The sequence below is a fragment of the Arvicola amphibius genome, chromosome 4, assembly GCF_903992535.2.
Source record: "Arvicola amphibius chromosome 4, mArvAmp1.2, whole genome shotgun sequence".
NCBI lineage: Eukaryota > Metazoa > Chordata > Mammalia > Rodentia > Cricetidae > Arvicola > Arvicola amphibius.
The window spans coordinates 147,421,182-147,492,101 of record NC_052050.1 but is presented as its reverse complement, the minus strand read 5'-3'; the positions used below and the strand labels follow the sequence as shown (position 1 = coordinate 147,492,101).

At 48.6% G+C, this 70,920-nt stretch overlaps 1 protein-coding gene across 1 annotated transcript; it reads left to right on the top strand.

The window, feature by feature from the left end:
• The first annotated feature begins 17,932 nt into the window (after positions 1 to 17,932).
• Sfrp1 (secreted frizzled related protein 1) lies at positions 17,933 to 54,538 on the top strand. The gene is made up of 3 exons (XM_038328462.1): positions 17,933 to 18,476; positions 23,302 to 23,379; positions 54,216 to 54,538. The coding sequence occupies exons 1-3, from the start codon at positions 17,933 to 17,935 to the stop codon at positions 54,536 to 54,538; spliced, it is 945 nt and encodes a 314-aa protein (XP_038184390.1).
• The last annotated feature ends 16,382 nt before the right edge of the window (positions 54,539 to 70,920 follow it).

The window sequence follows — 70,920 nt, the reverse complement described above, 5'->3', positions numbered from 1 at the left end:
AAACCATCCAGACCTAACCATCCTATGGCACTGCCTGTTTTCTGACACATTTGTGAGTGTCTGGGGTCTCTCGATCTGCCCTGCCAGAAACTGACCGTGAAAAGGGACAGCAAGCTTGACGGCTCTGCTCTCTGTGTACTGAGAGAAGCGGGGTAGTAGACACTTGCCCTGTGTCCTCACAGCCGAAGAGCTGGGCACCTTGTCCTCCAGCATGACCACCAGTGCATGTTGCTAAGTGGTTGGCTAAGTGGTTCTCTGGATGAAGCTGGAGGCAGCGTAGTGGAGAGCAAGCCTGGGCCAGAACAGAGGGAGATGGCAGATCTGGGACTAGGGTCTGGGCTTGTTCCTCATCTGCTACACCAGTCCGTAATGCAATCTCTTGGTCGTTCGCATTCTTTCCTAGTGTGATGCCCAGATCTAGAGGTGAGAAGGTAGATCTTCCTCAGGGCAGGAAACTCTGGCTCAAGGGAGGCCACTTTGGCAGCAGAGGCCCACGGTAGCCGGATACCATGAGGCTGTATATGGAGCCCTCAGAGCAGCATGGCTAATGAGCGACTCAAGAGGGAACAAAGAGAAACTTTCCCAATTATTAATAAGGCCATAGCCCCATCCATCTTAATGAGACAGGGTGAAAAAAAACCCAGTGACCAGGCTGCCAGTACACAATAGAATACAATGAGACCTTGCTTTCCTTTTAAAAGCAGGGAATGAAAGACAGACAGAAAGGGAAAAGCCGTGCAGATTGGGAAACAGTTCCAAGAATCCACCTCTGCTGCCCCCTATAAAGAGTCACCCCACTGTGCAGCCACAGCTGTATGCAAAGGGCAGAGGGCACAGTGGTCCTCTGCTGGCGAGGACATGGAGGAGGGTCAGATGTATAACGGCCCCCACAAGTCGCGGTTACTTCGGCATCCAGGCAGAGCCGGCTTCCTGGGGCTTGACACAGCTCAGCAAGCAGGAAGGCTCTTGTCAGGGACACGGTACCTGATGCACTAAATGAGTTTCAAAAAGATTTGCCCAGTTTTGGATTTTTGAGCTCCTTTTCCCTGCGACCATTAATGCCATCCCGTCTATCATTGATTCTCTGATAAGGCCGAGCATAGTGGCCCACGATTATAATCCCAGCAATCTGGAGGTTTGAGTGTTCTAGGCCTGCCTTGGCTGTATGGTAAGACAAGAAGGGGAGGAAGGCATGAAGGGAGAGGGGAGGGAGAGAGGAGGGAAAAAAGAAGGACAATTTTTCCGAGCCTCGGTTCTCAGGTCCTCTACTAGTTAGATATAGGGCTTTGGACAAATTGCCTGATGTTTCTCCTAACTCACTGACCCTGTTGCTTGCTGAGGTCACATGGGGCATAAACAGTGGAGGTTTCTGACACAAGGCAGGTTCCAGAATTTGAAGTTCCCTTGGGCTTGAGAGCAGGAGACTTTGGAGAATGGATCTGTCTGGTGAACCCTGATTTCCAGACCCTACACATCATGACTGTGTGAACATCTGGAACTAGCAGAACCTGATCCAGATGAGATACTCAGCGTCCTTGGAAAGATGGGGGACTTCTCAGAGAATACACTCTAACACGAAACCAGTCAGGGTTTCTTTCAGACTTCAAGGACCAGCTGGTTGCTGTTCTGCTTTGGGGATTTTCTCTCCTTATAGGAAAGCTGGGAGTAGAGGAAGGAGGTGCCATTTGGTCTGAGGTCTCTCTCTGGTGTTTTGAGATAGGGTTTCTCTCTTACTGTCCTGGAACTCTCTGTACACCAGGCTGGCCTCGAACTCACAGAGATCCTCCTGCCTCTGCCTCCTGAGTGCTGGGATTAAAGACGTGTACCACCACCACTGGGTGTCTGAGATCGCTTAACAAATGTCAGGACAGTTACACAGGCATTGAGTCAGAGTCACAGCACACAGGTAGGCAGTATGGAAAGAAGGAAGCTGGTCTCAGACATACAGGTTTCCTGAGGATATTCCTGATGGACGATATTAACAGCATTTGCTGGGGGTGGGGTATGAAGCAGGAGGAATGGTTTGTGTGGTTAGCTAATACAGAAGGTCTCAGATGCGCCTGGGACCCTGGGATGGGGCAACTGTGTTTGTATAGAGAACAAGGCCTGGTGCTCACATGTGGATGCTCTCCAGAGATACCAAACTAGATAGACCCTCATGTGCTGCTTCTGCTCAGACTTTGGTAGGATTGTGGGAAATCCTCATAAGCCTTTCGAGACCCCGCCTCCTATGTAGACATGCTTCAGATATCCGAGTCACTGAACTTCCTGTCTCCTTCTCAACCTAAGTGACACCTAGATCCCATAGACTTTCTCCAGGGGAAATGCCTTTTGACTCTGAAGAAAACTCAGACACTCTCTGAAACAGCCAGGGAAGACTTTCCCCATCCTTCCGTCCTGGGACAGGATCCAGTCCACATGGGAAAGGTGTTTGCTATGGCAAGTTCTTACAAGATGAACACCTACAGCCTGGGAAAACACATCTGCCAACACGTTTCTGGTATATGACCCTCAGGGTCTCCCTCTTGGCATGGTGTTGCTATGACAGGATACCCTGGCAGCCCATGAGTCATGCAGAGGAGGGACAGAAGGGATGGAGGGAGTTCAGAGGCTTGGTTACCTCAGCAGCTTACTCTGTGACCTCAAGTGTGCTTTATGAATCTATGGGCCAGTTTTAGCACTCCTATGCTCCTCTGTCCAGAGCCAGGTGGAAGACATCCGGAACTGCTAGCTGCTGCTGCTGTTTCTTCTTCTTCTTCTTCTTCTTCTTCTTCTTCTTCTTCTTCTTCTTCTTCTTCTTCTTCTTCTTCTTCTTCTTCTTCTTCTTCTTCTTCTTCTTCTTCTCCTTCTCCTTCTCCTCCTCCTCTTCTTCTTCTTCCTCCTCCTCCTCACCCTCTCTCCCTTTCTCCTCCCTCCTCCTCCTCCTCTTCCTCCTCCTCCTTTTGGAGAGGTCCTTAATGGTTCAATGACTAAGTGCCCAAGAGGAGTGTAGGAGATCCAAGAGAGCAGACTGGGGTTAGTGAGAGGCACGGGAGAAGAGCACATGCTCGAGCAGAAAGCGAGCCAGAGTGCAACTTGTACCAACCTTGCACATAGTAGGAACTCATTAGCTATTTGTTGATTGATTGTTGGCCTAAGAGTTCTCTTCCTTATTCGCTTCTGTGTGGTCTGGAAGGAAGATGGAGAATACGATTCCACATGCATCATGGAGCGGACAATGGGGGCACTTATCCAGAAAATGTGAACCCTAGATCTTTTGCAATAACCACCCAATGTTTAAAATGAAGTAGGATTTTTAAGAAGCTGTGTAATTGGAGCTAAGAGCCTCACATTATTCTCTATACCCTGGATTGATGCTGTTCTATCAATCTACCCTCTTTCTCAAGAATTAATATTTATTCTCTTATATTATTTGCAAAAGTAGCCTATTGTCATTGCAGAAAAACTACCAGAGGCAGTGAACACTTTAGGGGACCCTCCCCCAGCATCTTAGGTGACAGTTTTTTTTCCTTTTTATGTCTTCTTTTATTCCTTTATTTCATCTTTATTTCTGAAAAGATTCATATCACATTATATGCATATTTGTAGCCTGCTTTCTCCAAATAACATGCATGAAGCCATTCACTCTCTCCTTTTCTCAGCCCACAATGTGAGTTGTTGAGTTTTCTACATATTAGAGCATGTTCTGTGGGATACAGAAATGGCGAACAGTAACATCCAGCCTCCAGACGCATTTGTTGTGTGTTGCTGGCATTGGAAGGTGGCCTGTGAGAGAGAGCAAGCCTGTGGTGCCTAAGGAAATCAGAAAATGTGGGCAAGAAAGCCAGAAAATATTGCTATGTAATGTCTAGGAAAGAATGTGGGGTTGGAAGTGATGGGATGCTTGCTTAGTGTGTGTGAATGTAGAAGACCCTGGATCCCCAGCTCTGGGAGGAAGAAGAGAAGAGAAGAGAAGAGGAGGAGGAGGGAGAGGAGGAAGGAGGAGGGGGAGCAGGAAAGACTATAAAGAAGGAGGGAGGGAGAGAGGAGAGAGAGGAGAGAGAGAGAAGACAGGTGCTAAAAGCATAACTTCGTTTATAAGGTGACAATGGTATCCACTGCAGAAGAGATAGTCTGAGGGACAGTGAGCTGTGCATGGGAAGCAGACAACACATCTGCTCCTCTCAGCCACGCCTACCTGGTCACCCTCCTGCCTTCAGTTTTGACCTATAGCAGCTAATTTTCAAAGTTCCACCAGGATAGCTCTGCTTCTAGCATCCACTTTCCTGTTCCCAGTGATCTTTGCCAATGACTATAACAATCACCAGCTATCGCTTGGGGCTTTCGGTTTTCAAACCATTTTCAGGTAGGATGGTGAAGGGAACCCAGAGGAAAGACTCTTTGAGGGAAGACATTGCCTAAGGGCATGTGGTTCCCTACAGCGGGAAGCTAAACTCTACCTGCCTACAGCGGGAAGCTAAACTCTACCTGCCTACAGCGGGAAGCTAAACTCTACCTGCTGAGGGCTCTTCCATGAGGCAGGTACCTTTCGGGCTGACACGTGACAGCATGCTTTTTCCCAGTAGCCACATTAGATTTCTTTTTCCAGTAAGGCTGGGGAAATAAAGTCCCCTGGAGCCCACCACAGGTGCCAGTTAGTTTGTGTTAAACAAGTTCTATTTTGCCCATTTTCTGAGCGGTAGCCCTTCCCTGCCTCTAGACCCCAAGTCTCTGCCAATGGAAAGCCTAAGGCTAGTGTCTGCCTCGAGCACAGGGTCCAGGAAAGAGCCTGTGCCCTGGGGTCCAGCAGCCAAAACCCATGGAAGCACGGAGGATGGACTTTGTCTGGCCAGCTCCACCCTGCTCCGAGTGGAAGAAAGCCAGTCATTTGGCAAAAATCAGCTCAGTTGTCACCATTGTTCTTAAAGAGGCTGAGCTGAATAGGGGGCTAATGTATTCTATTATATGCACAGCTCTCACTGGGTACTGGGGTGAGGATCACATTCCTCCAGCTCCCTCCCCCAACTGCTAGCTCTGCACATACCCCCTCCAGCTCTAGAGGGGAGCAGCATAGCACCCAGGAGGAGCCCTGAAAAAATGACTGTAGGGGAGAGACACTGATAGAACCTTGGAGCAGGAACAAAAAGAGGGGCCGTAGTGATTAAAAGTCTAACAATACGGCCAGGGATGCTCGTGGTATGCGTGAGCATGGGATGGGAAGAAGACAGGTGGACGCTGGAGGTAGCTGGTGGCTTCTGTGCAATAGGATGTATGGCCCCTGCCTGTGCCCTGGCCTCTCTTACACCTCGTTTCTGCAGGGTGCAGTCACCAGTTGTATAGCTGAGCCCACAAACCCCTTCTCTACAGACACTACTCATCAGACACATTGCTCTTCCAGGAGACACGGGGTCAGGGACTCCTGGTTTGTCCATCTCTTTTCTAAGGTCAGTCATGCCCAGACCAGGAGAAACATGAAGGATAGAAGAGTGAGGGGCTTTGGGGTGGGTGCCGAGTTTGTCACATGGGCCCTTAAGTATGACAACTGTGGCTCTGAGTGTCACCACCTCTATCGTTCAGCTTTGCAAGCCTAGGCCCCCATCCAGAACTTTCCTTGGTAGAAAACTAAGCCAAAGGGGGAGAGAAGGAAGGAAGATGGGACTGTGGGCTCCCCTGTCGTTCCTAAGAGGACCCCAGGTTGGAAGTGTGGCTTCCCTGGCCCGAGGACTGGATGAGCTTGTTTTCCTGTTTTGGACACCAGCGTTGCCTGGCTCTTGCCTATTCCCTCCCATTCCATTCATGACCAGTGAACTTGCCCCTGTAGAAACCCGACTCTGTCTTATAAAAGGCTGGAGAAAATTGGATTTTTAGTACAGTTTGATGAGGAGCGAACACAGTGGTGGAAGTATGTAGAGTGAAGCGGCGGGGCTGCGTCCAGCCACCCGCCGCCGGCTAGCTTTACCCAAAATAATTACACAGAAACTGTATTCTTTTAAACACTGCCTGGCCCATTATCTGTAGCCTCTTATTGGCTAATTCTCACATCTTGCTTTAACCCATATTTAGTAATCTGGGTAGCACCACGAGTTGTGGCTTACCAGGAGAGATCTTAACCTGCGTCCATCTCGGAGAGCAGCAGCATGGAGACTCACTATCGTGACTGCCTGAAGCAGTCTACTTCCTTGTTCCCACAATTCTGTTCTGTCTACTCCACCTACCTAATTTTCTGTCTCTTAAAGGGCCAAGGCAGTTTTCTTTATTAATTAACCAATGAAAGAAACATAGACAGATAACTCTCCTCCATCATTTCCCCTTTTTCTGTTTAAACAAAAAAGAAAGGCTTCAACTTTAACATAGCAAAATTACATATAACAAAAAAGTTATCAAGCAAGTATTAAAGTTACAATATTTAAATCTATTTTATCTTTTATCATAACTAAGGAAATCTATAACTATCTATTTATTCTTCAACTCCATCAAAGACTCCAGAAGGATACAATATTACCTAAGTAAACAAGTCATTTGTAACTTTCAAACTCTAGAAATGACAGAGACAACTCGCTGCATAGACAGTCACCCAAAGTTCCTCTGTACCGTTGGGGCATCCATCTTCAGCCTTCAAGCCCATAGTGTCCAGCAGACTTTTTCATGAAGCAGGAAATTCCAAAGACAGTTCAGTCACTTTCTGCTGTGTCCTGCAGAACGTCTCGCAGACTCTTTCATGAATCAGGAACCCCAAAAGGCCATCTCACCTTTAGGCAAGTTCAGCAGTCCTCTTTCTGTGGGTTCCTTGTGTCCAGTTTATGCAACAGTCCAGGCAAGAGCAGTTTCTTGCCCAAATGGCTATCAAACTCCATAGGTAGCCTCTTTGATGCCCATCCTCTTGAAGTAGATTGGTGCTGCCAGGAGCAGACGTGTCTCATTGTCATGAAAACCCTAAGTTATTAAAACATTAAATGCCATATTCTGCAGTCTTTGAAAGATATGAAGAATGCCTATCTGAAATATATCTATGCACATCTAGAAAATGACTAACATGACTACAAGCTTGACTATTAATCGATGATTATCCATTAACAACCTATATTTCCTAATTATACATTACATTCTTTAAAATGAACTACAATCACAATAGCTTAATCAAAATCAGAAATACATATACATATAACAAATTGACCTTAAAATCCATACCAATGCAAATTATTCATATCTATATCATATCCCCCTTTAAATGTAAAAGAACATTTATAAACAATATTTGGGAATGTGGGCGCAGTTATTTCTCTCCAAACTGCTTCCTGCTGAGTGGGGGCGTTGTTATTTAGGTCTTTCATGGTATAACCTGTGTGCTAGGTTCATCCCAGTTGGCAGTTGAGCGAAGTAATTTTTTGAGGGTGTTCACAGCAACCTTTCAGGAGGGCGTGGTCTATCATACCATATTGGGATAGAAGCAATCCACAGAGTCTCGTCCTCTGTGAAAACAAAAGAAGAAACTCTTTTCCAAAGCATCATGTTCTTAGATCCAAATCCTAAAGTCATACCGTTAAGATGTCCATTCTGGTCTAGCCTGGCAGCCCATATAATGAAATGTCTCTCTGTACTTAGCTCCTTTACAGTCAAAAAAATCAAAGAAAACACAACAAAATACATAATCCAGACTCTCTGTGAATTTTCCATTTTTATGCGGCTTATTTTCATTCTATCACTTTACTTTATTCTGTCTCTTTAAAGACTTTACCCCTTTTTTAAGGCATTAACTTTATTCTCTATATATTTATTTTTTTCTCTCTCTCAAGCCTACGTACAGTCATCCAACATTGTGACCCATATGGGGGTCTTCTATGTCTGAATCTGTCCTATTGTGAATCTGTAATTTTTTACTATCCAGGAGCATTTCTTAAAATGTTAACCACTTCTTAAAAACTTAAGTTGCGCCATGTAGAGGTAATACAGTACTGCCTGTTTACAGCCAAGTCTAAACCTTAACTGCGCTGTTATTATGGTAATTACGATAGACCTGCCTGAGGTCAGCACAGTTTATCATGGCGGAGCAGAGCCAGAGCTGCTACTGCCTCAGTCATTTGGTGCCCCTGAGCTGCACAAAGTTCCAGGTACACAGCAGTCCACATTGGAGCTGCACTCAGCAGTTTAATTTTAATACTGAGCGTGCAGCACAGAAACTCTCTTAATCCAAGTCACAGCCGAATCTGACGCGCAGAGCACCGCGCAGTCTGAAAACATCTCTCTCTCTATGGCGGCAGGAATCCGCAAATGCTGTCCTGCTCGCCTAAGCCTGATTCCGCCATCTGCCCAGGTGCAGGCAGGGAGCAGTGAGCCATTGGCATGGTCTCAGAGTACTTTCCCCCCCCCCCCACCCCCCCCCCCCCCCCGATCCCAAGCGGGCACACAAACATCCAGTCCATAAAAGCCACTGAAATGGTTTATAGCCAGAATTTGCACTGGCAGCACAGCACCAGGAAGCAGCGTTTTAAAATGACTCAGCTTTTTCTCTGCCGCTATTGCAGAAACAGAAAATCTCTCTACGGCACGTCCAGGCAAACAGCAGAAAGCTGTGTTAAACTCTCTCTCCTTTATTTAAAGCCCTCTCAGGTTAAAAACCTGAGTGGATTTAGTCACCACGTTGGAGCGCCAATCTGTAGTGTGAAGCGGCGGGGCTGCGTCCCGCCACCCGCCGCCGGCTAGCTTTACCCAAAATAATTACACAGAAACTGTATTCTTTTAAACACTGCCTGGCCCATTATCTGTAGCCTCTTATTGGCTAATTCTCACATCTTGCTTTAACCCATATTTAGTAATCTGGGTAGCACCACGAGTTGTGGCTTACCAGGAGAGATCTTAACCTGCGTCCATCTCGGAGAGCAGCAGCATGGAGACTCACTATCGCGACTGCCTGAAGCAGTCTACTTCCTTGTTCCCACAATTCTGTTCTGTCTACTCCACCTACCTAATTTTCTGTCTCTTAAAGGGCCAAGGCAGTTTTCTTTATTAATTAACCAATGAAAGAAACATAGACAGATAACTCTCCTCCATCAGAAGTATGCGCATATGGATGAGAAAGAGAGGGGAGACAGGAAGAGGAAACCAAGTACCCCCATTACAGGCATGCCCCCAGTGACCTTATATCCTTCTGGTAGGGCTTATTTCTTAAAGGTTTGATTCTTCCCCAGTTGAGGCTTTAACACATAGCCTTTGGGGACATTTAAGGTCCAGACCATAGCAGTGACTGAGTTATCTCCTTGGGCTCAGCTTCCCTTCTCTACCTGGCCCTTGACACAGCTCTGGGAGTTCTGTTTCCCTTGTTATCTTTGCCGGCATCTTTCCTCCTCACTTGGAGGCATTCCGGGGCTAGGGAATGAAGACGGTGTATCTCCAGGTTCTCTCTTCCCCCACAGGACCTGGCTTAAGACCAGGGCCAATGTGTGTAGAAAGTCCAGGCATGCGTGCTGACCAATGACCTCTGGAATTAAGGGAGCAGAGCTTAGGAAGCCACAAACACAGCTGAGCGGCCCCATGGAGACAGAGAAATTAGACTCCCATGTGAAATCCCCATTCATTTCAAGGAGACGATTCCCATGGGATAGGGTTGGAAATAAAACCCAAAGCTGGGAGTTCTGATGAGCTAATGCAGGATATAGAACATTTCATTCTCCAGAGAGAACACTTTTCTCCTGCGAGAGGACATGACAATAGCAATAAAAGCAGCCCTGCAGGATGCACGTGAGGATTATGCAGGGACCTAAGGGAGATATATATATATATATATATATATATATATATATATATATATATATATATATATAAAACCTAAGGTTATATATGCTTTTTGGACCCAAATCACACCAGGGGAGCTAATGCAGAACTTGAAAAGCACATGTCAAGGATGAGTTACCTGCGTAGCTTTAGACTGTGTGTTAAGCAATTCAATGACATGGCTACCGTTAAAACTAAAGAACAAAAGGGTTCGATGGACAAATTATAGTTTTCTCGTGGGACGCTGTGGCTTTTCCTGCAACACTGAAGTTGTCAGAGGGTTGGATGAAAGGCCATTCTTATGTAGAGACAGACGCTGAGTGTGTGTGATAGGGTGTGAAAGTACTAGATGATAATATGATATCAGAAGCCTCCACTTCCTCTTCCCACCCAAGAGTGTGAGTTCGTGCCACCCTCTGAATTTTCTGGACTCTCCAAGGCTGATGGACCCCTTCCATGCTCAGTCTCATCTCCAGGATGGTGGGCCTCCACAGGACTCCCTGAAGGGCTGCAAGATAGAGGAATGCAGTACATGAGCTCACAGGCTGATGTAGCCAATGAGTGACCCAAATAGGCTGTCCCAGCATGTGGTAGAAGCAAGGGGGGCACTCCAGCAGAAACCGCAGTGCAGGCGAGTGGTCCCCAAGGTGCTGTGTCTCTATCTTAAACACACATGGGATTTATATAGCTCTTCGCATTGAACGTTCTGATTAAGCAGCTCTGGATGGAGCTGGTGCTGGTCTGGGGACCATGTTTTTAATGATCGAGTGCTAAGAAATAGTAAGAAGTCATCTTGCGGTGTTTACGTTTCCTAACTGCCATGGAAAGTCATGAATTAATGACTGTGACATTCAGTTTGCTTTTAGTTACCTGAAGAAGAAAAGCCACTGGGTTTGGGTTAAGTGTGCAAGGGATAACGTAAGTCTCACCTAAAAGAATTCGGGGTGGGCAGCTTTAGGTTCCTTCTGTCTTTCTGTTCTACCCCCTTGTATGCCGGGCTCCACATTCATGCTACCTCCTGGTACTGCATCTGAATTTCTAGAGAAAGAGGGGAGGTCCAAGGGTCGTGTCCTCTAAGGCTCTCAAAGCCCCATAGCCACTTTCCTTACACCCTTTCTCCTTCTCATGGGCACATCCTGAGCCTCCTCTCAGCCTTTTTACCCAGGAGAGAGAGAGTTCTTCCGGGCCTCATATCCGCAGGTTGCCTCCATGGGCTTCATGGCATCTGTCTGCACTCTAAGACAATGCTGGCTTAGCTCTTTGCTGGAGCTGCCAATTATCTACTCCGTGCCCTGCCATGATCACTGTTCATCCTGCTGTCCTCCCATCCCAGATCCAACAGCAGGGCACCTCATACGCTTGCCTGACCTAGGACCCCTCCTCTTTCAGAGCTACCCTTCCCCTCCCGACTCCTGAGAACTCCGTATGCGAATTCACAGTAACAGATCACTAACTACCAAATGTGATCCAGGGTTCTCTCTCTCCAGGAACTTAGCAAAGCAGTCAGATTTAGTGCAAAGTCCAAAGGCCTTTGTTCCTGATTCTAGACCGCCCTGCTCTCGAGTGCTTTGGGGACTGGGTTACTGGCAAGAGCCCCACCACTCTGAATCCATGTGTCTTCTTCTGTGAGTTAGAAAGACTGCATTCACAGCGACTCAGAGGCTTTGGCAGAGACCCAACTGTGATAATACACATCAAAGAAAGCTGGGGAGGAGTATAAAAAGGTAGCCTGCTAGAAAGTAGGCTTTGCCTTAACCCAGGTGTGCTGTGGGGTGTCTTTCTGTAAGCCGTGAAAAGCATAGATAAGAAATCTATGGCAAAGCACAGATCAGAAATACAGATTCAATTTAAATGTAAGAACTAAGTGGTAATAAGTCTGAGTCATTGGCCGAACATTTATAATCTATGTAAATCTCTGCATGGTTATGCGGGAACTGGTGGGAGGGAGAGAAGTGTCCAGTTACACAGGCGAGTGGTGCCACTCCAATAATGGAGGACTGAGGCATTGGTTAGTCAGGCGGAGCTGGGATGTGGTTACGACAGAGAAGACAACATTCACAGGGGACACTGGAGGGCTTTGTGGGGGGGGGGGGTTGCTCTCTTCCTCCAGCACCTCATTGATATCCCAGTGGGCTTCTGTTCAAACCCTCCATGAGGGTGGGCAGACATCTGCCCAGCTACAGTGGCGGTTAGGTAAATTAGCGCATGGCCCTGAGGCATGTGCTCTGGAGTCGAGCTGTCCCTCGGGGCAGTTTGGGCAGATTTATGGGCCTCCTACAGCTTCACTTTCACTTCCTGCCATGATCACAAGGGTGACTAGTTCAGTTTCCTCAAAACTAGAGTCTCCTGCCCTGTGGTGTCCTGTAATGCCTTGAGCCATGAAGCCATGACCTGGAGCCAGGTGTCACACTGAGGGGCCCCCTTCTATCGGCTCCCTTCCCCACTCCTAGATGCTGCTGCCAGAAGCTCCCAGGACACCCACCCCTCCCCCCCCATACCTTCTGTGTACCAGCTCCTGTTGTCTAGCATGCTGCCTTGGGAACTGTGTGCCAAGAACCCAGGCACCATCTCTTTCCAGAAAGTTCTCTTCTTTGCTTGGAACCAGCTGTTATCCTCATGACCCACTTCTACTGAGCAACCTCCTCCTTGGGGCAGACAGTGGCAATGGGGGTGAAACCGATGCCCACAGGGCAGGCTGTGGGAGGGAAGAAAACCTGCACAGACAGACGGCTTCTATCTACGGTAGAATATAAGGCACCATCAACCAGTTGCTGTAAGGATTCAGAGCTGGGAGGTATTTCTTTCCTGGAAGCGGAAGGAACCATAGGAGCTGCTGCTCATACTTACTGCCTTGAGTCTCAGAAATCTTAGTGCAACATCAGTGCCTGGAGGCAGTGCTCCGCCAAGTCTGTGCTTTTTTACCACTCTCACGTCTATTACCAGGATGAAGGGCCTGAGTATTCCATGTGTAAAGCTGGTGCAGTGCCAGGATCTGGGATGCAACTCACACTGGCAAGACATACCAAGGTCCTGCCCTCTGTAAACTCACAGATGTGCAGCAAATCCTCAGGAACCGGCAGGTATACATTGTAGAAAACCGGCAGGTATACATTGTAGACACCAGAGCTGATGTGAGGTGGATGGGTGCCCTGGATGCCTAGGAGATGGGGGAGGAAGGGAGGGAGAGGGAGGGAGGAGATGCAGGGTGAAGGGAGGAGAAAGAGAGGGATGGGGGGATTAATCAGATTAGGAATGGAGAAGGGAAGTGATGGAGAGAGGATCAGGCATGGCAGCCCATAGGAAGCTTCACCAGAAAGAGGAATAGGTGGGGCTGCCAAGAAAAGATCTAGGACACCCAGTAAAATCTGAATTTTAGATAAACAGCAAATGCATTTTTTTTAAAAGCAAAAGTATGTCCCCAACTACTGTATGAGACGTACTTACGCTACAAGTTACGCATTGTTTAGCTAAATTTCAAACCTGACTGGGCATCCTGCTTTTATTTGTAAGTCTGGGGACCACAGAGAAAAATGCACGTGCAAACAACAAATGGATGAGGTGGGGAGGGGCAGAGGGGGCAGGAGGAGGAGCCAAACTCACCTGCTGGTGTCTTAATGCAGCTGGATTTCACCCAGGAGACAGTCCAAGGGTCACCGGGGGTTTAAATCCTAGAAATACTCAGCTATTTTTATTTCTGTTTTTACAAATTTGTGTCAAGTTGTGCTATTTAACTCTAGTTCCTTCTTGAGGATAGTGCGTTGGGCCACAATTCATATGTTTATAGACAAATTACAATATTCAGGAATGAATAATTGTTCAAGTTCAACTTGACAAAAAGACTCCTCTGGAGAGTGAAGAAGTCTATCTCTGAGCAACCCGGCTGGCAGGGACAGGGCCTCTCCCTCCAGGGAATGGCTGAAGTCATCTTCACAACAGCACTCTGGGGTGTAGGTAGAAACCAGTGCTATGCAGTCCCACGAGATGTAATTACAGGGAGGAAAGGTCCCTTCCAGGAAAGGAAGAACCTTCTAGTGGACAGCATCATCCGGATGGCTATGTCCCAAAGAATCCAGAAGGTCTGGTGGTGGCAACTGAGATGCCCGGCTACCCCAGCTAAGAACCTTGCTAAGGGATATATACATTGGGATTGTGTTTGACCCTGACACCCTCTTTCCCTCTCTCGTCCCCCCACCCACGCCCACTGAAACCCCTCTTTGCAGCAAATTCGCTTTCTGCTTTATTGTCTTTGTGTGTGTGTGTGTGTGTGTGTGTGTGTGTGTGTGTGATGCACTCCACTGCATTCCATTAGAACTGCTTGCATGCTCTCCTACGGCAAGCTCTTTATTGGAGCACTCACAAGAGACTGCAACCCTGGAGAAAACTACACCTCTGCTCTAGCAACCATCGGCTGCTAATAGACCCTTTGGGAGGAGTAGGACCTCAAAGGCCTCCACCATCTGTGATGAAATGCTGGTGGGCCCAGGCTCATGCAATGAACCACAGACGCAGTGAGTTCATGAGTGTAATGGGCAAGTCACGTCCAGAAGACGTCCCTTTTGCTGTCTGTATGTCTCCATCCTTTGGCTCTTACATTCTTTCTGTACCCTCTTCTGAGACGCTCCCTGAGCCTTGGAGGAGGTTGCACAGCTGTCCCGTTCAGGGCCCGGCACCGTGTGGTCACGTACTCTGTACGTTGGTTGAAAGCACGTACCAATGGCTCCAGCCAAGAGGTCACATTCTGTACATTGTAAGTAGCAGAACAGGTCGCAAGTAGCTGAGTAGTGTGTACAATTCTACCTCACAGGCAAGCAGGCTATACCCAGGGAGATGGAAACAGCTTAGAAGCATAACTGAAGCCACACTGAGAAGCTACATTTCCCAACTCTGAGCCTCAGACTCTCTTCTGCCTTAGGCTGGAGCCACCACTACCTGGCCATAGGCAGGAAGGAGTACCTCTGTGACTGGCAGCTCTGCTGATCGGTGAGTGCCTGCTGATCTTATTCCTCAGTGGCCTAAACATCACTGGTGAATGAAATGCTAAGGGGATAGATAGAAGAGAAGCCAGAGCCGAGGTAGGATTCTCCTCTCCTGGTTTTAAGTTCTCTGTGTGGAAAGAGGCCACCAACTAGGTACCAGAGGCCCCTCAGTGGTCCCGATTTCCTGTCAGCTTTGAGACTAGTAAATGCCCCCTTAAGCTGATATGAAGCAAGAGGCGTTGGCACTTCCCAATTTCCACGAGCAGGCATGAAACAAGACAGGGGTAAAGCTTCATCTTGTCCCTGCTCACTTGAATTATTAGGACAGGAGAAAGCCATGGGCTTCTCCTGGTTTATAGTTCTCAAACTCAGAAACCAAGGTTTCTGGGAGCTGTGTTAGGACAGTAGCATTTTAAACATTTTAAAAATTTTAAAGCATTTAAAAAAATTCTTTGTTCTAGCACTTTCTCTTGTATATAGACTATTAGAGAAAGAGAGATTAGATTTTAAAGTGTATGGTCTAGTGTTGCGAGATATTTGATTACACCGTGTACAGATATATCACCCTGATTAGAGTGGCCAATAGGATTTCCAGGCAGAGAGGACCCTGGGGAGGAGAAGGGAGAAACACAAGGGCACAGAGCAAGCAGCATGGGCACTCCAAAGTAAAGGTAACTGAGCCACATAAAAGAAATAGATTAAAAGAAATGAGTTAATTTAAATTATAAGATCTAGTAAGAAACAAGCCTCAGCTACTAGCCAATTTTCATAATTAATAATAAGTCTCCGTGTCATTATTGGGAAGCTGACAGTCCCAACAAAAAAATCTGCCTGCAGTCTAGTGATGAAAACCAGAACGTAGGTGTGGTCTGCCTTGGCTGACACCATCCTGCAGTGTGGCCTACGGGGACACTTTTCATTTCAAGCGGAGTGGACATCTATCAGCTGGGTCAAGACTCAGCCTTCCCTTCCCAGCTGGTCCTTAGGAGAACTCAGGAAAATACAACCGTTGACATTCCTCATCCAACCTGACAGTTGTGTCCCTGGCCTAGGGCCAGAGTCAATAAGGCCGCCAGGATGCAGGCCAGTTCTTCCTGTGAATGGCTTTGTGCAGTTGACTCTTGACTGGGGACTGTACAGCCATCAGAGGCCACTCACCTGCATGCATTGCCAGCACTGTAACACAGGTGAGTGAGAGGTGGGCTAAATCTCGATTCAGAGGGCAAAGAAAGGCCCTTTATCTATAAACGCTAATCTTTCCAACGAGCAAGCAAACAGACACTTTAGCTTGGAAAGAGAGTCTAGCCTGGGGAGAGAAAAAGAACCTTCTAGCAAACGGTTTTAGCCCTGACCCTTGCTGAATTGAGACACAGTGCCTGGTCTCCTGCCTCTAGGCTCTGTGAAGAAAGTGGTTCCCCAGCTCCTCGGGCAGGCCAGCACTGCAGGCTGTTTCTTGGTTAACCCCTGGCCATCCACAGCCTTGTTCTGCACGACCTTTCCCTCTACCCGGCCCGTTTGGCTTTGGGCACCTGTCACTGGCCCTGAAGGACAGACGTGTTGGTCATCTGCAGTCGTTTCCCGATTGTGTGGTGGAGTCCCAGCGTCAGCGTGCACATGCTTGTTTTAAGAAAAATATCCCTGCATCTTTGCAAGCTCCAGGGCTCCTTACTTGGAACCAAGAAATCAGGTCTATAGAGTTGAAAATAAGAGTTCCCAGAGTTCTATAAACAAGTCACCTGGGCCAGCAGCACCCCCAACTGTGTCCTGCCTTGCAACTAAGAGTGGCAGTCCATTTGCCGCCGGGTGTGGTACCACAGGGCATCCCTGACTACCCCTCCAGCCACGCTGAAGGGCACAGCATGTGGAGACCCACAGAGCTTCAAGAACTGCTTGTGCCTTCTCTGGCAGGTTCTCGGTCACCCCCTAGCTCTCTGATTCTAAGGCACTCAAGTAATTCCCAGAAAGTGGGGCAGGGGAGCCCAGGGGACAGCCTGCCTATTCCTGCCTGCTGGGCTTCTGCCTTGTTGAGGGGTGGTGGAAACACCTTTGGTTTTGACCTAGACTACCTCTGAGTTGGTGTGTATATCTAGCTAACTGATAGAGTTGGTATCCATCCAGACATGCTGATAAGTGCTCATGTGTTTTTTAGTACTTCGGCTTTCTAATTCACAAACATGTCAGCATGTATGTGTTTGTGCAGATATGTCTTCCGCTGATCTGGGACTTGTGTAGGGTCTTAAAAATACCGTTTAAAAATGTAAACTGTCCTCCCAAACTAACACCTATACTAGCAGGTATTGTCCTCCATAGTGAGCTCCTTTCCCCTTCTGCCTCCTGTCACCTGGAAGGGTGTTGCGTTTTGAACACAGCAACAAACACCACTTTCTCTTAGACTTTGCAAAAGCCCAGGATCATTTGGGGGAATTTAAAAGACCTATTTCCTAAATTCAGCTTGCTCATCTGAGTAGCTGAGAAGCAGCCTGCCTCTGTACACAAACGGCAAAGAATAAACCGTGGAGCGGAGAGCTGCTGGTACGTTGCGCTGTTTCTTGGAATTAGGAAAACGTGTAAAAAAAAAAAAGTCTTCACAATCGCATCAATTTGCAAGTATTATGAAAATTCCTTTTATTTTTTAACAAACCGACTCACATTAATTACAGCGTTCAGCATCGTCTTTATCCATCGCACGCTTTTGACTACTCTCTTCTCTCAGCATTTGCCTTCTTCGAAGTATTTGCTTAGTTTTTGCTTTTGCTTTTTAAGGGGTGTTGACCTGAGTCTACTTCTAGTAAACCGATCCCTCTGGCCGGCGCGGCGATTGGTTAACTGCGCGGCTGACTGACGCGGTATGGAGAGCGGCTCCCGGCAGCGCCGAGCTGATTGGCTGCGCGCGGGAGATCCAGGGCTCGGCCACCCGCACACCGCGCACTCGGGCTGCAGCTTCGCAAGTAGGTGCAGCCTCCCGCAGCCCGCCGCGCCTCCGCCAGCCGGGACGGCACTCGGTCCCCTGCGCCCCCTGCCCCGCGCTAGCCTCGCCGCGGCCTGCGGCATCCGTGGGCCCCATCGGCCCGAGACCCGGGGAGCAGCGCGCGGCCGTGAGCCGGACGGGGCCGGCCACTGCGCCTTTGTCCCCGGAGGCTCCTCCGAGAAGTTTGCAGCGGGACGCGCGAGTGAAGGCATCGCGGGCAGCCCCGACGTCGCCGAGCAGCATGGGCAGCGGACGCAGCGCGCGGAGCCGCGGCGGGGCCGCGTCAGGCTTGCTGCTGGCGTTGGTGGCCGCGCTGCTGGCCGCGGGTTCGGCCAGCGAGTACGACTACGTGAGCTTCCAGTCGGACATCGGCTCGTACCAGAGCGGCCGCTTCTACACCAAGCCTCCGCAGTGCGTGGATATCCCGGTGGACCTGAGGCTGTGCCACAACGTGGGCTACAAGAAGATGGTGCTGCCCAACCTGCTGGAGCACGAGACCATGGCAGAGGTGAAGCAGCAGGCCAGCAGTTGGGTGCCGCTGCTCAACAAGAACTGCCACATGGGCACCCAGGTCTTCCTCTGCTCGCTCTTCGCGCCCGTCTGTCTGGACCGGCCCATCTACCCGTGCCGCTGGCTCTGCGAGGCCGTGCGCGACTCGTGCGAGCCGGTCATGCAGTTCTTCGGCTTCTACTGGCCCGAGATGCTCAAGTGTGACAAGTTCCCTGAGGGCGACGTCTGCATCGCCATGACGCCGCCTAATGCCACCGAAGCCTCGAAGCCCCAAGGTAAGGGTGCTCCTTCCCACGCCTGCTAGCTCTCCGCGTCCAGCCGCACTGACCCGGGCTGCAGCGGGGAAAGCCGGGGAGCTGCACACTGCAGCCCACAAGGTGTGCAGACTCAATCCCGAAAGCTTCTAGGAGGCCCTGGGTCACTTGGCGCTTCTCCTGCCCCAGGTGCCCTGAGATTGCTGAGGGAGCCTCTGTCCAGGGCGTGGGGGTGGTGGTGGGGGCGGAGGAGAGTGCGGACTACCTGGAGCTGCTCTTCTTGGGCTTCAGGCTGGCGTTTTCTATACCTGAAACAAAGCTCAGCCTAGGTTTTCAAGAAAAGGAGGGTGCCCATCCTAAGCTTTAAACTTCTGAAACAGAGACGGCTCCCTAAGAAAACAACTCGCTCGAACGGCAGAAAACTCAGACTGGGGGAAAGCTTTGTTTATTTTCATAAATTTGAAAAGTATTTTTTCCCTTAAAAACAAAACAAACAGCAGCAAAGCATCCCCTCTCCTTAGTTCATCTTCCCGTAGTGCTGCAGAACTGGCTGAGGAAAGGAAGTTTAGAAAGATCCATTTCTGTTCCTTCACCTCTAAATTCAGGCTACAACCTTGCTTTTAGCAAATCTAAGGGATGCAAAAATCTCTGGTCCACCGTCCTTGCCTTCCCCCTGCGCCTCCCATTCACACAAATCCTTAGGTAATTAGAAAGATAAAAATGTAATTAGCTCATTGTTTATCTCCTCCTGGGGGGCGAGGACCTGCAAATTGGGTGCTGCAAATTCTGAACCATGGGGGAGCAGAATTTCTTTGGGAGACCCAGTATTTAAAGGGAAGGCTTTTTTGTTTTGTTTTGTTTTTTTAAATGTGAGAAGGGAAAAAATCTGGAGACTCTAAAACAAAACAAACACAGAACCCAAAGTAGCTAGCACTACAGCAGGAGCAGGGGTGGGGGCAGTTACTTGGAGCAGGGTTCTTTTTTTTTTTTTTTTTTTGTGAGATGAGGCTCAGGAATCATAGATATTCTTGTCCAGTGGCCTTTATCACAGAAGAGGGCACCCCAAGGCTATTTCCGAAGACAAAACTTTAACTTATCTTGAAGTGTTGATTGTCTTGGCTTTCTGAGACAGGGTCTTAGTCACTTGGTGTGCAGCCCAGGCTGGTCTTGAACACAAACTCCTCCTGTTTCAGCCTCCTCAGCTCTGGGATTACAGGCATGTGCTGCCAAGTGCTTCTTGTTTAGTGCCTCATTTGGCTGCCTCAGAGTGAGGACTGGGGTAGCCGTGAGGGAAGTTTGAAGGCTCCTATTCATTCTAGGGAGGAAGGTAGGTCCAAAGTGATTGCCCTCGTCTGGCACGGGCCCCAGCCTGTAAGGTAAATGGTAGCCCTGGGCATCCCTGTCCTCTGGGCTGGTATGTGCAGCCTTTTGAGACGGCTCGCTGGGGGTTGAGCCTTTCCTTAGACCACAGCACTGTGTCTTCTATCCCCATTGAGTCCCCCCTCCCCCCCCCCCCCAGACCACAGTTTCCTTCCTAGCTCCTGCCTGCCAGGAGAGCCTGTGGCCAGTTTTGCTTGTATTCTGTCCATTCCCCATGGCCCCTGATTGATTGCCCTTTTCTGGGGCTATTGGTGGGCACACAGTGGAACCCTGTGGGAAGCAGCTTTGTGTAAAGTGGCTGATGTTTGGGGGCGGTGCTGTTTCTGAGGATCCCCCAAAACCAGTCCCTCCAAAAGACTGGCAGGGCAAAGGGCACACTCGCCCTGACCCCATTTCTGGATGCTTTTGTGTGGTTGCATTTCTCTGGTTTGACCTTGCCTGGAGCTCAGGTGGAGCAATTCTTTGCTGAATAAAGAAAACATTCTCTCTGTCTCTCTCTCTCTCTCTCTCTCTCTCTCTCCTCTCTCTCTCTCTCTCTGTGTGTGTGTGTGTGTGTGTATTGTCTGGCAGGAATGTGACTGCGGCTCATCTTCTTTAAAGCGACTGATTTTTGTGAGAGGTACCAGTGTCTCTCCAGAATAACAAACCATCACCATCAGGGGGTCCCCACATGCTGTGTACCCCCCTTTGCCCCGCAGGGCTGCCAGAGTGTCAGCTGACTGTTAAGCTGTGTGTATATAAAGGAAGGTTAAAAAAGATTTGATTACTGGTCCTCAGAACCTTAGACTGGTGGCCCTGGAACAAGACCTGGGACTGGGATGCTAGTAGGTTCGATACAGGTGCTTTACTCTGCTCCTCATCCGCCCTGTATTCTTAAAACTGAAATCTCAGATTCTCAACACAGCATTACATCTTAGCATACACAGGAGGACTGGGAAATTCTTTGTTACTAAAGGTAAACTTGCTCATGAGAGATGAGCCAAAGACTTGGATTTCCTCTCTCGCCAACAGCGGCTGCTCACACTACCTTGGCTTCTGTGACAGGGAAGGTAATTGTGCTGTCCGTCCCAGGAGACCGACTTCTAGATCTTGGACACACACTAGACTAATTTAGTAAGTTGTCATTCTCCTTCCCGGCCAGGTTTCACCGAGTTGTATGAATGAGCCCTTCTCCTCGTTCAGTTGTGTTGTTTGGGCACGTTGTGCATTAAGTCATAGGCTGGAGAGGCCTGGGAGCCCCTACTTCTCCCAGAGGCTCCCTTATGGCACCCCCTTCCCTCCCCTCAGTGAGCTAGCTGCCCAAGGAAAATCAATCTCCCTACCTTTCCCTCCTCCCATCTCTCCACCCCCACCTCTTCCCCACTCCCCCCACTCCCAATGCTCATTGATTTTACCGAGTCATTTTCGTCCTGATTCCAGCGTTGGCTTTCCCCTCTAGTTTCTTGTAGTATTACCAACGTGCAAAATCTCTTAGTCTTTATTCACTGGCTTCACACTTTCCAGCTAGGATTCGGTTTACCTGTCCAATGGAACTAACTCTCAGTAGTAGATTGATTCCTCCTGTGAGGTAGCCTGGCAGGGCCCCAAAGACACACGAGGGGCAGAGATTAATATTGCATTACACATTCTTCTCTCTCCGGCGAAAGCTGCTCAGCTCCTGGCTGCAAGTATTGAGAAGAGGGAAAGCCATGCTGAACATAACCAGTGGCCCACCCCCACCTACCCTGCACCTTCCCCACCAGAAGGACTGATAGTGCTTAACGGCCATCCACAGACTGAAACATCTGTCCTGTTGGGGTGCAGAGCCGTAGAGGGCCAGTAGAATTGGGGGTGTATGAAGGAGACCAATAAGACTTGCTCTTTATGTTTGGATGCCTTTTGAGCTCCTTTGCTCAGCAGTTTATACCTCGAACTTTGCAACGTGATAACTTCTATTAACAAAGAAAGGCAACCATAAAAATTGCAGCTAGGAAACCCAAACACATAGTTCATGTTCCTATTACAGGTCACATGGTCGTGTCTATAACTTCCTTTCCTTTTTCTTTCTTTCTTTACATGGAAGCAAACACCATGATGGAGACTTCTGGGTAAGAGGTTTTTGTTGTTGTTGTTGTTGTTGAGAAACAGAACCCAATCTCAAGCTCTGGGAGCAAAACAAACATATTTCCAACATCTGGCCCAAAGAGTTTTGCTAGCCTCTGCGCCCCCCCCCCCCCCAACTTTGAAAGGCAGCTGCTAGGGTGTGGTATATGTGGAGAGAAACTGGTGTATACAGACCGGAGATGTGTTCCCTGTCTTGGAGGGAGAGGCAGGAGCAGCTGCATCCCAGCCCCAGGGTGCCCATGTCAGTGCCCAAGCCATGGGGAAGGGGGAGGGAGAAGGGATGGTGTTGGTGAGCCACAGGCGACAGGAAGTGGAAGGGAGCAAGTGGAGGTGCTCTGCACCCCGAAGCCCCCCTTGAGTGCTGTTTCAGGGCGACTGCCTTTCAGCTCCAGCTGGGATCTGGCTTCCAGGGTGTCCGAAACAGACTCTGTTTAGTGTCCTTGTGGTTTTCTAGCTCATCAATAAACTGTAAGTTGTTTGATAGACAGTGAGGAGGAGGGATTATAGGGAGATGATAGGCTACTTCTTCCCTTGGTTTCTCCTGTACACTCTTTCTGCCCTTCCAAGGAGGCCTTGGAAGCCACCTCCCACAGGGGCCTAGCTGCCTCTCAGTGACTTGCCCTGCATATGTGTGCGTGCGCACACACGTACATGCACACATGCACACACACACTCACGTGCATGCATATGCACACACAAACACACGTGCATGCACATGCATGCACACATACACACATGCAAACACATCCTTGTATGCACGCGCACACACACACACATGCATACACACATGCACACTCCTCTTCAAAGCACTTCATGAAAGATCATCTAAAGGGCTTCCTCCTCCTCAGCTCTGTCCTCCATTTGGTGACTCCTGCTAACCCCTCCCCTCCCCACTCCACAGCCTGCTTTCTGGAGTCCCTATGGCACTTCAGGGCCCTGGGCTTGAGTAATTGAGTATGACTGTTCCCTTGGTCCTTGAGACCTGGTCAAATTGATAGGCTGTCTTGTTCAGGATTTGCAGATAGGAAGGGGGCCTGGAATCGGGGGTGGATGGGTAGATAAAGGGGAGGGAAGATCTGTTTTGTTTATAAGCCAGTTTTCTTTCTTTCAGATACTCATAGCAGCCTGGACCTGCCCCTACCTACCTCAGATAGCAGTAGATTAAATAATCGTCACATCCAACATATCTAGGCCAACATGTTTGAAGAAAACCTCCATCTGTTTACACGCCTTTGATCCCTTCATTGCCACTGGCTGGACGCCTTTCCGGAACCCCAGACTTTTAGCCCTTGTTAGCCTGGCCCCCATCGGCCCCCATCACCATGACTTACAGCCTCTGTTTCGGCTTGCTTCCCCTCGCTAGGTACAACCGTGTGTCCTCCATGTGACAACGAGCTGAAATCGGAGGCCATCATCGAACATCTCTGTGCAAGCGAATTTGGTAAGCTGGAGGGCCAGCCTCACGTGGGGCTCTTGCAATCCCTGCCTTTCCCTGTCCTGTGTCTCTGCCCGGAACATGGAGCTCATGGGGGGACCATCGTGTTCGAGCCTTACCTCCTCTGCCTCCGTCTTCTTGTTTTCCCTCTTGGGCAGAAGGAAGTCAAGGTAGAGTGGAGCCTGGGCCATCTTTGATTGAAGTTAGGCTACCTACATCTATGTCTCAGATTTGGGGAAACCTTCTTTGATAGCAGAGGGAGACAGACAGAGGGAGTAGCCCTGGCTTGGCTTTCTCAGTGGTTTGATTTTTATATCCACCCCTAGGTGTCAGCACTACTCTACCCCAGTGTGGGTGGGGTGCCTTCCCAGGAGGGGAGGTTTCTGTGCTAGGGGCCTCCTGGGCCAAGAACGTTGATGTTGACACAGCAGTGTGATTTCTCTCCCTCCCTTCTAAGTCACTATGGGTTGAAGAAGAATTCGGAATCAACACCTGCAGCTGCCAGAGTGAGGTTAGACTGGGCTAGGGAGCAAATTCGGGGCCCCTCTGGGATGGCCCCTCTGGCCAATAGGAAAGCCCAATGACTCTGGAACCTGAGCAGTGCACTTTTGGAGCCTGCTCGCCCCCTTTCTAGGGTCTCCGCTGCTGGATGTAGAGCAGTAGCCAAGGCCAGACCCATTTTGCTGAAGGACAGCAGTAGCCAAGGCCAGACCCATTTTGCTGAAGGACAGCAGTAGCCAAGGCCAGACCCATTTTGCTGAAGGACAGATTGAGGCTGATGCCTGCAATCCCAGGTTGTGTCCCCGGGAGTCTATTTCCCACTTCTTACCGGAGAAAGCATAAAGGTAGGGAGTGCGAGTTTTCGTGTCTGTGCAGCACCACCTCCTCTGTGCCTTCGTTAGCCCGACAAGCACAAGCAAGAGTCTGATCTCGGGAAGGGCTGTGCTCCAGTGAGCTACACATGTAGGGGAGGGAGCACTCCCAAGCCCCAGGAGTTTGTGTGTCATGGCGCACATGTTCACAGGGTGTTGGCCGATGTATGTATGGAAGCTGAATTGTATGCTCGTGTATGTGGAGGCCAGGGGACAACTTTCATTATGTGGGCCCTGGGGACTGAGCTCAGGTATCAGGCAGGCTTGGTGACATAAGCACCATTACTCTCTGAGCTTATGGCATCCCCAGGTTTTTTTTAAGGTATTTATTTCTCTGATGGTTTTAATTTTGATATTCGTATATGGTTATTTGGTTTCCATTACATTTTGCTGCTTGTGTGAGTCACACCCTTTTTTTCTTGTTTAAAAAAATTTCAGACTTTTTTTCTTTTTAAAATAATCTAGAATGTATTCTAGTCTGGCCTGTCACTGGCTGTGTAGCACAGGCTAGCTTCAGACTTTACATCCTTTTACACTGACTTCCTGAGTTGTTGAGAACATAGGTATAGGCCACCATGCCATATATACCTTCTGCAATTTTAATTTGTGTTCATTTAGAATGTTAACAAGAAGCTGGGTGGTGCATGCAACCCATTACTTAGGGGTGGGGCCAGGGTGTCTTGAATTTGAGACCAGTCTGAGCTATATAGGTAGACCTTGTATCAGCAAACGAACATGTTGCAGATACACGGAAAGGCTGGTGACTCTTCCACTCCCATCTGATATTAGCTCTGTTTTGCTCCCCCAGGAGGTCCCCAAACTGGGCTCAGCCCAGTGGGTTTCCCTCATACAGCGTATGGATACACAGCCCCCCATATTGCTGTAGCAGCAAGCTTCTCAGCCACAAAGATGCACCGGGTTCTTCCCAAGGATAAACCTGGAAGGAAAGGGACCAGGAATTGCAGAGCAACCCTGGCAGGAAGCCTTTTGTTACATGGTGAGGGCTGGGAGAATGGGCTTAGACATGGCTGAGGTCCCAGAGGCTCCTTGGGAGGGCTAAAGATGAGGCTGTTCTTTCTCATGCCATATCATAGGTCAGAGTGTTCACTTTTACCAGTTGCCCTGATGTTGTGTGAGTTTGGGGAACCATCTCAGATGGAACTCAGAAAAATAACACCTTGCTGGATGCTTCCCTGTGTTTATGGAATTTTATCAGGTTCCGGGAAGAGTGATGGAAATCCCTAGATCTGAATGTATGGAAGTGACCAGTAAGGGATGGCTTCCTGCTAAGGAAGCTCCCAGCTCACGGTGTCTGTGTCTGAGTCTTCCCCTGCATATACTCTTTTACCTGGCATTCATTGAGTACAATGGGTTAGGCTCGATACTGATCCAAAAACACCTACCTGGAATAAATTAAAATCTAACATTCCAATCAGACCCTTGGCAGTGGTTTTCTGGAGAGCGGTGAATTTCAGTTAGAGTGGAGGTTGTAGGAATTTAAGGTCCGGGGTCAGCTCAGCCTTACTGAGAAAGTGCATGTAGGTGCAGAATCTTTGCTGAAACTTCGAATCCCAAGTCATTATGAAATCTCCTTTTCTTTCACTTTCTGCCCACAATTCTGTTCTCTGGGGGTTTGTGGCAGCTAAAATACTTACATTTGAAAGAGACATGCCTTCAGAAGAACCTGCTATGGTAAGCTTGGTTTTCTAACAAAGGCAGAAGGTCAGAGGTAGTGCCACAACCCACCCGTGTTGGGTGTCCCTCCATGGCAGTAGGTTCCCACCAAGCCAGCAAGCTCCCAGGCCTTAAAGAACTGCCTCATTAGTAGGTTGTGGTTAGCAGGAGTGATGGGCCTTTAAGATTGCCTCCTTGGAAGCCAAGAGTGTTTTCTTCTTGGGTTCATGAGGTCCTCCAAGACCTTAGCCTTCACTTTACCAGATCCTCATATTTGATGAGCTAGGAGCTGACTTTTCCCCCTTGGAAGACTTTGACTCACTGAGGAACTATTTTTCCTTTCCTGTGAGATGAGGAACAGTACTAGGACCATGGCATGCAGGTGCCCATCTGTGCACGGTGACGATTGGGCGGGCTAGGCCTTTCTGAGGGTCAGGAGAGAGTTTCTTGGCTTTTGGCTTGTAAAGTTTTCCAAAGATGATAAATAGGATTCTTCCTTCCCTTTCTCTCTGTGGGGACCGAGCTTAGCCCTGCCCTTCTTAGAAGGCAGCCTTGTTGAGAAACTTGTTGCCTAGCTCGGCTCATTTCAAGGAAGAGAGGCAGTCAGCCACACTGATAGGATTCAGTTAGAATACAAAGACGTTTGACAATGGCGGGCTAACACACAGCAAAGAATGTTTGACTCCCCACTCCAGGGATCAAGCTTTATATTAAGTGGCCCTGGTGTCCCCAGTGGGAGGACATCAGTTGCTGGAAAGCATTGCTTCTTAGGGGTGAGCACACACGCTCGCTCACTTGCTCCCTCTTGGCACCTCCATCTGTGCATCTTAGCTCTTCCACAGCCAGCGTGGAGCCGGACATGCCGAGCCTGCTACCTTTCCCCTGAGGGATGCCGTTCCAACCCCGTGGCTGTGTTCACTCCGTCCTCTTGCACGCTCCCCTCTCTCGGTGCAGAGCGCATTTTTTCCCTCAACAGGCAAAAACAACAGTAGGAAGTTTGCGCTGATGCTCAGGAATGCTTCAGATCAGCCTGGATCGAGAGCAGCCCATGGTGGGGGGAGGCCGCGGTCAGCTGACGCAAAGCCTTCAGACTCAAAATGGTGGTCACCCGGCCTGCTGTACCACAGTCAGGACCCACAGGTCTGCCTGGAGTCTTCCCTGTGGTTTCCCACTACTCTGTGACTGGGTGCTGTGCTCAGTTATTAAAGTGGCTTTTGTCAGCTCCCACAGGATAACTTTGTGGCTGATGGCTCGTGCCCACAGCCACCTCTCTCTAGGTTAGTTTATCTCAGGGAGAGGCTTACCTGATTCATAGTTGCTGTGGGGTTCTTATCGTACTTTCAGTTATTTTGTTTAGCTCCTGTTTCATTTCCTGTGAGTGCCCTCAGGCCTTTCCACAGTACCTGTGTATGATTCACGGTGCTTTCTGAGGAAATGCACATCCCTTGCACGGGCATCTTTACTTTTGGGATCTGTCAGTTTTCCTGGCAGCTTCTTCAGCCAGTGTTTTCTACTCAAAAAGAAAGGTTTCTTTGCCTCCTCCCTCACCTCCCCACCCCCGCCCCTAGTTTTCCTTGCCCCCTGAGAGAATATCCCCCTTTGTTTGTTTATAAGTTTCCTCAAAGAGAAAAAACGGTACTTGGCCATCAGCAAAATTAGTCAAATAGGAAAAGAAAAGAAAATCAACTCTGAGTCAGCACTGGGAATGTTTCCTAGAAGTATTTCCTGTGGTCCCTGCTCCTCCGTGGATCTGTTCTCACTCTGCCTCGCGACTCTCTCAAGGTTTCTTGGCTGAGTGGCTGTTGGAGGACCAATCTTCGCTCTGCGGGATGGTTTGCTGAGCTGCTGTTGAAAGTTGTGGGGGGGGGGGGAGTGCTGAGCTTCCCTGCAAGGCAGTTTGCTCTCTTGCAGAAAAAAAGTCAGCTAAGACTTTCCAAACTAAACTTTGGGTTTCCTCTTGGAAATGGGGGAAACCAGCTGCCAGCATGGCAATTCTAGCTCCGGAGCTGCTTGCGAGCAGGCTGTGTCTAGGGCCAGATTTACCTCCTGGATTAATAGATGCTCTATCAGCCCTGTACCACTGACAAAGAAAACACAGCTTCATTGCTAAAATGTGAAAGAAAAATCTGCGTCTTAGAACAGAATAAGGCCTGTCTGTACTCAGACTGGACCCTGGGCAATGCCTCACACACAACAGGCACAACTGAAGGAGACCATCCCTCCTGAGTGGCTGTGTGCAAATTGTTATTAAATTGAGGGGAGCAGCATGCTAGGTTTGGAGTGACTGGTCCATTGCATTCGAAGTAAAATGGAACAGGCATAAGAGAAGCGGTGTTAAATAGCTGAGAGCACCTAGAATTGGCCAACATGTATCTCATCCTTATCTCTGAGCTTGAAACAGTTGCCAACCGTTCCAAGCCCTGGGAATTGTTGAGTTGGGCCCTTTGATCCAAGCACTGTTGGTACAAGATAGCTCACAGTCTGCATCTCATGGGGTTGGACCATGCTGAACTCGAAGCCTAGAAAAGCTTCCGGGGTCGTGTAGCTAATATGATCACCTACTCATTCGTGACTGCTGATTGGAGAGTCCTTGGGGGACTGGTCCCTGGGGGACTGATCCAGGATCTCAGAGCCAGGGCCTAAGCAGGAGAACCACTAGACCGACCTCACACATCAATGAACCAGGAGAAAAAGCTGTAAAGAGTCAATGTTTTCCTCCAGTGAGTGTGGTGCAACCCATCCTCCGTCCCTGACTGGCTGGCAGGAAGATGTTACATTGAGTGGGTCCTGCATGCTCAGCAAGCCTCTCAAACTCGCCATGCCTCAGTTTCTCCTAGCGGGGTGGTAGCTGATACACAGGTGCGGATTTGGTGATGAAATGGTATCCTCCCAGCTGCACCCAGGATGCTCATTTCGTTGACTTCTTCTTTCCCCCCACAGCTCTGCCTTCATGACTTTTACCCAATTGAGGTTTTTTTTTTTTTTTTTTTTTTTTTTTTTTTTTTTTTTTTTTTTGGTTTTTCGAGACAGGATTTCCCTGTAGTTTCTAGAGCCTGTCCTGGAACTAGCTCTTGTAGACCAGGCTGGCCTCGAACTCAGAGATCCGCCTGCCTCTGCCTTCCGAGTGCTGGGATTAAAGGCGTGCGCCACCACCGCCCGGCTTTACCCAATTGAGTTTTAAACCAAACTCAGTTCTCTCTTCAACCTTTCCCGCTCTTCAGGCTTTTGGTGTCTGGCTGCATATCTTTGTCTTATAAATTTAGGTATGCATGCAAATGGTTTAGGGCTGGATGGTGCCGGTTTGCTGGTTAGGTGTAGCTCTGGCTGGGTCATTCAGAACTTGTCACGCGGTATCATCTAGAAGTCTGTGGGATTTGTCTTCTGATCTGCATGCTGAGAGGCCCTGGTCGGAGTAGCCCAACATCACGCCTTGCCTAGCATCCTAGGTTGGAGCCTCACAGAAACCTCACCGTCTCAACTCTTTCTAAGCATTCAGTCAGTGGTGTTAGGTACCTTGTGGCGGGAACATCGCCAGGTCTGTCTCTGGAGTTTTCATTATCTACACTGAAACTTTGTGCCCATTGAACAGTAATCTTTCCCCTTCCCCTTCAGCCCCTGGCAAACACCACTCTCCATCCTCTCGATGAATATGGCTCCTCAAGAAGCCTCACAGCAATGGATCAGGCAATATTTGTCTGTGCGTTTGGCCTACCTTACAAAGCCTGATGCCCTTTCCTTTTGGTATATGACTATTATTATTATTATTATTTATTATTATCTATAACAGTCATGGCTAAGGTAACCAAGGAGGATTTGCCCTCAGTTGTCACCCTTTTAAAGCCTTTCTGGTGGGTGGTAGAGGAGGACAGATGGGGACAAGCTGAGATAAGGAGCTGGCGATAGCCAAAGCTGCTTATTTTCCTGAGTGCTGGGTGGCTCACCTCTTCCGATTTGCCACTGTAAAGGGACACCGAATGGGGTGGAACCTCACAGGTCAGCCAGTCCATGCCCTCCCTTTATAGACTGGAAAGCAAGGAAAGGCTGCCCGACCTGGCCTGGGTCCCTGGCAGCTCTCCTTTGCTAGTACTTGCTGGGCAACAAGCTAGCTCACACCTCATGGTCCCACCTTCTCGCCTTGCGTGCCCACCACCCTCCTGTCCTGCCAAGATGGCGGAGGAGCTCTTTGGCAGGGAACTGGAGTGCTCCTTTTCCCTCAGAATGTAGAATCTGAATGCCTGTGCCTCACACAGAGAAGGTGCTTACTCGCTTCACCGTTGTGGATTTCTTGGTGGAAAGAGAGACCGAGCTGACTGAGTGAGACAGACTTGGATTAAATCCAAACCCTGTAAGCTGGGCCACCACAAGAAGTCTCTCAACTTCCCTGAGCCTGCTTTCTCAAATGGTAATTCCAACATGATGTTGTTCAGAGAACTGAATTAATCAAGGAGATTAATTAATTGCGTTTCCTGGACTGGAGGAGGAGCTGTTTAAGCCATAGGAATGTTCACCTCATACAAAGAACCATTTTAGGATGGAACTTAGTCTAGGAAGGAGAAGTCTGTCACTCATGAAATCATCTTGTTGGACAAAAAGAGAAAACTTATAAAAAATGAGATAAAAAATGAAGCGATTAAGAAGTGGAATGGTATGCCTAGGTGATTCTGTGGTTAGCAGAAGGTTTTATGAAGTAGTTTGAAAACTTGAAGGTTTGTGCTGCTTCATGGTTCCTGTAGTTAACCAAACCAAATGCAGACTAGCTGCCGCCCCTCCCCCACACCTCCACCCCTCTAGATTCTAGAAGGGAAGGCAATCCTGCTTTGCCTTCGAAGGCACTCTTCAGTCATGCCGCTAGAAGCCACCAGACAATTATAACCCAATCCACACAAGTTCCAGGACACGCCCACTGGAGTTTTCTTTTGTGCTGGTGTGTTTTCTGAGAAATCTTATCCGTAATATATTCCGCTCATAATTTATTGGGGTCTGTTTCAGAGAGATTTGAGAGCCCCCTTTGTGTCGGCGGACCTCCCTCCCCCTCCCCTTTCTCTCAAGCCGTATTCCAGGCTGGAGTTCCTTTTCAAATAGCTTCCTTGTGATGCCCAGCCCCACAAATAGGCTATATTCAGAAGAAAGGAGCCTTGAAATATTGGTAGGTTTTATCCAGTTTTGCAGAAATGAGCCAAAAGCTTCAATCTGTATTTTTTTTAAAAGGAGAACAAATGGCCAAAGAAATGTCAAACCCTTGCCCTGCCCCAACCTGCTTAGAGCAGCCAATTAAACACGCATTAGCTTTGCAAAGCTTCTCAAAGGCCGTAGATTATGCTTGAGATCTTTGTTTAGTCTTTCTGGGACACTGTCACACGGATGATTTATCAAAGAAAGTTGTTTCTCTGGCAGTAAAATAAACTCTGGGCCTGTTCAGACTAAGATTTCCCGTGAATTTCTACCAAGGTAAACAGAGGTAACTGGCAGGTTGCACATTCTGTGTGAAAGCCAGACACATACGATAAATATTTGAACTATGGCTTTGCCGTGTAAGAGGCCCTGCTTGTCAGAGCGCTGTCACTCGGGCCTGCCTGAGAAGACCTGGCAGGGCGGTTGTCTCGAGGTGTCTGTAGGAGCTGCCTTGGCCGCATGGGCTTTCCTGGTTTGAATACCTCTTCGTGCTTGGGCACTTGGGACTTCCTGGTGCTGGGAGGGGGCAGGGCCTCATGATGGCCTCCCTTGGGGTGGGGGGGGGGTGAACCAGAAGCAGCCAGCTTAGGTTTCTTTGAAAAATAGGCATTTGTCAGAGTCAAACTCACAAGGGGCTGGATGTATGGAAGGCGTTGGAAGCTGGGGCCTATGCGTGGGAATAGAGATCGAAAACATCGCCTTCTGCTGAGCTTGAATCTTGTGGAGGGGAAAAAAACCAAATGCAGATGCTGGGATTTCTGTCTTTGCTCTCGGGTGTTTAAGAGGTTTTCAGAGGTCTGTTTGGGGAGATAGAGGCGCAGAGGCAGGTGCCCGAGACACGTTGAAGTGACAGAGCGAGCAAATGAGTGATTGTAATAGTGGGAAAGAAATGAAGCAAAGCTTGGAAGTGCTTTCTAAGGAAGCTGCTGCCTCAGCTGTGGATGGCGGTCCTATTACTACCTTTGGCTGCTTGTGACTAAATGCCTGGCAGAAGCAATGGACAGGGAGGGAAGGCTGGTTTTGCCTCCTGGCTTCAGGGGGTTTAGTCTGTGATTGGCTCTGTGCACGTGGATCGAGCATCATGGTGGTGAGGATGTGGGGCCGGGAAAGATGCTTTATGGCAGACAGGAACCAAAGATCAAGAGAGGAAGGAACTAGGAGTAGAGGTACCCCCAAGGACCTGCCTGCACTCTGTAACCTATTTCTCCAGCTAAGCCCTACCTCCTGAAGTTCCCATGACCCCCAGAATACCACCACCAGCAGGGACCTGGCTTTCATACACGATTCTGCAGGGAATGTATAGTGTCCACATGGTAACAGTTGGTAACAGGAGCTTATTGAGGGGGCCTGAGATGGAAGCTGCTCTTTCTGTGGCAGGCTAAGCTGCTGGAGCCAGGCTTCGGAAGGGCTCCTCGCAAGGATCAATTTGAGAGGTGGGAGTGGGTGCCTCTGACTCCTTCAGAAGGCTTGAAGAAGAGATGACGTCTGTGTCTGTCTGATGAGGACTTGGGAGGTGGGGGGGTGTCTAGGCTCCTGTACACAGCGTGCACACTCACAGTTGAGACAGTTCAGCCTTGGTTTCTCGAAGGGGGGGGAGGGCTGTAGCAAGGCTACAGACCTAAATGAGGCAAGGATGTCCCAACAGCCCTTAGGTCTGCTTCCCAGGTAGGAGATGCTTACATTTAGGGGAGCAAAGTACCATTTTCTTCAGGGCAGGAGTTAAGGGAAATTATTTACAAATTCTGAAAGGGTGTCATGAGCTGGGAAGAGGTGCCAAAATAGCACCTCTTTGGTCCTGGTGAGAAACGAGGAGTCGGTTTTCCTGAGCTGCATTCTTTCTCACTCAGGCAGGATTAGGGGATTTATTTCTCTGCTCTCCCTCATCTTCCACCAGCCATAGAACATTTCCTCCCGGGACTGTCTCGAGCCTGTGTCTCTATGTGCACTTCTGGAATTAATTCCTACAGTGTCTCCCACTGTGTATCCTTCCAGTTTGGGGAAGTGGCTGGAAGATGAAGGGAACCTCAGTGTCTGGGGCCTCAGAGTGAGAGTGGACCAGAATAAAATGTGATAAATTCCCCCCCCCCCCCCCCAGCTACTTCCAAAGAACAAGTTCCATCCCGTGCAGCATCACCACCTTGTCACGTGTGGCTCCTGGGCTCACCAGCCACAAGCGCCCACCCCGTGTTCCCTTTGGTCCCAGCTCCACGCTGTGGATTCATTTCCTAGCCTTGCCGGACACCACCGTCTTTGTGCGCTCCTCAATTCTGATATGATACACAGTTTCATCTTTCAGGCCTGAGGGGTTTCTACAGGGTTTAGAAAAATTTAGAGGATTTTCATAGCTACCCAGGAGGGTTAAGAACAGGGAAGAAGTCAAGGAGGGCATTCCTGGGTTCAGGGGTCAAGGTCAAGGAGAGGAATTTAGGACCTCAACAACTAAGAGTGCTGATTTTTAAATAGCAAAACCGCAATTAGATCAAGTATGTGAAGAATGTCTGCCATTTTTAAAGTTCAGCCGTGAACTTTTAGCATCCTCATTTAGAGCTACATCTAGCGGAAGCTTGCAGACTCACTTCAGGACTAATGGAGAGAAAGACGTGGTCCTTGTGATCTTCCACTGGCCCAAGGGTGGTGTGGTCCCCAAAACACCGGGCATTTTTTTTTTTCTTTTTTGAAATCGCAGCTGAAACGCAAACCATGGATAGCCACCAATTTGGCTGTAGCCATGGCTCAAGCCTCCGGAGATGCCACCCCTGTAAGACTTGGAGATAGGAGAGAAGGGGAGACACATCAAGCAGGTGCTTATCAGCTCTGGGAAAGGTCCTGAGGTGTGGGAGGACAAGATCGAAACTCTGCAGGCTGCCTCTGGCCCCCAAGCGACAGACTGAGTCACGACCTTTCCCCTCAGGTACAGAGACCCAAGGAGACTCTTCCAGGTGCTAGGTGTTGGTTAGGAGGTTGTCTCTAAGGCTGCAAGTTCTTCACAGGTGTCTGCTTAAATACAGGCACCTGGCCTGTATTTAAGCAGACCTCCTGCAAAACTGACCGCGCAGAGAGGGCATCCGCCCCTGTGCAGACTGGATTCTTTTGCCAGTTGCTGGGCTTGCACTGAGAACAAGAGTCTCCTTGGAAGGTCTTTCCATATCTGCCAAGTTTGGAACTATCCTCTAACGATATTTGGTTGTGCATATGGAAGTGTTTGTATTGCTTTTCTGGAGGATATGAGAGGAGGGGGGTCCTTCAAATCAGCAGGGCAGGGTAGCTAATGAGCCAGCCCTGCTGGCCGAAGAGGTCCAACCAAGTCCATTCCTTTCTCCAATGGCTCCGAAAGCTGTCCCAGTGAAGTTCTTCTTGCTAAGGGAGATGAAATCTCTGTTGACCAAAAAGCTAGCTCTTACCTGTAAATAAGGACAGTTGGAGGGATTTCAAGGAGACAGTTCTTTTAGGTTGCATGTTGTGCTTTAATCTGTGCAAGGATTGGGAAGCTCCCAGGAGACCTGCTGTGATGGGGGTGGGGACACTGGGCAGATAGGCTCTGGTGAGAGACTAGGAAGTGAGGTAGACTCTTGCTAGGGGTAGGCTCTTGTCAGGACTACTAGCCTCCGCTCCTGGGGCCAGCTCAAGGCAGAGCATTGACGCCTCAGGCTCCCCCATCATGCCTCTAAGTCTCCCTTCAGGCCATAGTTACCTCCTCTGCTCTTCCTCCTTATGGGGAGAAAGTGCCTTGAGGAGACTTAATGGGGTCTGAGGGACTGAATTGGCTGCATTGTCAGGCAGACTTGCCCCGGTTAGTCACACGAAATAGTTGTGCAGTGTGACCAAGATGCAGTTCCTGCCCCCCCTCTGCCACCTCATTATCCAGGGATCAGAGGGCATATAGGATAATGCCTTCTTAAATCTGGTATTCTAAGAGTAGCCAAGAGTTGGGGCCCCCGCAGCGGAGGAGGGAGGGAGCATTCTTCTCAGGGAGGGCAAGAGCCACAGGGAAGACTGGCCTACAGGGCAATGGTGGAGCTTGTCAGGCGGAAACATGGGCTCAAGAAAGAGCCACCTGCTAGTCAGGTCCGGGAAACATCTGTGCTGGGTGTGCGGGGCAGGCCAGAGCCTGTGATCGGCTCGCTCATGAGTCAGCACAGAGCTGGGCCTTAGCAAGAGCTGCTGCCACGAGAAACTTTCCAAGCGCTATGTCCTTCTCTCCCTGAGCTTGTTGGCTGCTCTGGTAGGCAGCAAGTAGTTTCTGGAGCTACCCTGTGATGGCTGTGTGGGTCATGACATTGGTCGGGGCTGAGGGACTGGATCAGCTCAGGTGTTCTGGTTTCTCTGGGGAAGGGTGAGAGAGGCCATAGCTATAATAACGGGTAAGGATGGAGATGAATGATGAATGTAAGGTGTGCGTGCGTGTGCACGTGCGTGTGTGTGTGTGTGCGTGCGTGCGTGTTTACATTCTGGGCACTCAGGTGTGTCTCCTGGCTAGTTGTAAGTGGTGGTCTAGGCTCTGTCCCTGGGGCTCTTGTGTATCTGTAAGTGTGGGTACTGAGTAACTATGACTTGAACTAACCAGTTAAAACTGCATTTATTTCCTTAAGCAAGCTGAAGCATCTTGTAGGTGAGTTTTCCATCTTGGTAATTATGTTGGATTTTTTTTCTGCCAAAACTCTGGCTTTGTGTGTGTGTGTGTGTGTGTGTGTGTGTGTAGTGCTACTACTAGTAGTAGTAGTAGCTTTGGTAACACTTGCATGTCCCCTGGGAACACTGGCCTTTGTGCTAGGCCTGTAAGGGAGAGGCCAGTGTCTGAGAGGGTAGGACAGAGGCTAAGCAAGGTAGAAAACGGGCTGAGGAGCTGACTGGCTAGTGTGGGCAGGGGGAGGATAGGACCATTGCGAGGGGCAGTGAGTTCAGCCAGCATCCTCTACTGTCACCTGGGTGGCTGCTGGTGGCCTGACCTTGGGCTGTTCTTTGGGCCCCTCTAGCCCTTCACTGTCTCAGAAACACTCAGTCATTGGTGGCACTTGTGTGGGGTTGTAACAACATTGTATGAGAGCGCTTTGGAAGCACAAAGTATTTCCTCCTCCTCCTCCTCCTCCTCCTCCTCCTCCTCCTCCTCCTCCTCTTCCTCCTCCTCGTCCTCCTTTCTTCTTCTCCTCCTGACTGGCCTCAAACTTGCTGTGTAGCAGAGGATGTCCTTAGACTTTCAACCCTCTTGCGTTCACCTCACATGTGCTAGGATTACAGGCGTGCACCACCGTGTCCAGTGTAGACAGTGCTGGGGATCGAACTTCTTGGGTCTTAGCCAAGTACTTTATTGACCAAACTGAGTTACACCCCCAACCGTTTTTGTGCTTTTTGAGATGGCATCATGCCATGCAGCCCTGGCCTGTCTGAGGTAATTTCTGTAGACCAGGCCAGCTTCGAGCTTGTAGTAAGTCTTCTGTGGCTGCCTCCCAAAACTGGGATTACAGGTATGCGCCGCCATGCGTGGCTCAGAACAGGTACTATCCAAGCAGTTGCTGTCTCCATTCAAAACTGAGTATTTCTGCTTCACAGTTTACCATACATTGGACTTTACTCAGGGTCCAGGGCCACTTCCTCTGAGACAGTTTGCTCACTTGCCTCGCAGGGCTAGTCATACATCCCTTGCTGAGAGAGAGCGTTTGCAGCCCATGGCACTGCCTTGGTGTCCTGGAAACTACCAAGCAGATGCCATGTTACAGCTCTGTGTAGTCTTCCTCCTCAGGTTGGGGGCTGATGCATGCTGTACCTTCCTTAAAAGAGAAACAGACAAGCATGTATTTTACAAATGGGTCAAATCTAAGCCACATGTGCTGATGCTTTTCTCTGAGGAAGCCTAAAATGAATTTTCAAGGTTATTGAAATACAGGCTGGGCTGATACTGAACATCTCTGGGCTCAGAAAGGGAGTTAGTGTTATCTTGCGAGCCTGAGAGCTGAAGCCCTGGGTAGGAAGCCATGCTCAGGAACTCAGGCTTGAGACTTTGTGCCAACCATTGGCTCCAAAGAAGGCGCAGTATCTTCTGCTGATAGAGGGGACCATCAGCTTTTGGTACCAAGTGGCTGTGCTGATTTTTTTTACACTCTGCTCTGATGTGGACTCAGTGTTCAGCATAGCCTGTAGTTCTCAGTGGCTGATGGCAGATGAGTCGTCATGGAGACGTGAGCTGCTGTGTTGGGGGTAACTATGCTCTTTCCTAAGGGCCTAGAAGTTACCTTCCCCGAATCTTTCGTTAAGCCGGATGGGTCTGTCTGGACATGAAGCTTATAAGCTTGGTGAGGACCTAGGGCGGCCTCACCCTGCACAGGAAAGACCTGTTCTGTGTGTCTCTGGAGGAGTATGACTCATGGCTGAGAGCAAACTTGGGATGAGCTGCGTGTCAGGGAGCGTGCACCCCACTACTTGGAAGCATGCGAAGGCAGGGTTCCTCTAGTCTGTGACCTCTAAAGTCTGATGTGGCAGAAAGCCAGAAGGAATTAACACGGTCCTCTCCAGTCCTTCAAACCGCAGGACCGTAATTCTTGGAGCACCTGCCGTGTGTTTTCCAGCAGGTGAGCCTGCTTCGTCTTTCATGTGGTCTGAAGATGGCTTCCTTTTCTGTCGCTGAGATAAAGCACCGTGACCAAGGCAACTTACAGAAGGAAGAGTTTATTTGGGGCTCATTGTTCAGAGGGTAAGAGTCCGTGAGGGCAGAGTAGAGGGAGCAGGCAGCCTATGGCTAGAGCAGTACCAGGGAATGCATATTTCAAACCAGAAACGGTAAACAGGGAAAGCAAATTCAAAATGGCTTTTGAAGCTTCAAACCCCTTCTCCTAGTGACGTATTTTCTCCAGCAAAGCCACACCTCCTAATCCCCTCCAAACAGGGGACCAGGTACGTTTGAGGAACATCTCATTCAAGCCACTTCAATGGCTTTTAATAAGGAGCTGATTAGATCCTACCAATAGTCAAGGAGCCCAGCCCTGAACCCTGTTTCTCTCTAGTCCCTGGCCTCACAAACAGACCTAACGTGATGCTAGCTGAGCAACAGGCACATCTGGAAGCCCGGAGTCTGCAGAGGAAGACCAGACAGCTCAGGCCATCCGTAGCCAGATCGTGAAACAGCTGTCCCGTTGCCAGTGAAGAGGTCCAGCAGACATGCAGAGAAGAAGCTCAGGCCCTGGGGAGTCTCTTCCTCTCCCAGCCTACCTCCTTGTAAGCCCGAGTGTCTGGTCCTACCTCCCTCTCCCAAGGTTCCTCTTGGTATCAGTTTTCCTGGTAATTTTTTAAAAGCCTTTTTTTTTTTATTGTCTTTACAGTTGCACCACCATGCATGTGGTAGGGACGTGGGGAGGAGGCTGTGCATAAGGCTGCCCTTCGTTGAGCAAGGAGTAGAATCAATATATTGTTTTGCTTTTTGCCTTGACTGACAGCTATTTGCCTAGAGCCTTCTATTCTTACAGACTTAATGTATCTCCTGGCACATTTTCTTGTTTGCAGTGATTGCTCCACATCAAGAATCGGTGAGCCGAGGGGAGCTTTTCCCTCCGTGGACCCATCGAAGTCCCCCTTTTTCCCATGCTCTTTTGGGGGTCGGATGACTTGGAGACTCTCTGGACTCTCTTGTGCCACCTAGATTCCTGTGAAAGCCAGGCCAGGCCCATGAGTTCTTTCAGCCTGGAAAATCATGGGAAACCCACATCTAAATTCTCCAGCAGGGACACTGACCTTTGGTCTGGACTTAGTCCTGTCTGTCCTAAGTCTCGTCTCTGTTTTGCCTAGAATGCTGGTTGAAAGACAGCGCTGGGAACATACTGAGATAAGCCCCAAGGAAACGCAGAGACCTTGCTGTGACAGACAGGAGGGATTGTGGGCTCCGACCTTGCTGTGTCAGACAGGAGGGACTGTGGGCTCCGGCCTTGCTGTGTCTGCTCAGTGGTTCTGGAATGGGAGAGAACAGCTCTGCCGGGGTCTTTCCACACTTGGGGAGTAGAAGGCTGGCAGAGGGGACACTGACCTGGCTTTCCCTCTGTGCTGCCGCTACATCACTTTCAGGAAACGATAGTGAATTTAGGTTTTACGTCTTTAGTGCAGAGTGGGCCTCGTTTCTGGCTTGGAATTTTGTTTTGGCACTAGAAACACACACAGATAGAGAGCGGGCCGTATGTGGGGATGTAGCTTGGGCTTAGTGGACTTGGGAAGTGGGACTTCCAAGCCTGGATATATAGAGGGGAAAATGAGAGGAGCATTCACGGAGGCGGAGGGGGTGGGACAGTGGGAGCCATAGCAGCTGTCGGCCTTGAAGCAGTGCTGGCCCCATGGCATCTCTGGGTGGTTGTTGGAGGTCTGGTTATGGCCTCTTAAATCTCACTTTGTCCTGTGTCCCGTGTTCCTTAAACACATGCAAGGGTTGGAGGTGCAGTTCAGTTGTAGAGTGCCTGCCTAACATATGTAAAATCCTAGGTTCTAGTCCCAACACAAGAAGAAAGAACATTTCCAAAACACGCTTACACGCATTTCTTCAAGGGAAAATGCGACTGAACTCCCTAACAGAAGGCCAGTCAGTGTGTCGCTAGCTAGGTAGAAAATGATCCAAGGCCATTTGATAAGGCCATGGTTACTTTGGGACATCTGTGGGATGCTTGGCAGAAGAGAGATTAGTCAGTGAGAAACTGTTTACTCATACTTGAACATCAGGGCTTGATCCAGAGGTTCCTGCCTCACTGAGGTGGTCGTGACATGCAGTCAGGTCATGGTTGCGCTCCTCGATATTCATGCGAGCTTTCCAATGGCTTGCCAAGGGTTCTGTGGCCTCTAGGGTGGCAGAGTTTGTTTCTTGTGCCATTTCCAGGCTCTCTTATCCGAGGCGCCCCTGTACTCTGCAGTGGGCCATGGCTCCTGGGGTTGCCCGTTTGACTGCAACCCCCCCCCCCCACGCCCATCTGTTTCCCTTGCTAGTTAAGCAGCTGTTGATAGGCAGCCACTGTGCCAGCGTGAGGGTCCTCGTTGATACTGGGCTATCACAGAGCACAGGTGCCATGCCTGGAGACTGGGTGGGGTTGCTATGGAAGAGCCGAGCTCTCTGACTGTGTCCCTGCCTCTGGGAAGACAACGCTTTCTCCCACAGGGTGGCCCGTCTGTGGTACAGCTCGTCTGAGCTGGATCTGGATCCACAGTTCCTTCCTCCCATCAGGCCCTGCTTCCAAGTCTCTCCTAAAAAGCTAGCATTATCCTTAGTCTCAGATTTTTCAGGGGCTTCTATGTCTTTGTCTAGATACGCTTGTGTATGTGTAACTCCCCCTTCCTGGTAACCTGAGTAGTCGTCTTCAGCGCTCACGCAGGCACGCTCAGTTGCCAACAGGTAGTGAGGACGCGGTTGGGGTGGGGACTGATTTGATGCCCAGTTGCTCATATTAGCTGCATTCTGGCTCAGCCGAGACAGCTGCACATTGTTGTGTTAATGGGAATGGTTAGTCTAAACAAAGGGAAAAGTTCTATTTGGCACTGCGAGTTGCTTGAACTAATGAGCAGGGACCAGAAAACCCGGAGGAATTAATTTGTATTTTTACTTCTACAAAGTGTTGGGGCTGGGGAGAAGGCCCTGTGGATAACAAGGTGACCGCTATGTAATGCCTGAGGACTGGGTTCAGACCCCTAGCACTCATACAAAGCGGGGTGAACGTGGAAGCCTGCCCGTAACCTTACCATGTGGGATGCAGAGATGAGAAACCCTGGGAGAAAGCTGGCTGGCTGGATTAGCTGAACCAGCCAATTCCAAACTCACCGAGAGCCTTTGGCTTACTATGTAAGGTTGAGAGTGGTCGCCAAAGATCCCAGTGCCCATCAGCCTCGGGCCTTCACATACCCACATTCACTTGTGCACAGACCTACATACACAATGCATGTGCTCATATGGCAGGTACACAGCACACTTGTGTTGGTCTGGGCGGGCTTTTGCCGTCTCATCTCCTGTTACTGTTGTGTTGTGCTCAGGTAATTGGACATCTTTCAGTACGTCTTGGGAATAGCTACAAAAGCGATACAATGTCTTTCCAGGCATCTTCCCAAGTGTGGTTTCATTGGGTTTCCCACACAACCCCCAGGTCTATTAATATAGGGTACTTGGGGACCCTAGGCAAAGGCCATTGCATAGGGGTCTCCCTGGACATAAGAGGGAGGATATGATGTCCACCCAGCAGTTTTTCAGAGAGCTCCTAGGGGGACCTGTCTGTCATAGCCAAGGGAAGATGTCCAGAGTCTCAATAAATATGATGTCGAACTCTCTGAGGCCTAAAGGGAGAGAGATTATGTCATGGAAAGCAAGAACCCATGCTAAGCAACCCTCTTACCTACCTGCGTCCTCTGGGTTCTTAGAATCTCTTTTCTGCTGTTTGTAGAATACTCAACTCCAGGGTGACATCAGTGCTACCTGGACTGAAGGCTCTTCCCAGCTCTCAATAGCTGGGAAGTCACGATAAACTCTGGGGATAGCGATGAGGTCAGCCTTGAGATAGGCCTGGTGTTAACTCTGATCTTCATTTCAACTCTTAGCTTTGACTTAACCCATATCAGGTCAAGACCAGTTTTTACCTCAGAGAGACCAGCATTCCTATTGGGAATATGCTGTCATCTCTCTGGGTCTGTGTGCATTCCCCGAGGACCTCTGGATGGGTGCTAGAGACCCATGTGTGCTCTGTCCACTCTTACTAAACTCCTCCCCAGTCTTTCTCATGGATAGGGAAGGTGGGGGCCAGGGCTCAGATTGGCCCTAAGCACTGACTGATGGTCAGAGTCAGGATAGTCTTCCAGGGTCTCCCTGCCTTGAATACAAACCCTTAGAGGCTTGAAAACAAAAAACAAAAAACAAAAAATCAGAAAGTTCAAATGTAGATGGGTGTAGGACACGACAAGAATGAACATGATGCTTAGCTAAGTGTTACTACAGAAGTCAGTGAGGAGGTGGGCGTTGGGTTTGGGGACAGAATTAATGATGGTTTGAGTGAAGGATTTGGCACATTGTCTTAGTTCTTGGTCTTAGCACAAGTTTGTGTTGAATAAAAGGGATGTTATCCTCTAAATCCTTTGACACATAAGATGCCCTTGGATGGAAAAGGGACCAGTGAGATTTCAATGAAGTCCGTCCTGACCCCAGGCCTGGAAAGCAGCATTGTACCATAGACAAGGAAGACATCCAGGACACAGGGATCAGGGTCCTGAATGTTCTTTTAGGAACTTGACTTCCTGGGTTCAGAGTCTAGCTCCACCATTGTCTAGTTGGACCTGGACAAAGGCCTTGACCTTTCCCATGTGAGTCATCTAGAAAGGTATCCAGAGCTGAATATCTCCTTCAGGAACTTAGGGGCCTGGGGCATGCATAGAAAAGGGCTAAAGAATGCGTTTGTGTAAAGAATTAGTCTCATGAGTGAGGCTGCGAACCTCAGGGCAATGACTGTGTGACTTTCATTCACTTTTTTTTGTGCTCAAAAAAAAAAAAAAAATGCTTAACTGGTCATTCTAGTGGCCAAGGCATTGCAGTAGTTGCCAAGCAGAGTTCATGTGAATGCACCGCACTAAGGGGAGGAGGAGAGATAAGGTGAACTCCTGGGTCATTAGCATACAAAGCTGTGTCTGTTCAAGGTTCAGACTTGAGGGCCACGGAGGGCAGGGTTGGGGCTGGCTGGCTGAGAGCTTCCTGGAGCCGATTGATACTTTAACTTAAGTAGGAAAAGCATAGGTGCTGCCTCTAAAGGGCTCCGTGTGGAACTAATGGAAGAAAGCCGAAGTGTGTCTGTGGCCTTTGTTGCTCAGAGGCACTGGATTCATAGCTTCTTCAGCTAATGGCATCCAGGGTGACAGCACCTGCCCTGTGCATCTTTTAATGGCTTGACATGAAGGCCGGCTAGTCGCCATGCTTAGAGGGTGTCCCATGTGTTCTGCTCTGGAGCTGTTCTCGAGTTCAGACTAAGGTCATTTTCTTGGGCTGTCGTTTAACGTGAGGCACGGTTGGGGTAAATCCAGGCAAAGTCCCTGGACGGTATGGACTGCGAGGGCCACCTGTACTCCCTGAGATATTTACATTTTGGGTGGTCTGGGATTCAGTACTAGATTTCCAAGACAGCAGAGGGAGGGGAACTGGAAGATTTAGATTTAGATCGCAGGCCTGGAACACCTTAACTGCCTCGCTCCTTGTTCTGCAAGTGCTTGTGGAGAGCCAGAGAAGTGGAGTGCCTTACCGCGTTCATACAGAAAGCTGCTGGTGGGGCTCGCGAGGGTCTGCTAAGTCTGGGTGCGGGCCCACTTTCTTCCAGAATGTGCTGCCTCACGCTAGAAAAGCCTTTCTTTTCTGGCTTTTGCAAGGGCCACAACTAAGGGACCGAGGCCCAAAAGGTCACACTGACTCTGTAAATGCTGCTAGGTCCAGACAGTCTTTGCATCCAAACCCTTTGGGTGTCTCTAGCTGGTTCCAGCAGCATCCACACTTCTGTAAAACTTGTTGGGAGTGTGAATTGTTGGGTCCCATCCCATTGCTACCGAATCAGAAACTGTGGAATGAGGGGTGGCAGAAGGGTGGCGGGGGTGGTGGGGGTGTGTGCGTGTGGCAGAGGGTGTCTTAGCAGCCCCCATTCCAACCTGCCAACATCTGAGTAATTCTGATGCTCAGGCTTGAGAGCCGTGTTCACAGTTACTGTTGAGAACTCCTGGCTTGTCCAGTTCATGGGCTCTGAATGCCATTCCCTGCTCTTACCGTTTTTCCTTCCTACGAGATGTTGCAACTTTGCCATTCATGTTAACCCCAGGAGGTGGAATGGAGAGGGCTGGAAGCTCAGTGACCCCGTGGTGGGAACAGCTGTTTGCTTTGGCAGGTTTGCCTGGGTTGGAGCCAAGATTCAGTCAGCTCTAATGACTGACTTCTTCAGATGGGTCTTCTCCTCCTGGCTGGTAGGCACGTAGGGGTGGTTATGTTGAGTCCAGGACGAGAGAGCACTGGATCTCTCCATTCTACTTAGGGATTCAAATTCTTGGTGCCAGAGCCGGGCTTCTGAGATGGAAATGACACCATTCATGACTTTGTCTCCAGCGGAGAGTTCTGCTTTGCTGCAACACCCTAAGTTAGTAGTGCAGCAGTGCAGTCCGTGAAGGCGGAGAGTTGGCAGTGGGGTTCCAGAAACTGCTAGGGTGTGTGTGTGTGTGTGGTGGTGGTGGTGGGGAAGTGACGGGGTATATGTGGGGTGGGGGGAGCTGTGCACTTTTCTGTGATCAGCTCCCTAAATTCTAAATTATCTGGGATCCAGTAAGCAGGACAACTTCAGTTGAATAATTGGCCCCAAATGAGTCACTCAAAAAAAATTTTTAACTTTCTGTTCTTTGTAGCTGGTTGGGGCTTTCAATCTTTAATATGCATATGTATGTATGTATGTATGTATGTATGTATGTATGCAATGCGTGTATGTATGTAATGTATGTCCTATAGTCAGGAAATGTCTGGAAGTATGTAGTGTGTGGTTTGTGAAACCGGGGAATAGAATCTGAGTTCATGTACCTGAGTGTCAGCCCTTTTCTTTGCTAAACAAATTAATTATGCTAAACCCTGACTCCTGGTGGGAACAGTGAGCTCTGTCAGACCACCATTGGGAGACCATTGGTCGTAGGACATATCTGGGCTCCAGTGTTTCAAAGCCAGCCCTTCGTATTGACCAGGCCCTCTCTGCATTCTGAAGGTGGCTGCCGCCACTGCCAAAGGCCCTTGCCCAGGCTGTTACTTGCACAGCTGAGTTCAAGGAAGGTGATTTTTGCCTCAGGCTTGGGAGGTTTATGAACTGGGATGAGGAAGCAGAAAGCCGACTCTTCAGTTTTCGTAGCTGAGTCAAGCTTTGTTATCTGAACACACTCTTTTACCTGGAGGATCCACATGGTAGGAGCTGTGTAAGGCAGCAACCTGGCTGGTGCATGGCGGTGCCCGTCTGTACCCATCTTCCCAAACCATTGGCTAGCTGACTGAGTCTGGCAGGCGAGAAGCCACCATGGGATAAGGTGTCAGCTTCTGGAACTAGCTTACTCCTGCTTCCCAGGTCATCCCCTTTGGAAAGTAATTTAGATAAAGCACATCTCATAGGAGCCAGGCTGTGTGTTCTGGTGTCTGCCGCCGTGGGTTACACATCTGGGCTACTGGAAAGAATGCGCTGATGCTGGGTCAGTGGTCCCTGTTCCTCCAGTCTTGCTCCAGGAGGCACTGCTCTTTGGGATGAGGCCGGGAACAGGTGGTAGTCGTGGCTGTGGGGGTTTCCAGCCTCATGACTTAGCGGGGGAACGACAGTTGAAGGAGATCTAACATCCTTTCCAGTTCAGAGTAAACAAAGCACTTTCTGACCTAATGGATTTCTCATCTGGAAAATGATGAGCGTTGATAAGATGTGTGGGTTGCCTCTCCTTTATCCCTTAAAAGACGGAACAAAATAAATCAGTGGCAAAGGGAAGAGAAAGAAAGAGAGAGAAAGAAAAAGAAAGGAAGGATTGAGAAACAAAGTTTTTATTCAAAATAATTATTTTGATTATTTATTAAAAATAATATTTAAGGAGAACTAGGTTCTTCATTTACACTGGAACTGTATAATCTGTTTTCTCTAACTCATTCACGTTCTGCATGAGATCATAAGCTTTCTAAAAATTTATGGATTTTATGCCTCAAAACATAGCCTAAAAATCAAATAAGGATGAAAGGCTTTTTATGAAAAACAACAACTAAAAGGAACAAAATAAAACTGGCTGGAGGGATGGCTCAGCAGTAAAGAGCATCAACCCGACTGCTCTTCCAGAGGACCGGGGTTCAATTCCCAGCACCCTCATGGCAGCTCACAACAGTCTGTAACTCCAAGATCTGACACCCTCACACAGAGATTCATGCAGGCAAAACACCAATGCACATAAAATAAAAAGTAAATTAAAATAAAAGCCCTAATGAAATGAAATGGCAGCTTCTCCCTCATGCCCTCCCATCCGCATCTCACAAATCAGAAGTGCCAATTTTCCCCGGGTGGAGTTTCTGGGGGTGGTTAGCAAACCTATAGCAAGTACAGGGCCTGCAGGGGTCGATTTCCTGGTCTCCTTGTGTGGAACATTTGTTGACTCTTCTACAGTGAAGGCTGAAGACAGTCTCTTTTACATCATCTTCCCAACGCAGCAGCCACACAGCACCCTTGGCTTCGCGTGTGCGCAGTTGAATTTCCGGGTGTTGTATAGCCGGCGTTATTTGCGTCTGAGCAGTTAAGTGCGCTGTCACCTCTCATTTGGTCCCTTTCCTTTTCCTTTGAGATAGTAATTGCCTCGTTTTATTTCCTTTGTTCCTCACTTCCTGTTATGAACTCAGCCCCCCCAGTCCCCTCCCCACCTATCCCCTCCCCTCCCCTCTTTTTAGCATTGCAGCTATGCAGCAGTGTGTCTCCTGAGCTCTGTCCTGCCTCCTGCTTCAGCCTGGATAGACTGAAACCACGCCACTGTGCCAAGTGTAATGGAGAAGACGTTTTAAGCCTTCTTTTGGCTTTCTTGATGTTAGCTCTTCATTTTCCTGAATCTTATACTTATTTTCATTAACCTCCACATTAAAAAAAAAAAGATTCCTCGTGAAAGACACTTAGGAATTAGTACTTAACCCATTAATGTCTGAAGATGTCTTTATCCTGTTGTTAAGTACAGGTTGGTGGTTTGGCTCTGTCATAGTTGGGGATTTTAAAGGCTTTCCTTCATTGTTCCACAGACTCCCAAGGTTGCTATTGCAAAATCCAGTACCATCCTGATGCCGGATCCATTGGCTTAGGTGGATCTTCTTTTCTGTGTATTTCAAAATGTCATTCCGTTCCTTATGTTTCTAAGTGTGCTGATTCTTTGAGCCAGGTACGACATAAACAGAGAGTTTATGTTCTTCATCTCTGAAAAACTGACTTACATTATTTCCTTGGTTTCCCTCCATTTTTTTTTAATGTGTTCCATAATTGCCTTTATTCAGACATAGAGACTCAGGTCCCTGGTCTACTTTCATGTTTTTCCTGCCTCCCCTCTCACTGTCTCAGGAAATGTCTTTAAACCTGACCTTAAATACACGCATTGAATGCAGCCCTATTCTGTGAAAACTTCCTTTAATAGTTTTCTGTTCTTGTTATATGATCAGTAACTTACAATGTGATCGCATTTTAAAGGTTTCTTATGCTTTCCTACATTGCCCCTGTTGTTTCTGGAATCCTCCCCATACCCCCGTTTATTTATTTGTTTTTTTTTTTTATGGTTTTGTCTCTATCATTTAGACTTACCTTAAAATCCTATCGGTTTTCCTGGACATTTGAGTTTGAGACCTGAGGAGTTGAAAGCTTTTTGTACTTTAAACCTGCCATTTATTATCTCTCATTTGAGATTTTTAAGGAGGGACAAAATGAAACCCAAAAAACCTGTGGTCTTTTCTTTTTAACTACTAACCCTCTGACTTGGAGGTAGAAATCGGTGTTCGTCTAAGCATTTGTATAGCATTTTATTTCTTTATGTATTTATTTGTGTGAGTTATGTGTGTATGTGGGGGGGGGTCAGAGGACAGTTTGTGGGAGTGAGTTCTCTCCTTTCACCATGTGGGCTCCAGGGATTTGAACTCAGGTCATTAGGCTTGGCAGCAATCCCCTCTCCCTGCTGAGCCATCACACCAGCCCAGAAATTTGGTGTTCCAAGATCCCACTTTTTAACCTAGCAGTCTCTCACCCAATGCTCTGACGCCTCCTGCACTTCACTCCCTCTTCCTATCAGATGCACACCTACCATATCAAGTAAACCTCCTGGCTACTGCTGGGGTTGATGTGAGGTCAGTCTCTGGAGCCCATAGTTGCATCCTGTGGCCCAGCTCCTTAGCATCTGTGGGTCCTGCATAGGTCCAGCATGCTCTTAGCAGTGACAGGCATTCCCCCCCCCTACCCCGTTAGCAGCTGGTTTCAGCTTGTCTTCTCTGTCAAGGCCAGTCTGACCTTCTGTTTGCTTTCTGCTATCCAGAACTTTCTCTTGCTGTATTCTTGTTGTCTTTACCATTTTCTTTCATGCGTTTTTTTTTTGTTAATGCCTTTTTAGATTTATTAATTTTATTTTGTGTATTTGGATGTAGGTATGTGCACCATGTGCATGCCTAGCGTCCACAGAGGCCAGAAGGAGATGTTGGGTCCCCTGGAATTGTAGTTGTGGATAGCTGTGAGCCGCCCACAATGTGGGCACTGGGAATCAAACCCAGGTTCTGTGCAAGAGCAAAAGTGCTCTTAGCCACTGAGCCACCTCTTCAGCCCCCGTGGGTTTGTTGTTTTTGTTTTTTACCTAATTTCCAGTTGACTGCAGGAGGAGGTAGGGAGCTTGCGTGTGCCCCATCTAGTTGCATTTGGCGTGCAGAGGGTGTCGTCCTTTGAGACGTTCCAGGAATTCAGGGCCTGTCTGCGGGGAATGCTTTCGTCTTCTCCTCTCCGTTGGCTGTCAGCTGTCTGGAATGACCTCTGCTGGCTCCAATCCTGGCCTCTCGCAGATGTCAGTGACCTGCATCACCAGGCAGTCCCGGTTTAAACACATTCTTCAGCACTGGGATGGGGAGGTGGCTGCTCCATTTGAAACAGCTGCCTAGGTTATTTTGTTTATTTTTAATCTTTGCCACTGGCTCTTTTCTCTTAACTCTCCTCTTTCCCCTCATTCCCAGCAAAGGTGATTCTTTAGGGCCCTTCTTTTTCTTCTCTCCTCTATACTTTATCCTCATTTTACCTGTTCCCTGTCATCTGCCGAGCTTCAAGCATGTTTTCTAACTCAGCTACACACCCACCTTTCCCCGAATTATTCCTTTTCCTCTTAGATGCGTACAGCCATGCCAGATTATTGGCTGTTTAACTGGATGGCCCTTGGCTGGTGGCCACCTTGCATCCGGTGGCTGTACCTGGCCATGGTGGAAAGAAAGACGTTTGTAGACTAGGGATGTCAAGAGGAAGAGGCGGTCTAGAGGAGAGTTCAGGCTTGGGATGAATGTCAGGACTTTTCTGATTCCCCTTTTAGACTTAGAAATCTGGCTGAGCCCTGTCGGGAGGCAGTCAGGGAAGTATAATTGGTGTGCAGAAAATACGGCTCGAGTGACTGAAAGAGGAACGGAGCTTTTTCATGGTCTACTGAAATGTACTCAGATGTACTCAAACCGAGGAGATCTTTTGCTTTAAGATTTCTGAGAAAGACCCAAAGAGTACAAATTGCAGCCTCAAGTTTGGAGTTTTTCAAAGTTTTTGAATGTCTGAATTATTGGCTGGCAGTACAGCATAGATAAGAGTAATGCTTATCCTTTAGGGGATGCCAAATGGATGCTAAGAAGAAAGAATGGTTTTGTTTCCCTTTAGTTTTTTCCTCTTCTTTTGTTTTAAGGTGACTGCAATCTGGAGCCCAAGGTTTAGTTTCAGGGCCGTGTTTATCTAACAGAGCAGGTGAGTGGAGCGTTAGGGGTGGTAGAAGCCATGCCAGCAGAGAGGCTGTGCTTTTGAGTCTTACAGATAGGAAACAGTCCACGCAGTATTGTGTCCCGAGGCTGCTGTCCCAGCTGCTGTCTCCTCCTCTGGGTCTTTGATGCCACCAACGTTTGCATCACAAACCCATCCACGGGTGAATTTCCTAGCATCCTGGCAGCGAGCATGGCAGGATTAGAGAGAGCAATGGTGACCGATTCATAGCTATTCTGGGCCTATACCAACTTCTGTCTCAGTGCCACAGGCATGGCACGGTGGTGGTGGGGTTAGCCTAGGCACCCACAGATGTGAAGAAATTAACCTTGGACAGGTTATTGCCTATCAAACAGGTCATCCACATGCCTAAAGCAAACCCTGGGAAGGTGGAAAGATGTTAGCAATTCTGGCCACATGTGCCTTCTTCCCTACTTTCTTCACCTTGAAAAAGAAAGTGAGCCAAACAGCGGAGAACTGGAGAGTCTAATGCATACCACATTTCCATCATCAATTTCCCTCCTCCCTTCACTGCCCCCCCAACCTATGTAAACTAAATTCCTTTACATGGTCATGACAAAGGAACATTTTTTTTTTGAGTTGTGATTAAAAGCAGCACAATCAAGAAATAGTTTCCACTGAGGCAATAGCGTTTTAAACTCAATAATGGGTGGGGAGAGAGAACGCGGTCAGTGGGCTTGGCTACGGGTTCTAATCCTGATTGCATCTCCTACAAATGGCAGCCTTGTGCTGTCATTGTGTGGCCCTGATTCTTCTTGCCTGTAATAAAGCACTCGACATGCCTGCCTGACTGCCATCGTGTGTAGCAACCAAAAGCCAGGAGATGAGCCGCTCTCAACCTTCCTGACGCTGCGACCCTTTAATACACAGCTCCTTATGTCATGGTGACCCCCAACCACAAAATGATATCCTTGCTACTTCATAACTGCAGTGTTGCTACTGTGATGAATCTGATCTGCAACCCCTGTGGGCTGGGAACCGCTGCAGTAGATGGAGCACCTGGCCTGTGTTTGTCTCACAAGCACAGGGCATGGTGGGCATTCAGTAAATGATGACAGGCTGGTGTGTGCATCACTCTCTGTCTCTCGTGGTAATGCAAGTGGTACCTGACCACTTCTAAGACACAGTTGAGGTTTACACGTTGGACTTGGGCATCATCTACCTTGTGAGAGGACCCGAGTTATCTCACTGCCTTGCAGCCTTTCTTTAAGAAGTAGTGAGTTCACTTCCTGTTGCCACAGCGAATACCTCACACAACCAGCTTCTACAGGAACGGCTTCTTTCACCTAACAGTTTGGGAGGCTAGTGCATGACCAGTTGGCCTGTTGCCTTGTGTGAGGCAGCGCACTATGGCTAGAACACTGTCTTGGATGAAAGCCACTCACTTCATGGCCAGAAAGCCCCAAAGATTGGAGGAAGGTGAAGGGGGGGCGGCGGCGGCGGGACCTGCCATCCTCTCAAAAGGCTCACATCAGTGACCTAAAGACCCCTCATGGCCTGGCGAACATTCCACTAATAGTTCCACTAAGGACTACGCTTTCAACACAGAGGTCTCCAAAGAACGCTAAGATGGAAACAATGGGGAAGGTTTGTTTTCCGTTCCCATTGGCTCTGAGAAGCGAGGAGACTGCCTTGGCTTTGGCCCCGCTGGTGAGTCTCTTCTGGCCGCTCCCCTCACTCAACCCCATTGAGAGCTCTCGTTCATCAAGTTTTACACTGAATCAAGTGATTTTTGTTTTAAAAGGGAAATCCCAGGTTCAAGGTCTGTAAGCCAAGAGTGGGAGCAGAGGTAAGTGTGGGCCAGTGGGCCAGTTTGGGCCCGCCTGGGTGAGGCCTTGCAGGGGCAGTCTCCACTGTCTGTTCCTTGCAGGGTGGGGGTGCTGGCTTCCAATTGCTTTGTTCATCATGGGGGTGAGATTCAAGCAAATCAGAAGCGGTGGGCAGCAACCTACCCTACTGCAGTGGGGGTGTTGATGCTTTGAAATCACTGGAGTCGGGGTGCTGTGGCTCGCCTTACTATTCCGAGTGCTGGGCACTCCCGAAGAGCTAGGCGGTCAACAGTTAGTGATGCCTGCTCATCAGGGTCCACTTGTGACCTTTCTCTCAGCCTTGGCGTGGAGCATTTCTCACGCCTGGAGTATTTATTAGGCAGGACTTGAGTTAAGTAGGCCTCAAGGTCTAGAAAACGGTCGGGGGAATAGTTTGAATTCACAGCCTTAGATACATTCGTTCGTGAAAGATTTGCTCTCAAGACTCTTCTCTTTGCCCTCCTCTTTGCTTGTAAGGGAGCCAAGGTTTGGCCTGGTAACCGACAGAACATTCTGTGGTGACTTCTCCTCCTAGCATGGTCTCTTTCAGCCAGAGGGACTCTGGTGCCGTTTCATGAGAGAAGCCATTCTAAAATGGAAGTGGAATTAGGAGCCTCTCTGAGCTCCTCATTTTCTCGATCCAGTTAATGAGCACTCTAAGTTTTGGGTTCATTAGGAAGAACTTTGAAACCACAGAGGCGGCAGGCCCAGCCCAGCGATTGGAAGTGTGCTGGTTGTCAGGGCACCGTGGTTTGGCTATAGCCCCTCTGCCCCCCCAGGCCTATGTGCTGCAGGCTTGGTCCGCAGCTTCCGCCCGCGCCCCCACCCATCCCCGTGGCACTCAGGGAGCTGGTGTAACATTCAGATGGGGTCTGGTGGAAATGAGTTATTTTGGGCATGTCTTGAGGGAACCCGAACCACTGTTCTTTTCTTTCTTTTTGCTTGCTACTTACTGCCATGTGGCTAGCAGCTTTTCCCTGCCCTGTGCTCTGGCTATCATGTGACGTTTTGTCACATGCCCATGGGGACTGTAGTGACTGAAAACTGGAGTGTAACCAAAACAGAACTTTTCCTTCTTATCAGCTGACTTAGCTCAGGAGTTTGTTTGGACGGCTAATTAATGCACAGGGGTTGGAATTTAAAACTAATGAATGAGCAAACCAACTGACTGGCCGGATGTCAGTTTTCTTATCTCCTAGATGGGGTCAACCATTGTCCTCTCTTCACGGAGTTACTGGAATCCATCTGTTAAAGGAATAAGGCTTTCCTCATGGAATCTGTATGGAAGGTCTTGAGCTACTTGAAAATGACGGTGGTGGTGGTGGTGGGTTTGGTTAACTCTTCAAAAAATGTATTTATTTATTTAAAACTATCTTTTCTCATTTTACATACCAATCCCAGTTCCCACTCCTTTCCTCCCACTCCCTGGCTTGGAAACTTTTAATTCGAAACAATTCAGGGGATGTATCGATTACCTGGTGGCTGATATCTGGAAGATGATTTCCAATTTCTAATATCTGGTGTTGGCTACTTCTAAAGCACACAGCAGTGTGTGCTTATTGGACGTCTTTGCTCATTGGGTCCCTAATGGCCACCACTGAAGGAGTTGTGCACAGGTTCAAAACAATATTCAGGGCTGGGATGTTGTCCAGTGGTAGAGTGCTTGCCTGTCACACAGTGGGGCCCGTGTTCCATATCCCGTATTTATGGAGAAGAAAAACTAACACAGAATCTGTGGACACAAAGCAAAGAAGAGGGAGGGTTGAGGGTATGTTGTTAGTTCTTTCTCCCGGTTCTGAGAACCCAAGAGGCTCTTCTTGCATATTAGATGTGAGGAGTGGCCGTCACTTGTATGTGCCCACTAAAACTGTCTCTGAGCTGTTAGGGAGTCAAGGTGAAGTTTAATTCTGCATGGGTCATTTCCATGGACAAGACCTCAGAAGTGTCCATCTGTGGCTTAGTGATCAGTGGGGCAGTTCCTTCCTTAGATCAAACTTCCCTCAACAGCTGGAGGAACTTTGACTTCACCTGCGCTGAATTTGGCATTATGTTGAGCACACCTTAGCATACAGTTTGAAGGGCTCTCCGAATTCCCCTTTCTGCATGTGCTCCCAGATTCTATCTGCCTTGTTTTGGATGGTATGAAAACAAAACCACTAACTTTCTTACAAAAAAAAAAAAAAAAAAAACCAATTAGGACAATTTTTTTCTTTAAATGTTTGAGACAATAACATTAGATTATATAGGTTAAGTTGAATTGTATGACCTCTTCTCTTTTTATATTATTTTCTGACATACAAAAGAATTGGCTTCATGACATATTCATGCATGTGTATCATTGTCCTCTGCTCATATCCCTTCCCATTATTCTCTTATTCTCCCCTTACCTGCTATATGCCCATCCCCACCTCAAGCTACCTTCATCACATGTGCATACACACACATACCCCTACATCACACACACCCCTACATCACACACACCCCTACATCACACACACCCCCCTACATCACACACACACACCCACACCCACACCCACACACCTACCTCCCTATTCTGCACGAGAGAGAAACGCAACAGTATTTGTCTTTCCAATTTTGAATTATTTTGCCTAACGTGTTGAAACCTGAAATTGATTTGAGACCCTCTTGATGCCCCGCAGCTGTCCCCCGGGGGCTCTCATAGCTCGGAAGTACAGTGACCAGCGTCACTGTGTTCCCTTCCTGTAGGACTGGGTGGGCTGTTGTTTCCAGTGAAAAGCTGTGTTCTAAATGCTTTCTCTTTCTCGTCCTCCCCTTCTCTCTCTGCCTCCCCCTCCTCATCCCAGCACTGCGGATGAAAATCAGAGAAGTAAAGAAGGAGAATGGCGACAAGAAGATTGTCCCCAAGAAGAAAAAGCCCCTGAAACTGGGGCCCATTAAGAAGAAGGAGCTGAAGCGGCTTGTGCTGTTCCTGAAGAACGGGGCCGACTGTCCCTGCCACCAGCTGGACAACCTCAGCCACAACTTTCTCATCATGGGCCGCAAGGTGAAGAGCCAGTACCTGCTGACGGCCATCCACAAGTGGGACAAGGAAAACAAGGAGTTCAAAAACTTCATGAAGAAAATGAAAAACCACGAGTGCCCCACCTTCCAGTCTGTTTTTAAGTGATACTGGGGTGCACTGGGGAGGGAGTGTGTGACCTGGGGTGAGGGTGGGGGCGAGGGGACGGCCCTGGCTCTTGGGGTTCACATATTGCTCTTGCCCATTACAGTTGTGGCTTTTGCATCGCAGCTGGCTCCATTCCTACAGCGACCCCACTCCCCCCTCTTGACATAGCCGCACCCAGCTATGTCCAGGGCTCTTTAGACTAGAAGGCTTTTTAAGGGCGGCAGCAGGGTCAGCAGTCACTGTGCAAAAGGAGGGGCAGGATCCTTTCACTGAGTCTCAGGCACACACACACACACACACACACACACACACACACACTCCCAAGGTAGCCGGGGTATCCCAGTACAGAATGCGATAGACAAGGGGTAGGATGGGAGGCCACTGCCTGTTCTACCCTCAGCTTTTGCACCAGTCACCTTCTATAGGAGACTCTTGGTCTCAGATGGTCGTGTCTATCCATCCCTTGGGACACAAGGGTGACAGAGGCTTGCCTTTGTATGAGGAGGAACATGGGTGGGCATGAAGAGACACAAGGCATTTCAGGCTGAGCAGCCAATGGTTACTGGTTTTCAAAAACATAGCGAAAGGAAAAAAAAAAAAACAAGAGCATCAGCAAGTCATGAGTCAGGGTGAATGGGAGCTCACATTGCGGCTTCATCTGTCATATTTCAAAAGAACACCCTCTACATAAACAGCGACAAAACCTCACACACCCTTCAAGGCTTTGATAAAAATCCACACTGAGCATTTGAAGGACAACCAAGACTAAGATCTATATCTCTGACTGCCCAAGGCTGCCCTCTTAATGAGCATGCTGTCTGCGCGTGTGCTATGGAAAGTAGCAACTGTCTGCGCATGTGCCTCGGAGGGGGTGGGCGTGACATCATGGTAGTTCCCTGCTGCCCTGGAGCCCGCACAGCCGTGGAAGCTGTCAGTATCTACGGCGCTCCCCAGATTGCTTTTATCCAAGGAGATCCATTTCTTTCAACACGATTGCGTATGGTTAAAAGATACTCGAAATCGCTGCCTGCCTGACCCCTCCACTTTTGCTTTTGTATCCCCCCCCCCCACCACTCGTGCGTTTTGAGGATGAGTGTCCTATCCAAGGAGATGGCAACAACAGCTAACCGTTGGCAAAAGTGCCCAAAGGTAGTCCTCAAAGTTGGTGTGCTTAGTAAATGATGTAGATAAGCCGGTTTTCTTCCGCAGCCTAACTCCTGCTGTCCGAGTAGCTCTAAAGGAAAAAGACGGGAACGCTGATTTCTTCCACCAAAGTCGTGACTATTCATTTATTCCCCAGCACATCTCAAGGAATGCAGTGGCGGTCGGTCTCCCTGGGGTGCTCAGTCCTGCTGCAGCATCGTGAGGAGTTGTGTCATCCAGTGGCCTTGGATTGACACAGAAACAGGGAAATTCTGGTAACTTCTGAAGGGTTGTAGCCTGGAAATCAACAAGCCAACCTAGTTACCGACCTGAGTGGGATACTGACCTAGTTAACCTCCTGTTTAGTAATCCCATTATCATAACACTTAAATATTCTCTCAACCTTAACGTTATTAGGGGCCTTAAATGATTTGCCTATACTTTTGGATGATTTTAAAATGCACATACGTATTAGTAATTAGTAATAGTCTACTTTTCTCATTGTCCACCTGAAAACACAAGCGTATTTCATGAGTGTGTAGAGCTGGGCCAAGAGCCGCTAGTTCAGGGCTCGCTGAAGGGCTGCTCACTTTGGCTAGTGGGTCATACAGCAGGGCCCTCTCCAAGTGACAGAGGACTTCCTGCGCGAGTTTATATTGGGGTGTGTTAGCAGTTCCGGGGCCATGCTGGCTGTCGCACCCCTCACCCCGCACTCCACCACTGCAGAATCCCCCGGCATTAGAGGCCTATTGTGGACCTGTGAGGATTTTAGATGCGTATGTGCCAGTTTTGTCAGCACGAGCTCAGCAGTTCAGCACAAGCAAGGGAGGCTATCTATGAACTCAAAGCTGCATGATCTCCAACCTTTGTTCTTTTCGACAAAAGGCACAACAAACCAATGTGCAGACTCATTGGCCTCGGCACCGGCTTCCAGCAGAGGAGGTCCATGTGCGTTCTGACCGTTGTTGCCAGGGAAAGGGTCAGCCTTGGAGGGCTTTAAAAGTCTCATTCTAGAGAGTAGGAGGAGGCCAGACCCGCGGATCCATTGGGCACTACCAGTAGAGAAGACAGGCTTGGAGGCAAGAATTGTAATACTATTTTAAGACATTCTGTATCCACACTCAGCTCTCATGGTTGGAGGGTTAGCGCTACATTCTCCCGGGGGGCCGGGCCCGAGCAGGGTTCTGGCTAACTGTGAAGGTTTCAATCACAGAAATCTCATTTCCCAAAGCTAGAGCCTGTCTTCCTTGTGAGACTCCGTGTAGGTAGATGATCTGTTATGCCTTCATAGCGGAAGTGTTTTGAGATGTGTTTCAGAAGCAAACCTGAGGCCACATCTCCACGCTGGCATGCTGGCTGCTCTGACCTGGCTTCGCAGGTCCCCAGCACACAAATGGAATTCCTTCCTGCTGGCCCTAGTTCTTTCGTGAGGGACTCCACTTTTAGAGTCCAAAACTTTTATAAAAAGCTTTGAATACTGTGAAGACGTTTTACATTCCATTTCATTTGTGTTGTTTTTTTTAAACTACATTTGACCAGATGTTTTGATGTTATCACTTATGTAATAGTAATTCCCATATGTGTTTTGTTTTCATGCTTTTCCTGCCATGTATTCACTTGACTAAAATCACTCAATCAATAACAACGTGAGTTGTGATTTACCCGACTGCCTGTCCAGCATCCACGCTCCCTCCCTCTGCATACTCCCCTGTGTTCCAGTGATGGCTTCTGGTCCTACAACAACATCACCTTGATGTCGTGCCTGGGTGTGGTGGGTTGAAGAGCCCTGGAAAGGACTGTGAATATTCCCTGCCTTCCTTCCCCACTAACCATCTCTTCTTAACAGCCTAATGTCTGTCTGGCTGTGTGGGTTTTAGCTCGGCCAAACTTTCTGCTCCCTGTTTTAGATGGCTTTTCCCCTGCTGGTCCATTTTAGTGTTCACATTCAAATGACCTGCTAGAACGTAAGAAACGGTTTGTATCTGGTGCTGTGGTCCCATTTGGGATCTTGCAGATGAACAATCTTAAGACTTGACATGGCTGGGGCTTCCCAGAAGACTTTGGGTAACTGGCGTGGCTACAATCAGAACCCACAGTCCCTGAGTCCCAGCTGAATTACCTACTGGGCCTGCTTTTGTACCCGGAGTGACACACTTTGCTGATCCCTGGATGTTTATTTTGGGGTTGGGCTTCTTGCCTATGGAATTTTTCCACTGTAGCGATGGCTCCCTTACATGGTACCTCCCCCCCTCACCCCCCGCCCCCCAGCGAAAAAGTCTCCACACTGGAACCGCTAGTATTTCTCCAAATGTGCATCAGAGCCTCCCCCACCCGGGCACAACACCACCATCTCTTAGGGGACAAACCAGGATCTTCAGATACTCATCTGCTCTGGTGAAGTGTTGATGCACCGTCACTGCCCAAGTAGGACATTGTCACTTCCTCTTGGCTCTCTGTGGGTTAAGGAGAGAATTTCCTTTCGGCTTGGTCCTACCCTGCAGAAGCCATACTGCCATGACCCATAGTGTCTCACGACATTTCAAAGTGTCCTCTCCCTAATAAGTTAGCACAAGGGCGCAGATGTATACTTCTGTTTCTAGGGGTGCCAGGGGATTCAGGGTCCCCAGGGTTGTGAGTGGGTGGGCCTGCTTAGGCATTTCAGGTGATCTAAGAACTACAAGCTTGCTTGAGTTCAGTCTGCATAGTGCACACCACTCCTCAAGGAGCTCCCCAGACCTCCCTACCAAAGGGCAGCAAGAGATGGGTCCCAGTGAGGTTGACTCCACCGTCTTCCCACGTGGGATCCAGATGTGCCAGCAAATCCATGTTGGCATCAGAGGAGGAACCACTGGGGCAGTCACCTGGTGACAGTCGTAGGAGAGAAGGGGATATATTCCACCGTTAGCATGTGTAGCAGTCACAGAGAGTGGCGTGCCCACATCCAGTTTCTGGCTTCCAGCCCCAGCGATCTTGAATATGTGGGGTAGTAATGAGGTCTCATGTTAGTTTGCTGCCTCTTCACTGAAACGCATGCTCACAACATGCAGGAAACACAGAAAAGTTTTAACAAGAAGGAGCCAGGGAGGAAGGAAGATGTGGTCTTAAGGACACTTCCTCAGTGACCTACTTTCTCCTCCTAGATTCCACCTGTGATTCCCCTCCCAACAGTTCATTCAAAATTTTAATTCATCAACGGATTGAACTATTCATTGGGTCAGAGTCTTCAGGATATGGTTGTCTCTCCTGGGCATATTACAGTTGAATGGGGTTGACAATCTAGATAACACTAGATTTACAGCTTGTAAGTGGTTTACTGGCTGTTTCAAGACCCTGGTTTGTGGATCTTTGCAAAACCGAATAGCACGAACTTGGCTTGGGAATGAGAATCAGGTGCTTATTTGGGGCATTTTCTTTTCTCTTCTGCACACATTGCTGCAAGACTTCCTGAAGTATTGTGGGCTACTTTGATATTAGTTAATAAAGTGGTTCGGAGGGAGGGGATGAGGCTTTGCTTCTTTCCTTTATAATGGGGCACATCGGGCTCTTCAAAGAGTTCTTCTGTGATTTAGTCACACAGCTACATAGGACAAGTGTAGATTCTGAGTCTGTGGATCTAAGATGAAACATTTTTTTCTCTTTCTTCCTTCCTTCCTTTCTCTCTCTCTCTCTCTCTCTCTCTCTCTCTCTCTCTCTCTCTCTCTCTCTCTCTCTCCCTCCCTCCCTCCCTCCCTCCCTCCCTTCCTCCTTCCTTCTTTTCACTCAGTATTTCAAGACAGGGTTTCTCTGTGTAACAGCTCTGGCTGTCCTGGAACTTGCTCTGTAGACCAGGTTGGCCTCAAACCCACAGAGATCTGCCTGCTTCTGCCTCCCGAGTTTTGGGATTAAAGGCTTGAGCTACCACCTAAGTACTCCACACCTCTAGGGACAGCAGGAGCTGGGTCTGCCAAGCACTTCTTGGGCAGGGGCACTTTCGGGGGCTCCCGAGAGGCCTTGCACCCAGTGGGAAACCTGTCTCAGAAGTCCTCTTGAGGAACCGTTTCCTCTGTCATCACAATAGGGGCCATACTTTGAATCGGGAACAAACCCAACTGGAGTGGGAGTCGATTATAAACCCAGATTAGCTGGGGCTAATCTTCCATCATTTACTTATTTTTTTTTCCTTTTAATTGTTTACAGTGCTGGGAGGCCAACCCCAGGCCTTGCACAGAGGAGGCAAGCTGTCCACTTTTGAGCTACAATCCTAGCCCTAAACGGCTGTCCCTCTGGGGTGCACTCTACTTTTGGGAGCACTCAAGGCCCCATCTTTTGTTGCCCCCTTGGCATGGCACCCTATTAGCATTTCAAGCTGTGTCCTTTAACAGTGCTAGTTCCCACTACTGGCGGCGGCTGGAGCTAACCCGCTGCCGGTGTTATCTGGACAGCTGAAGTAAGACAGGAAGTTGCCAACAGAGGTGGGACTTTTCGTGTTCCATTTGTTCACATCTGGGCAGTTTCAAACCCTTGCTGTGGGGGAAGCCAAGATGGGAAGGGGCGACTGAAGTCTTTGGAGGGAAAATCCTTTCCCTGACAAATGGAGAATGGCCTGCCAAGCAGGGCTGATTTACTAGGGGGCAGGCATTAGGGTTTCTGTCAGCAGAGGCCAAGGAAGGCTGCTCTGTGGGGCTTTGAGGAAGATAGGTGTCAGGGCGAGCTCTCTAGAAGAGCAGAAAGCTCCCATGTCTTCATACATCTGTGCAATATTTAGATAAGAAGGGGCTGCACTTAATCACGGCGAGAGTTGTTTGCTTAAATAGAGGGAGGGAGCATTGCATGTGTGTGTGTCTGAGGAGAGAAAGGAGGTGGGAACACGGAGAAAGGAGCCAGCAGTTTTAAACAGTAACACCACCACCACGTGGTTTTAATTAGGATGGCCTTCCCATCACCTGAGCACCCAAACCAGTCTGGATGCTGGGTAAAGATCAGAATTCACATGGCCTGGTCCTTGGGATTTCGGGGGGGGGGGAGCTCTGGGGAAAGTTTCTGCCTCCATCCCTGCAAACGCCTGAGTCAGGAACCTGGGTGTCTATTCCTTCAGGAAGCCTGCTGTTTGAATGCCCAGTGGGACCCAAGGCCAGAGCTTCTCTGGGAATCCCTGGGTCTCAAGACTTACAGACAAAATCCAGACATAAAGCCGCACACTCTATTTTCTTCTTTCCAAGGACAGAAAGAGCAGGGGATCTCACGGAGGCTTCTGTACACGTACATTTTGTACATCTCTGCTGCTTTCTGATGATGTGCACGTACACCCAACGTCATTCGTTATCCAGACTTGGGGAAGGATGGTGGGAAAGGGAGAAGGTGACTTCAGGACTTCATTTTCCATTTTGCTGCCTCAGTGTCTGAAGGCATTACACAGATATGGGTGATTTTGCCACTTTGTCTAGATGCTAAGTTCATCATCTGAATGAATGAAGGGAAAAATTGCATGCCCATACCCAAGGGGCTGCTTCACAATGTGACCCGGGGACAGGAAAGGTGAGTAACACATAATATATGAGATTCCCCAGTAATAAGGACATTCCCCCCTAAGGCGGCAGCTGAGGCTACTGGAAACCTAGTTTGGCAACTATCGTTCCAAGATATGCAACGGCTACAGCAACAACAAAAGTTTCCTAGGCCACGGCAAATCAGCTTTTGAGTTGGGTCAAGCTTAGGGGAGGCTCCAAAGGTCCTGAGGAGGTGTGTGTGTGGGAGGGGGGGAGAGGGAGTAAGGAAAGGTGTCAGCTGTGGACCAGTGAACACGAAACCTTCTCAGCCACGTCCCCGGACTGGGCCACTGCTGTTGCGCAAGTGCACTGCAGGCTCCCAGGATTCTCTTCGGCTGCCTCCTTTCTCTGACGCCAGAACTGGCAGATATTCGTGAGAAGGAAGCTGCACACAGGTGAGGATGGTATTCCCCCATGGAGACTCGATACGGTCAGGTTGGATGTTTGTCAGGACAAGACATTTGTGTTTGTTTCCATTAGCTAGCTGGAGGGGAAGAAAGCCTCTTCCCAGGCGAGGGACTAGCGTTAGCTTGGCTGCTCCACGACTCCATGAAGGGAAAGGGTAGCTGGTGTGTTGCGGACAGCCTGGCTCCTAACAGGAACCTTCCGTCCCTAGACCTTCGTCGCTGGAACCTCTTTGTCTGGGTTAGGGGGCAGGGGTCTGGTCCAGGGGCACTTCTCTCCCACCTGAACATGTCTGGGTCCAGAGAAGGCAGGATTCCTTGTCTGACCTCTGGTCCTCCCTGCCTGGTGGGCGGAAAGAGTAGATTCAGCTGCAGGGGATGGATTCAGCTTCTAAAATCAAGTCAAGAAAGACATACACACACGCACAGTCACACTTGAGCTTAGAGACAGGGTCACAGCTTGGCCCCCAGGACCTCCCACCCTCCTTTTCTCAGAGAAAAAGCTGTGCCAGAATTAATTATTTTTTTAATTCTCTGCTACCCTGAGCTGACCACTCTCACCTGTCGGCATAGTTGTGCGCAGCGGTGGGAATGCTTGCTCTCCTGTAAGTGCCCGTTTCCTACTGAAATCCCCACACTAGACCCTTCCGTTGTCCTCATTTTTGCTTGCCATCCCCCCCCCCACGCCCCGGTTCTGTCTGGCCATAGGTAACCTTGCTGTGTGCATCGATTTGGGCTACTGGGGTTTGTCACGTGCACCTTCTCCGTGCAGAATTGCAGGGCTAAGGGCTGTGGGGGAACCATTCCTGGTTGCTGAGCCAAACATCAGGACGAGGGAGGCTTGACAAGGGTCTGGCCTGCTTCCTGATTTTGGATTAGGCCAAATTGGGAGTGTATTGTACACCCCCACCCTCAAGTATTTGAGAGGAAATGTGACCCTTGTGTTTCTGATTCATGTGCACTTAACTCATTAAAATGCTGATTTACAGACAGTGGCGATGTCCAAACTAATCTCTGGGGTCTCTTTTGCAAGCCAGCCAGCTTTTTTTTTTCTTCTTCTTCTTCTTGGTGACTTTTTGTGGAAAGAGTAGGTGGGAAGAAGAAATCGAGATTTTTTGCTTCCCTACCAGGGCAGCTGCATTCCTCCAGTATTGGAACTTGGGCCTGGCAGGCAGGGACAGGAACTCCGACCTTGGAATTGATTGGGTTCCCTGCTGGAGGAGACCTAATCAGAGCCACCTGGTATTCCTCAAGGCCCAGTCGTTGTCCATACTGTAGGAAGCACTGGAACTTGACCTGTGCTGGAAAGGAGCCAGGGTACATGAGAAAGAACGCATCCACTTTGGGGAATGAGTGCAGGTTTAGGGAACGCGCAGATTCTGCAGCCAAGGCACCAAGCCTGGCTTGGCTGGCCACGCTGCAGCTGAGATTCCATCAGCTTCTCCTGTGAGCAGAGGTTTCCTCCTGGGAACTTCGGGTGCATTTGCTCGCACAGTGCATATGAAACTTGTTTGTAGCAAGACAAAGAAGGTGGGTAGATCATAAATTCAGCAGCTGACCGCTAAATTCTTTAGGGAGCCTTGGGATTTTGCCCCATTTCTCGGTTTTGTTTTTTAAGGCGGAGAAGGCTTACGAACAAAACAAAACCAAACCTAAACTGGAGTAAGAAGAATGAGTCACTTGTTATTACGAGTGGGTGGTATCAGTGTGTGTGTGTGAGAGAGAGTGTGTGTGTACATGTGAGTTTGTGTGTATGTGTGAGAGAGATCAGGGCATGTGTGTGGGTATGGGTCGGTGGGTGGTGGTATAAGGGTTTGTGTATCTGTGTGCATATGTGTTGGTATCAGGGTGTGTGTGTGCTGCGTGTGTCTTAGTTAGTTTTCTATTGCTGTGATAAAACACCATGATCCAAAGGAACTTGAGAAGGATCGGGTTTATGGCACTCTACAGCTTATGTCACTGACGGATGCCAGGGCAGGAACCTGCAGGCATGGAGAGGAGTAGAGACCATGGAGGATCGTTGTTTGTTGACTTGCTCCCTCCTGGCTTGCTCAGCCTACTTTTTTCTTCCTTCCATTCTTCCTTTTTTTCTTTTCTTTTCCTTTCCTTTTTTTGTTTGTTTTTATTTTTGTATTTTGACACAGGATTTCTCTGTGTAACCGTCCTGGCTGTCCTGGAACTCACTCTGTAGACCTGGCTGGCTTCAGACTCACAGAGATCTGCCTGCCTTTGCCTCCCAAGTTCTGGGATTAAAGGCATGCGCCACCACTGCCAGGCTCAAGTCTACTTTTCTAAGTACCCAGAACCACCAGCTCACAGGTGGCACCACACACAATGGGCTAGGCTCTCCCACATCCCTCACTTATTGTTTTAAGCACTACTGATTTCCCCATAGGCCAATCTGTGGGGGAATTATCTCAACTGAGAGTCCTTGCTCCCAAAAGATGCTAGCTTGTGTCGGTTGGCACAGAACTAGCCAGCACAGCGTGTGTCTGTGTGTGTGTGTGTGTATGTTGGGGCTGTTGATGAATATCTGTGTCAGTGTGTATAGGCATTAGATGTAAGTCCCTTGTTTTATGTTGGTGTCTCTCTACAATTTGGCTGTCCTGACTCTTTGCTCCTTGTAGGCACGTCCCTGGGCACTACTTGCCTTACTTGGTGTACAAAATTGTGTGGTACTAAGTCCACCATGCATTGACCACCCTTGTTTCTCCATGTCTTATAATTACCTGGCTTGTTTGTAGGCACCCAAATCATAGCATGCTAATTACAGCACCATCCCCTCCCATTGCTCTCAGCCAGGTGCCTGGCATATGACATATGTGAAGACCTGGGTTGAAGCTGGTGGATCTTGGTGTAGTTTTGGCCCATGGCATTGGGAAGGCCTCAGGGGAAGAGGAAATTTCACTGAAGGGTGGGGGAACTTGGACAGCATCCAGTAGCTTTTCTGTACCTGCCTGGGAGCTCTTCCTTACATCCTGGTATCTGAAGTCAGTGGTTTATGTCATCTTCCGTTAAACTAGATCTGTTTTCTCCATTACTAAAGGAGAGCAGTGAATTCGCTCAGCAGAGTTGTACTTCTGAAGAGTAGTCTGCTCACAGACAATGTCTGTCAGCACTGATTTGCCAGTAAGATGAGAGCAAAGCTGGTTTCTCAGCATTTCTCTGGCAGAAGACTCAGCAAATGACACTGGACCAGGATTAGGGCTTATGAAACAGAGTCAGGACTCGGAATGCTGACTCTCCTCACAGGATGCTTGCACCTGCTTCTCTGCAGAGAGCCAAATGCTTGCCTTGGCTCACTCCTCGGTCCAGTTGTCCTCCTTTCAGGAAGATCTTTTCTCATTCAAGGAGTTAAAATCAGCTGTCTGGCAAAGCTAGGATGCTTTCTTCTGAATAGGTGACTCTTTGGTTGCTTTCAGATGTTTTATAGGGAATTAACTTTTCAAGGTTTCTCACTAGATGACGTAAAAAACATACTCAACAAACAAACAAATCAAAATGGCCACCATCGAAATAAATCACAACCAGACAGCAATAAAGCAACAAATAAAACTATAGAAAGAACTCTTTCTTTAGCACAGGTATGCAAAGGAAGATTTCTGCTACCCTCCTCATGTGTGGACTCTGCCAAGGCAAGTGACTGGATGGAGGGCTAGCCGGGGTGTGCTCAGTGGGAACAAGGCTGAGAAACTGAGGCACAACAATCACAACAATCATGACAGGACTTTAGCCCCCTTTTCTCTCAGAAGCATCTTTGAGAAGAGGCATAGAATTGGCTTGAAGTAGTGATTCTTATAAGCCACAAAAGAAAAAAATAAATTTGGATTACATCAAAAAAGAAAATTAAAACTTCTGTGAATCTAAGGGGAAAAACACTGGGAAAAAAGTGGCAACCCACAGAATGGGAGAGAGAATTTGCTAATCATGTGCCTGGTAAGAAATTACTGTTCAAAATATATAAAGAACTCCAATAACTTAACAAGAAAAATAACTGAATAACTTGATTAGAAAGTGGACAAAGGAATTGAATAGACCTTTCTCCAAAAAGGACATCCAAATGGGCACGTGGAAAGATGTCTAACATCCTGAGTCACTAGCGAAGTGTAAATCCATACTGAGGAGCTGGAGAGATGACTCAGTGGTTAAGAGCACTAATTGCTCTTCCAGAGAACCTGGGTTTGATACTGGGGTACCCACATGTTGACTAACAATTTGTCTATAAAGTCCTATGAGATTGTATGCCCTCTTCTGTTCTCTTCAGACACCAGGCATGCACATGGTATATAGACATCCATGTAGACAAAATACCCATACACATTAAAATAAGCAAAAGAATAAATTTTTAAAAGATTTATTTATTATGTACACAACATTCTCCCTCTATGTATGCCTGTAGGCCAGAAGAGGGCATCAGATCTCATTGATGATTTTTGTGAATTACCACATGGTTGCTGGGAATTGAACTCAGGTAGTCTTGGAGAGCAGGCAGTGCTCTTAACCTCTGAGCCATCTCTCCAGACTCAAACTTATGAGTTTTTCATGGAGGGTAATTGGGGATCCAGTCATCCCAAGAAAGATATCACTTCCCCCAGTGACAGGCGACAAGTGACACATCTTTTGCTGACGTCTATGGGCCACCCCATCTGTTTGTTCTCTTCATGGAGGCCACAGAGGACAGATGCTATGGTTGCACACTGTGTAGGGTGTCCTTGATGGGGCAAGGACACGGATCTTATGCTGCCTGTGGGACAGGATCTGGCATGTTTTAATCCTTGTTACTCCATTGGACAGTAGGGAGATCCATAGCTATATCCTGGCACAAGCCTGAGGTAAAAGCACAGGTGGACTTGGGAGGGGTCATGCAGCAGCTTGCTCTTGTGACCATGTAGGGTCCCATCTCTTTGTCTACCAACCCCTCAACCGTGTGTACTGTGCTGCTGCCTTTGTCCTGCTTCTTCTCTCCCAGGTTTTCCTGCTTGCTGCTGGTGGGGGATATGGGAAAATATATATGGGGAGAGTAGGGTGGGAGGAATATAGAAAGGTATGTGTGTGTGTGTGTGTGTGTGTGTGTGTGTGTGTGTGTGTATCTAAAGCTCTCCACTCCAGTTGTCCTGAGTTCATCCTGATGGCTACCCTCAGATGTGCTAGAACTCATTGCTTCTTACCATTGGCCCTTCTGAATTCTGAACACCCTTCCCTGTCTGTGCAGGTCTCCCATACCCCAGGGGACACAAAAGTGCTCCTTCAGTTTCTGCTTCTGTCCATATCAGTCCCCTTTAGAGTCACTGGTCCCAAAGGGAGTGTCTGTGAGTGTGACTCTTCAGATTGGTTCAGGGTCACTCCAGGGCCTGCCCAACAGCAGTCTTTCTCATTAACCACCTCCATTCTGCCCTCTGGTTGTCCTGCTGGAGGGTGTTCATCTTTCAACTCTGGGAATATCTCTTAGGATCCATTAGGAAGTCTCTTCCTTGCTTCTGCCCTGATCCCAGGGCCCCCTTTCCTTGAGGTGTTGAGAAAGAGAGACATGCATACAGACTTCTACTAAGTCTCAACCTCCTCCTAAGCAGGACATCCTCGTAGCCCCCTCTGTTCAGTTCGTTCTCACCCATTTAAACTGCACGGAAATGACCGAGACAGAACACGTGCATTATCTTAATAAGAACAATCTAAATAGCTGTGAACCTTACAAGTGGAAAACTGAGAAGATGCAACAGGCTGCCTAAGTCTGAATGACTAGGAATTCTAGCAGGTGGGTACCTTGGCAAAGAACAGAGGAAATCTGGGATTAGGAAGATTTGGACCCCTGCCTAGCAAGCACTAACAGTGTCTGTGATTGTTCTTCTGCTACAAATAACCAAAAAAAAAAATGGAGAAAATATGTGCAGTGAGTATTGTCAGACACTTGGTACAGGCAGCCCCAGAGAGGAGGAAAATAGGAGCCTGCCTGGTTGCTCTGACTGTTGGCAAGGTATGAATTTCAAAACAGTGTGCAAGCAGAGGGAATGGAGGCAGCCCTGGCAGATCCACAGAGTTAAGGAGACAGATACTGGGCTTCTGGAGGCTGATGTAGCTGGGATTTTTGAGGCTGGAGTTGGACTCGAATGATCCTGGGAAGGGTCCCCAGGGTTGTGTATAAAAGTCTCCTTAAATGGTAGACTATGTGGGATGACAAATGAGGTTGAGCCAAAGGTAACTCACAGGGCAAAGGGCAGTCCCGAGGAGCTGCAGGCTCATGCAGGCCAAAGGTTCATCCCATTTGCTGTGGTTTGAGTGAGAATGTCTCTTATGGGCTCATTCAATACTTGATCCCCAGTTGGTGGCACTGTTTGGGAAGGCTTAGGAGGTGAGGCCTTGTTGGAGGCAGTATATCACTGGAGGCGGGCTGTGAGAGTTCAAAGGCCTGTGTGGTTCCTAGTTGCTCTGTTTCCTGCTTGCTGTTCAGGATGCCAGCTCTTGGTTTGCTGCCGCAGCTGCCACGCCTCCACCCTGCCATCAGAGTCATGGCCCTGTGTAAGCCAACATCAACTCTTTCTTCCTTAAGCTGGCTTGGTTGTGGTGTTTTATCTCAGCCACGGGAAAGCAATTGGTCCACCACTACTGCAGACACCACGGAGAAGCCCTGCTCCACGTTGTGAAGGTCCCAGCAGGAATTGACCATGAACAGTGACAGTTAAGGTCACCAAACCATCCCAGAAAAAGAGATTTTTTTAAAAAATGTCACAAAGATTAAACTTTGTTGGTAAGCAAAAAAAAAAAAAAAAAAAAAAAAAAAAAAAAAAAAAAAAAAAAAAAAAAAAAACCTTACCTATTTCCAGAATAAAAATCAAATACTTTAAAGAAATGTAACACAGCTCTTAACACTCGGGAATGTAAATGTCACCAAATCACTGGACTCACAAAGCAAGGAAATGTGACCCACAACTTAGAAAACTGTACCCAGAAATGACAGACATGACCAAATTAGAAAACCTTAACATTTCCTTCTTTTTCTCCTCCTTGGTGCTATCTGTTTTGAGTTGCTCACTTCTAGAGTATATGACACGCAAAGGTACAATGAGGCCTGGGGAGAGAGAGAGGGAGAGAGAGAGAGAGAGAGAGAGAGAGAGAGAGAGAGAGAGAGAGAGAGACTCAGACTGCCTTGGCAAAGGCTTGAGGTCAATGCCAATCATTTGTCAAAAACGTGTCATGAGACCCCATTTCAATTTCATGGCCAACATCTCATGTAAGTCCAGGAATATGTGAGGGAACATGGCAGAGGAAACACTAAAGAACATTCACGGAAGACTCAGCAGTACTTTAAAGGTTATGACAAATGGGGACAACTTGGACCTGTGACTTGAGAAGAGTCTGGAGAAATGTAAGGCCTAACTGCAAGGCAAGTCCCAGGTTGGATTCTGGAACAATAAAAGGGAGTTAACAAAAAAAGCAGCAAAGTTTGAATCTAGCCTGGCGTGCACTGATTGTCTAAGGCTGTGGTAGGAAGTACCAGAGTCCCGGTGGCTACACCATTGACGCCACTAGCAATCTGTTGACTCATGACTTTGAGAGCTAGCAGTCTTGAAAGCAGGATGCTGCTGGAGATGTGCTTTTTAGGAAATGTGTAAGGGACAAGCTCTCCTCACCCCATGCTGCTGTGGGACAATGGTCTGTGCCCTGTCACTTGTATTTTAAATAGACGCTGATTGGCCAGTAGCCAGGCAGGAAGTATAGGTGGGGCGACCAGGCAGGAAGTAGAGGCAGGGCAATAAGAATTCTGGGAAGAGGGAAGTTTCAGTCTGCAGTCGTCACCCAGACATAGAGCAAGCAAGATGTGACTGCCTCGCCACATGGCTAACACAGACAAGAATTATGGGCTAATATAAGTTAAAAGAGTCAATAAGAAGCCTGAGCTAATAGACCAATCAGTTTATAATTAATGTAGGCCTCTGTGTATTTCTTTGGGACTGAACAGCTGCAGGACCAGGCGGGACAGAAACCTCCTGTCAACAGAACCTGTGCCTCCTGGTGGCTGCCAGCAAGCCTCATAAGGCAGAAGCCCAATTGTGACATTCTTTTCTGGTGCTTCTTATATAAGGACTCCAGCTATCCTGGAGCCGGGGTCCACTGCATTCCAGTATGACTTCATCGTAACCTAATTACAGCTGCAGAGATTCCATTTCCAAACAGGGTCAAGTTTACAAGCACCGACCGTTAGGCCTTGAGTGTGCCTCTTTGGGGGAAAGCGTCATCCAACCCACAACACTTAACTTTAGGAAGAGTGACACAGTTCCACACCACGGACAGTGGGAGAATGACAGCCAGAAAGTCTGTGTCAGCTTGGCAACTTTTCTATGAGCCTGCAATAAAAAAGTTATTGGGAAACCCATTGACAGCGAAGCAGTATTTTCTGGACAGGGCAGGGCAGTTGCATGGATGAACTCATGGAGGCTGTGACAACGTGTGCAAGACATACCCGAGATTAAGCCAGACCAATGTGCTAAGTATTCTCAGAGGCCTAGTGGCCAATGTGAAGATAATGAAGAGGTAAACAGAGGCCAAGAAGAGAACTAAATCCAACTTCTAAAACTAAAACGTTGCTCTGAAATGAGCCGCGTGACTCCTAGTCTTTGCCGACTCTACTCCAGCTGCTGTGGGCTGGAGCTGGTCTATCCCTGCCTAAAAGATGTCCTCCCTCCTTGTTTCTCCGGGTCTTTTGTTTATAGCAATAAAAAAGGTGACAGAAATAAGAGAGAAGAAAACTCCCTGAAATAAGAAGCAACTCCCGTTAACAAGGTCTCCTCCTCAGCAGAAACTCGAGAAGGACAGACTTGCCTTCTGGGATTTTATTGGAGCCGACATGGCCTGAAGAAGAGAAACACTTGACCGCAGGCAGTCATGTACTTCCAATGGATGGAGGAAACTCTAGGGCCACCTCCTCAATCCCTCCTCTACTATCTAAAAGCTGAGGGGTAGAAAAGACACATACCTCCTGCTGTTCTCTATAACTTGGCCTTTCAAGACACGTGGGGGGCGGGGCCACTGGGGGTGTACTCTCAAAATGATGAGCATAGGAATAGAGGTAGAATTGTATTCTACAGGCATAGAAAACCAAATCTCCAAGAAAGTCATAGAAGAAATCTCCTCCAGTTCAGGGGGGATACAAGAGCTGTTTAGACATAAAACACAAAACCAGAAAAGACTCTCCCTTTGGTTAAATTATAATGAAGCCACTAAACACAGAGAACAAAGAAAGCATATTGAGAGCAGCAGGAGGGGAGCACCAGTCATGCATAAAGGCAGGTCTGTCAGAATATTAGCAGATTAAACT

What these genes read in the sequence shown, in the direction of transcription:
- Sfrp1 (XM_038328462.1), top strand. Translation starts at nt 17,933, where the DNA reads ATGGGCAGCGGACGCAGCGCGCGGAGCCGCGGCGGGGCCGCGTCAGGC. An exon ending in CGAAGCCTCGAAGCCCCAAG is followed by an intron (nt 18,477 to 23,301) that starts GTAAGGGTGCTC and finishes TCCCCTCGCTAG; the next exon opens with GTACAACCGTGTGTCCTCCA. An exon ending in TCTCTGTGCAAGCGAATTTG is followed by an intron (nt 23,380 to 54,215) that starts GTAAGCTGGAGG and finishes TCCTCATCCCAG; the next exon opens with CACTGCGGATGAAAATCAGA.